This window comes from Triticum aestivum, chromosome 6D (assembly GCF_018294505.1).
Source record: "Triticum aestivum cultivar Chinese Spring chromosome 6D, IWGSC CS RefSeq v2.1, whole genome shotgun sequence".
NCBI classification, from domain to species: Eukaryota; Viridiplantae; Streptophyta; class Magnoliopsida; order Poales; family Poaceae; genus Triticum; species Triticum aestivum.
Window position 1 is genome coordinate 388,478,784 of NC_057811.1, and position 72,089 is coordinate 388,550,872.

At 42.2% G+C, this 72,089-nt stretch overlaps 1 long non-coding RNA gene across 1 annotated transcript; it reads left to right on the forward strand.

Moving 5' to 3' along the window:
- The first annotated feature begins 21,208 nt into the window (after positions 1–21,208).
- LOC123141702 (uncharacterized) lies at positions 21,209–59,170 on the forward strand. The gene is made up of 4 exons (XR_006470403.1): positions 21,209–21,392; positions 57,746–57,793; positions 58,316–58,454; positions 59,128–59,170. It is a non-coding gene; the product is annotated as an uncharacterized lncRNA (long non-coding RNA).
- The last annotated feature ends 12,919 nt before the right edge of the window (positions 59,171–72,089 follow it).

Genomic DNA, 72,089 nt, shown 5'->3' on the forward strand with positions numbered 1-72,089 from the left:
ATTACCTCGGGTGAAAAATAGCATCACTATATATATATATATATCCACTAAGGGTTTTAGTCCTTTAACTTTTAAAGGATCAGCTAGAGATGGCCTTATGACTTGTTTATTTCAGTTCTTCACAATGTGATACTCTATATGTGCAACTATTTACCGTGCAGTTCAATTTCATCAATAAAAGTTTCAACAATACCACTTTCCATTATGATATTTGGTTGCTATTAAGGATATTGCAGTTAACATGCCTTTTTTTAACAATAACTAGTGTACTTTAGACCTGCACAATACCAGTTTGAATGACTATTTGCTTGTTTTCAAATGTTATGCCTGATGCAGTTAACACACCTTTCCACTTCTTGTTTTGCTTAACTAGCGTGCTTAAGCCTGCACACTGAAGCTATCATTTGTAGATTCTGTTGTCTACCATGGATAGATTTGGTTGATGTTTAGCCTGTTGTGCTTAACATGCCTTTATATGTACTCATGCAGGACAATATTGAGAACAGTGTTGTTTTCCATCGAGGTTATTTTCATCACATTGCTTATATGTACTCACTATTCAGGATATCGGTAGCTGGTACCATATAGCCTAGGGCTGATAAGGGATTAATCATCGAATCAGACATTTCAATGACTATATTTGTAACCCATTTATCAGTAGGTTAACTAGGGCCATATTTAATATATCTGAGGCTACATAGCAACATACATTGTACTGAACGACTAAATATGCAATCCCAGGCTACATAGCTACAAGGAAGAGTGTTACCTTAATGTTCGGATGATGTCTAGATATACATGTAATAAAATCTTATATAATGGGATGGAGGGAGTGTTGTACTACATCATTTTTCAATTGTTGTTTAGCTTCTAATATTAACTTGGTTCTTTTAGGTACATATATCATTGCCAAAGTTCCACACTTTGACCCTTTCTAGGGCAATGAGATATTCATGAACCAACATCAAGTGAGGAAACTGATAAAGATTATTATTAAAATGGGTCCAAAGACATCAATCGAACTATTTGTTTACACTTTATGCAAGACAACAGTGAACTGCAGGATGGTAAGTAAGAACCCTGTAGCCTTCTTTTTACTGCCTGTAATGAGTTGTGTTAGATGACAATGTCTGAATCTTTTTTCCTTTGTAGTGGATCCTGAATCAGTTTACTCAAGATTACCTCTCAAACTACATGATTGGCGGCCGGCCATCGTAAGGGGTTGGACTAGAATCCTGCATGCCTTCTGCATCTAGGGGAGCACAATAGGGCCATTCGGCCGCTTCACCTTGTTCAGCAACCGGAATGTCTGTCGCCTCTTTCTTTACCATTTGTAATACTACAAGTATAGAACCCTGGTTCATCATTCTTTATTTGGTGCTTATGTAATTCTTAAACATATGTACCTGTGAATCGAATAATGCATTGGTTGTTTGAACCTGATGGATATGAATAAAGCTAAAGCTTACTTTCAAGTTTAAACTAGGTACAATTTTAAATAGAAGCAATTAAATTAGGGCGAAATTAGGGTGCACAGGTCATTACGGCACACAAGGTTAATAAAGCACAGCGTGTGCGATATACATCATAATGCAACACGGTTCACGGAGAGGAAACGCGTGTAACAATGCACATAGTTGCCGTTTGCAAAGCGTGTGTGATGTTAGACACTATCGCATACGGTGCGGGAAAACTAAATGTGTGTGATAGTCTACCTATCGTACACGGTTTATAATCATGAACTGTTTGTGATGTGCCAGGCATCGTAAAACTCCCGTGCCTGGAATCTGCCTGGAAAACTCTCGTGCCTGGAATCTGCCTGGATTTATGTAAAACCACAAAACTCCGACTGCCATGGCAATGCGAGCACAAACGAGTAGCAAGGATGAAGCGTTTGGGATATTCGAGATATCAGAAACGGTTATATAGGGACAATTGTATGCATCAAGGCTCCCTATCCCCGACGGTTTCTGGGTCGTGTGGGAAGGACCCCCCTATCGCCCTCACTCACTAGGTGACGGTTCCAAATGCCGTCGTGGAAAGGGGTTAAAAACCATTTGTATAGCACCGACACGAACTAGTGTGTCCTCTCCATCTTCCATTCAAAGCAGTTGCGTCGACAGCCAAATAGGGCCCGCAACCATCCAGAAACCCATGCCAGCAAGCCTTGAAACAAACAAAAGCCCTCCTGAAGGTTTTCTTCTCAAATGACTTCCCTCTTATTTTGTATGAAACTGTATGCTTGTCAATCTCTACAACACTCCCTGGACTAGCCATCTCCACTTCATCTTCGTAAGTGTAAAGCAACTGAAAACTCTCATTCCATGGACCATTTATCATGTCAAGATACATTTCCCTACCATAAAAAAATCCTCATGTAAGGTATATCAATTTTGTACTTCTCAGAAAGCTTCCCATGGTGTTGTTGGACCAAGTGTTGGTGTTTCTCTCAGCCAATCCAAGATTGCATCTGCCACCCACCTAGTCTTTGCTAGCTTTGTTTTGGTCTTTCCCCCCTCCTCGTCCAGGTGGATAACTGTGCTGGTGTGGGTTTTGTTTTATCTGAAAGAAAATAAAGTACAATTAAGAAACATTACACAATGATCTGAAAATATAATGGATCAATAAACTGAAATCCACAATGAGGTGTAATACCTGAATCAATTTGCTCTTTCACATATGGGATGCATGCAGCCTCCACCTACACCTATCATATGGGCAATAAATAGTGAAACTTGTTGGCTCACTCCTATCAATAACATAATTATTTCCAGTGAGAATGCAATATGTAGTCACTGCTGTCGGTGTCAAAACCGGCGGATCTTGGGTAGGGGGTCCCGAACTGTGCGTCTAAGGTCGATGGTTGCAGGAGACGGGGGACACGATGTTTACCCAGGTTCGGGCCCTCTCTATGGAGGTAATACCCTTCTTCCTGCTTGATTGATCTTGATGAATATGAGTGTTACAAGAGTTGATCTACCAAGAGATCATAATGGCTAAACCCTAGAGGCCTAGCCTGTATGACTATGGTAATGAGTATATCCTTTCAGGACTACGCCCTCCGGTTTATATAGACACCGGAGGGATCTAGGGTTACATAGAGTCGGTTACATAAGAAGGAATCTTCATAGTTGGTCGCCTAGCTTGCCTTCCACGCCAAGGAGAGTCCAATCCAGACACGGGTAAAGTCTTCGGTCTTCATGTCTTCATAGCCCACCAGTCCAGCCCATGGATAACAGGCCGGACGCCCGAGGACCCCTTAGTCCAGGACTCCCTCAGTAGCCCCCGAACCAGTCTTCAATAACGAAGTGTTCGACACACAAATTGTCTTCGGCATTGCAAGGCGGGTTCCTCCTCCGATGACCTCAAAGTGATGTATTCGGCCGTTGATCAATGTCGCCCCCTCGGCTTCTGCGCGTCAAATAACTTCGTCTTCCACGTGTCCAGCGAATGCAGAAGGTCAGGGTATTTTTGCAAATAGCACCCCGTCCTGGCAAGGAAGAGCGCCTATTTAAAGAGATTGGATCCTAGATCCATTCGGCACCCCGCAGAGAAAAATCCCCGGAGACTGCTAGGAGAAACCATTCCAACATGGCTAGCGTTCCCAGCTCCTCCTCCCGTTCCGGCCCAGAGAAAGGCGGGTGGGAGAGGTGTTCTGTGTCCCACAGTCAATTGACGAAGCTGCAGACGCAGGGATTTCTTCCTCCTGCAGATCTAGTCCTTGTTCGAGCGGGGCTAGCTTCCTTCAATGGTGAGACTCATGCAGAGGGCTTCCCCAATCCATCCGGGGGAGAGCGGGTGTGTTTCGTCCCCTACCTGCTAAGAGGCGTCAGATTTCCAATCCATCCATTCCTCCGAGGGCTTCTGGAATATTATGGCCTCCAGCCGCACAACTTCACCCCTGCCTCCATTCTACACATGGCAGGTTATGTTGCCTTATGCGAATTATTTCTGGGCATCGAGGCCCATTTTGAGCTATGGAAGAAGTTGTTCTGTCTTGTCTCGCGCAATCATGAGGGGTCAATATTTGAAGTGGGTGGAGCCGAAGTATGGCGTATCGCCGATACCGGATATCTGTCCGGCACACCAAGGAAGGCATATGAAGAATGGCCTTCCGAATGGTTCTACATTGAGGACGTAGCGCTTCCCGACCTAGTTCGAAAGGGTCTTCCTGAATTTGCGAGTGTTCCGCTGAAGAAACACCACAGTTGGTGTCCCCGGAGTCTTGAAGAGGATGGCAACGCAGAAGTTCGTCAGCTCATGAGCAAGATAAAGACGCTCGCTCAGTCCGGACTCACAATAATCGAGGTAATGGCAACCTCCATAGTGCGAGGGGTTCAGCCGCTACAATACAGAGGGCTGCCAATGTGGCACTATAATGGAGAGGATGACGCCCCCCGTTGTGGCCGGAAATGTCAGGATACCCCCGCCGCTCTGGCCAAGATATTGGCCGAGCTGTTTAAAGGGGAGGAAGAGGAATTTCTTCGCATTAAGCGCAGAGATGGGTATTCTATGTATGATCCTCCTAGTTGGGTAAGCCTCAACCCTCTGTTTCACTCATTCCACTTCCAGATTACTTTTGATAAATTTCAAATCCGTTCATTATAACAGCATTGGCGAAAGGTCACCGAAGGACTTCACAGTCCCGCCCCACAGCCGGAGAACCACAACCGAGAGCTTGATATATTCGTGGTGCTCACGGAGGGAGTGTTTTACCAGACGAGCTATGATGGCACAGAAGTGGCCATCACCACCGACTACCCTGGCCTTCTTCCCGTTTCGCGTGTAAGTAATCAAGAGACACCTCCTCTAAAAGAGTGCGCGTATTCTATCTTACCCACCGTACTGTCTTGTGCTCCAAAGAGGAGGCGTTCGGCGATTCCGAGGAGATCGGCTCCCACACCGGGCCAGCCTTCGAAGAGGAAGGCCGGTGAAGACACAGCCAGGCTTTCATCGAAGAGGTACGGATCCATAAATATGTTTTTCAGCGGCCGCACCCGACTGTGACTTTGTGCGTTTGTCTAGTTCCAAGAAAAGGGTCCGCTGGACTATGTCCGAGGGGTCCGGCCAGCTGTACTCCCAACAACCGGGATTTAGACCCCGCCAGAGAAACGGGAGCCGGTACGGGAGCAACGCCGGACTATCCTTTGGCCGGGGGTTCGGAAAATATGTCCGTTACCAACTCGGAAGTAGAGAGCGCCATGAACCATCGGCGCTGCAGGGCTATTTTACGAGACCCCGAGTTCTCGGAAGAGGCATTCAATGCCTTCAGCTCGGCTGACGCATACATCCGAGCTGCTCGAAACGGGCTTAGCAGAGCCACAAAGCAGCATTTAACAGATGTGCAGGTAAGTTTACTGTGCCCAAAATATGATAACCATGTGCCAGTAGCCCCCGAGACTTAAAGTAGTTGGCACAACTGATTTGAGGATCGTTGTATAACCAGGCTCTTACGGAGAAGAACGTCCTGTTAGCCCAAGAGCTAAAAAGGTGTCAGACACAGCTAACTGCTGTCGCCGCCGAACTGGAGAAATCCAAGAAGGCGTCACCTGGTAATATTCCCCTCCATCGAGAAAATATGATTATATGCCATTAATGCTAACAGTGTTGCCTATACCATGACATAATTGTCAGTGGAACTCAAGGAGGCGCTGGAAGTCGCGCAAGCGAATGAACAAGAAGCCAAAAGGCTACATGCTGCGGGCGAACGTGTGCTGAAGCAGGTCATTGTTGAGAAAAACCAACTCCAGGATTGCAAGACCCAGCTGGGCGAAGAGCTGAAGGATGTGCGGGCCCAGCTAGCCGATTCCGTAAAGGAGAACAAGAAGCTGCGGGGCGGCATATTTAGTATGTGTCTGAACTATTTTTAAAGTAGTTCGGAGATAAATGGAACTGATATAGTTATGATTGCAGGCATATTGACGAGCCGTCCTGAAGAGGAGGTGTCCGGATCATCAAGTGATCTGCTGCAAAGGCTGTCGCAAGTGCACGAGCATGCTCGGCTAGCCATGCGGAGTGTTGCCAAGGCTTTATGGCCATCCGCCTCCTCTCCAGGAAGTACGGAGGAGCTTGTAGAGCTATTCAAGGGAGCGTGGCGGCGTATCCGACTATGGAAGATATCGGCCTGCCGAGAGGGTGCACGAGAGGCCTGGGCCATGGTGAAAACGCGATATACCAAGATGGATCCTAATCACATGGCCGGGTTGGACCGCTAGGGTCAAATGGGGAAGAAATTCCCGTTAGTTTAGTATATGGCCAAGTAGAGGTGGCCGCCAAATATTCCCAACAGGATTGTAAGTTGGACCTCCGGTTGGATGATATAGAGGGGGAAGTGTTTGAGTCCAAGTGACTATGTACTTTCCATACCCTGTGTAATTCTAGCTGAATGTATAGCATTTGTCATGGCAGACCTTTTTGCTTCCACCTCCGTACCCGAGGGTGTGGAGTGTTTCCGAATACCCTCGCGGCCGAATAGACCGGGGTATTCCTGGAAAACTAGGCGTAGGGGTCATAGTTGCTTGAACAGACAAGTTGTATCCTGCTAGTTATGTTATATTACATTGAGATCATAAGAAACATCTTCCAGAGAGAATAGTTCCGTTAAGGGTTCCTTTCCCTGGGTGTGCATGTATTAATGTACATGTCCGAATTGTGATGGAAAAATAACAGTGTATGTAACTTCTGGGGGTTTGCAATGGAGTAAATGCAAAAACGTCTTTAATTCACCGACCGAATATTCCCTTAAGAACGCTAGCTTTCCGCTTCACCCAGTCTGAGGTACACATCCGGATGACCCGACAGTAACAATCGCAGAGGTGCTCCCTTTATGCCCTAGCCGAACTAACGGGAACGTAGGGCATAAGCACAGGAGCCAGGCAACCCAGCTTGGCCAAAACTTAAGTCATATCGATGCATATAGTGGCGAAGAAAAGGTACATATGGAAGAACTCATATGTGAAGAGCTTGATGCTCGAGGAATAATAATAAAAAGCTTCTGTCCAAGAAGCCCCAGGTATAATGGACATACATATTTTAAATATGTATGTGTCAGGGGTGTGCGGTCTAGCCGTACCAAAGCTTTAAAGCGAGAAAGGAAAAAGTAATCGGAAAAGAGAGAAAAATAATGGAAACTACAGGGGAGAAGGAGACGAACAAGGAGTTCGGCGCTAGGCATAGAATCTTCGGAGTCTGGCCGCGTTCCAGGGGTTCGGCTCGAGGCGATTGTCTGATGCATCACGAAGACGGTACGCTCCTCCGGTGAGAACTTCGTCAATTATGAAGGGACCCTCCCATTTGGGCTTGAGTTTGTCCTTTTTCTTCTCCGGCAGGCGTAGAACGAGTTCGCCAACGTTGTAAGTCTTGGCCCGTACTTCTCTGCTTTGATATCTTCGAGCCTGCTGTTGGTAAAATGCTGAACGGGCCTTTGCGACGTCGCGCTCCTCCTCCAGGGCATCAAGGCTGTCCTGCCGATCTAGCTCGGCTTCTCTCTCTTCGTACATACGCACTCGAGGTGAGTCATGAATAATATCGCAGGGCAAAACAGCCTCTGCGCCATACACCATGAAGAAAGGTGTGTATCCGGTAGTACGGTTGGGCGTGGTCCGCAGCCCCCAGAGTACGGAGTCGAGCTCCTCAACCCAGTGCTTGTCTGATTCTTTCAAAGACCGCACTAGTCTGGGCTTGATGCCGCTCATAATAAGACCATTGGCTCGTTCAACCTGACCGTTGGTTTGCGGGTGGTAGACGGAGGCGTAATCGAGTTTAATGCCAAGATTAGTACACCAGGTTTTTACCTCGTCGGCCGTGAAATTAGAGCCGTTGTCGGTGATGATGCTGTGTGGGACACCATAACGGTGCACAACGCCGGATATGAATTCTATCACCGGGCCGGACTCAGCCGTTTTGACCGGTTTAGCCTCTATCCACTTAGTGAATTTGTCCACCATGACCAACAAATATTTTTTCTTATGGCTTCCCCCTTTAAGAGGTCCAACCATATCCAGTCCCCAGACCGCGAAAGGCCAAGTAATGGGGATAGTTTGTAAGGCAGTTGGGGGCATGTGGCTTTGTATGGCGAAGAGTTGGCATCCGACGTAGCATTGGACGAGGTCCTGCGCGTCTGTTCGGGCTGTCGGGCAATAAAACCCAGTGCGGAAGGCCTTGCTAACAAGGGCCCGAGCTGCGGCATGGTGTTCGCCGAGACCAGCGTGAATTTCCGCTAAAAGCTGCCGCCCCTCTTCCTCGGAGATACATCTTTGAAGTACTCCTGTAGTACTTTTCTTGTAGAGCTCTCCATCGTGAACCTTGTAGGCCTTCGAACGCCGGACAATGCGGCGGGCCTCATTCTGGTCTTCGGGAAGCTCCTTCCTATTAATGTAGGCCAAGAAGGGTTCAGTCCATGGGGCAATGACTGCCATAATGAGATGGGCCGACGGTGTTATTTCGGTGGCTGAGCCCCCCGGTACCGTCTGTATGTTCGGGATTTGAGGTTGTGTTCGGATCTGGACTGTTGTTGCCGCCCTCCCCTTGCCATACCACGGATGGCTTGAAAAGCCTTTCCAGGAAAATGTTGGGTGGGACAGGGTCGCGCTTGGCGCCGATGCGAGCAAGGACGTCCGCTGCTTGATTGCTTTCCTGGGCGACATGATGAAATTCTAGCCCTTCGAACCGAGCCGATATTTTTAAGATGACATTACGATAAGCTGCCATCTTTGGATCCTTGGCGTCAAAGTCTCCGTTTATTTGAGATATTGCGAGATTTGAATCCCCGCGCACCTCTAGGCATTGTATGCCCATGGTTACGACCATCCAAAGACCATGCAATAGGGCCTCGTATTCGGCTGCATTGTTGGAGTCTATGTATAGTATTTGGAGTACATACTGGACGACATCTCCAGTGGGGGATGTTAACACGACTCCCGCTCCTAGCCCCGCCAGCATTTTGGAGCCGTCAAAATACATAACCCAATGGGAATATGCGTCGTACTCTTTAGGGAGTTTGGCCTCTGTCCATTCGGCGACGAAGTCAGCCAGTACTTGGGATTTGATGCCTCGATGTGGCTTGTATGTTATGTCAAATGGAAGTAGCTCTATGGCCCATTTGGCTATCTGTCCCATGGCATCGCGGTTGTTTATTATGTCATTGAGCGGGACTTCAGAAGCCACCGTGATTGAACACTCCTGGATGTAGTGTCGTAGCTTTCGGGATGCCATGAAGACCGCGTATGCTATCTTTTGATAATGGGGGTACCGGGATTTGCATGGTGTGAGGACAGTAGATACGTAGTATAATGGTTTCTGAAGTGGGAATTTGTGTCCGTCCTGTTCTCGTTCGACGACGAGCACGGCGCTCACCACCTGATGTGTTGCCGATATGTATAGCAACATGGGTTTGCCAGCATTTGGTGCGGCCTGGATTGGGTTGTTTGCTAGGAGGGCCTTTATTTCCTCCAGTCCGGCAGTCGCCGCGTCTGTCCATTCGAAGTTATCGGTGCGCCGTAAGAGGCGATAGAGTGGCAGTGCCTTTTCTCCTAATCTGGAGATAAAGCGGCTTAACGCTGCCACGCAACCAACTAGTTTTTGGACTTGCTTGAGGTCGGTTGGCGTGGCCAACTGTGACAAGGCTCGGATTTTGGCTGGGTTTGCTTCTATCCCTCTATTGGAGATGATGAAGCCCAGCAGTTTTCCCGCAGGGATGCCGAAGACACACTTTTCCGGGTTGAGTTTAATGTCATACGCATGGAGGTTGTCAAATGTAAGACGTAAGTCGTCTATTAGTGTTTCGACGTGCTTAGTTTTGATGACGACGTCATTGACGTAAGCTTCTACTGTCTTGCCGATCTGCTTTTCCGGGCAGGTTTGAATCATACGTTGGTATGTGGCGCCGGCGTTCTTGAGCCCGAAGGGCATGGTGTTGAAGTAGAATGGCCCATATGGGGTAATAAATGCTGTTGCAGCTTGATCGGACTCCTTCATTTTGATTTGATGGTATCCAGAATATGCATCGAGGAAACACAGTGAATCGTGTCCTGCGGTGGCGTCAATGATTTGATCAATGCGAGGGAGGGGGAAGGGATCCTTAGGGCAAGCCTTGTTGAGGTCTTTGAAATCGACACACAGGCGCCAGGATTTGTCCTTCTTTGGTACCATCACCAAGTGTGCCAGCCAGTCCGGATGTTTGATTTCTCTAATGAATCCGGCTTCGATAAGTTTGGCCAGCTCCTCCCCCATGGCTTGTCGCTTGGGCTCAGAAAAGCGCCGCAGTGTTTGCTTGACCGGTTTAAATCCCTTTAATATATTGAGGCTATGTTCAGCCAGCTTGCGTGGGATCCCTGGCATATCTGAAGGGTGCCAGGCAAATATGTCTCAGTTTTCACGCAGGAATTCTCGTAGTGCGGCGTCAATTGTTGGGTTCAGTTGTGCTCCGATAGATGCTGTCTTCTTGGGGTCCGTTGGGTGGACCTAGAATTTGACTATTTCTTCTGCTGTTTTTAAGGAGGTGGATTTTGGGTGTTTGTCGAGTATCACGTCGTCCCTATCCACCGTGGGCGCAGTGCAGTTAACTCTTCGGCCGCGAGGGCTTCGGATAGCGCCTCAATGGCCAAGGATGCGGTTTTGTTTTCAGCGTGGAGTGCTATGTCCGGATCACTGACGAGAGTGATTATACCGTTTGGTCCGGGCATTTTGAACTTCATATACCCGTAATGAGGTATAGCTTGGAAGCGTGTAAAAGCATCCCGCCCCAACAGGGCGTGGTATCCGCTGTTGAAAGGGGCCACTTGGAAAGTGATTTCTTCGGACCGATAATTCTCCAGCGTGCCGAATACCACGTTAAGTGTGATTTTGCCCGCGCACCGTGCCTCCCGGCTAGGAATGATTCCGCGGAAGGTTGTGCTACTTTGCTTGATGCGGCTCCTGTCTATTTCTATTTTGTGGAGTGTGTCCTCGTAAATGAGATTTAGTCCGCTGCTGCCGTCCATGAGGACCTTAGTAAGTCGAAACCCGTCCACGATAGGACTGAGGACTAATGCGGCTGGCACTCGGACTGTCCTATACCTCGGTTCGTCACCGTCATTAAATGTTATAGCTCTGTGTCGTTCCAAGGGTTTATTGCAGCGATTTGGCAGACTTCGGCGAGGTCGCTAAGTGCCCTTTTGCGTTTGTTGTTAGAAGCGAATGTCTCGAAGACCCTCAATACTCTTGTGTCGTCGTTTTCTGGAGGGTGCTGTTCTGGGGTGTCCTTGATAAGGATGTCCTCGCCGCTCTTGGCTACCTGCCGGAGTATCCAACATGCTCTAAGGCTGTGGGTTGCCACGGTATCTGGTGCCGTGTGTATTTTGCATGGGCCATCGAGCCATCCCTCTAGAATGGTGCCGTGCCGCGTAATGGGCTTATGTTTCTTGACTGTTGGACTAGGCGTGCCACGGGGGTGCGCCCTCTTCGCCTGTAGGAGGAGTTGAGTTGGGACCGACGGTTCTCAGCAAGCTGCCTGAGTTTTCCAGGTGCTTTCCATCGTGCTGTACTTTTGTACGATAGTTGCTAAGTCAGCGAATTTTAGTATGCGGCGGCGATTGATAGCGTTATGGATACCTTCGTCCGCGCAGTTGTTGCAGAACGCTGATATCAGGTCCTCGTCGCGGCAATCTTTTACCTTATCTTTGACAAGGAGGAATCTGGCCCAGAAGTGGTGGACCGTTTCCTGAGACTGCTGTTTGATGCTCATGAAAGCGTCTATGTCCGGGTGGGTGGGTGGAATTAAATCCGACCCTGACCCGATCGATTACCCGGAGTCTGAAGACCTTCCGGACTCAACAGTCCGGGTCCCGAAGTATCTTCTGATTGTTTAGGACTGTCGTCCGATTCTATGTTCGGAGGACCGGTCGCATCCTTTCGCTAGTGGGTATCCGGTTCTTCCAGATCGGCGATCCGGACATAGTCCGTCTTTGATATAGAAGAGGACTCGCCATCCTGCTCCTCGACTACCGCTATCTGGTGGGTGACCGGTGGAGTTTTAATCTCTCCTTGATCGGTTTTAGGCCCGATCCGACCGTAATCAGTAGCGATTCCCAAAGCCGCGATGCGATCTAGGAGCTCGTTCAAGGACGAAAACTCTACCGGATCCATCTGCTTGGAGTCTTGGATTCCCCCCGGGTACTCTCAATGAAAGCACCAATGTCGGTGTCAAAACCGGCGGATCTCGGGTAGGGGGTCCCGAACTGTGCGTCTAAGGTCGATGGTTGCAGGAGACGGGGGACACGATGTTTACCCAGGTTCGGGCCCTCTCTATGGAGGTAATACCCTACTTCCTGCTTGATTGATCTTGATGAATATGAGTGTTACAAGAGTTGATCTACCACGTGATCGTAATGGCTAAACCCTAGAGGCCTAGCCTCTATGACTATGGTAATGAGTATATCCTTTCCGGACTACGCCCTCCGGTTTATATAGACACCGGAGGGATCTAGGGTTATATAGAATCGATTACATAAGAAGGAATCTTCATAGTTGGTCGCCTAGCTTTCCTTCCACGCCAAGGAGAGTCCAATCCGGACACGGGTAAAGTCTTCGGTCTTCATGTCTTCACAGCCCACCAGTCTAGCCCATGGATAACAGGCCGGACGCCCGAGGACCCCTTAGTCCAGGACTCCCTCAACTGCATTACGACAATCCACCATCGATTCGAATATGGTTCCTGGAGTAAGCTGAGGATCTTCCTTGTTCCACTCAATTGTTGGCATGTCATCACCATCGTATTCATCTAAAACTAAGCTCTCAATGTTCTCATCCCTCTCTTGATCATCAGTGTCATCAAATCTAGCATGACTGTTGGGCTCCTCCGGATATTCATCTTCTATTGCCTGTTGACTGACTGTACCTACCACTTCAGGGTAGATCATCTCATACTCATCATCAAGTCGAGGCACTTCCTTGTCAAGCTCTGCATCTACTTCTACAACAGCTGTAGAAGGGGCAGCAGAAGTGGCAACAGACATGTTGTGGCTTTCAGAACCACTAGGTTTACTTGGTCTCGACCTACAAGGAATGCCGGGGCGCTCCCTATTATCACAGACATATGATGCATGAACACTCTCCCACTTGTCTCGTTCTTTGCGTGGCTGAAGCACCTCGATACAGATTTTACCGAAACGTCTGTCAACATTCAAACTCAATAGCAATTCCAGATGCTCATCGCAAGTTAGTGGGAGAAATCTTTGCTCAATACTGTTGAAATATTTCAGTTCAACAACATCGACAGAGCTCCAGTTATACACAGTACAGAGTGCATCACGAAAATCTTTGAACGAAATGCTGGTTTCTACCACCTTCGGGTAGAAAAACCTAGAGATTATAAGCAGTTTAGTACCACACAGAACGCTAGTTTCCATTCTAACTGCTAGCAGAAAAGCAAGCACAAGATCAATCCTATTCGATCGAAATGAAGGGTGAAAAATGAAACGACCCAAATTGGTATGATTCAAGCGAGTAGTGGTCAAATTAATACTGCCTAATTGACGAGTTTTCTCATAAATTCGAGGGGAAATGATGCTTACCCAGATGGAATCCATGAATTATTCGCCTCCGATTTGACCCAATCATCTCCACGATCGATAGGCCGAAGGATGTCTAGCCACGACATCGCTTCTTAATCCCAGATTGGGGGGAGGGGGTTGATGTGGCGGAGGCGCGGCATCGCCGACAGACGTAATAGGGTTAGAGGGTGGAGGGCACGACGGCAGCGGCGACGGCGACGACGACGGAGGAGGCGCCACGGGAGTGGCTCGATCTGTTTCTGACAAGCTGCTTCGACTTGTCTCCTTGCTGCCCCACTCGTCAGGATGTAACGGTCAAAGGAGGACCCGACCCTAGCCCCACTCGTCAGCAGTTAATGGTCAAGCCGTTGACCCGACGACAAACGCCCAGTTTGACCATTTGTGAGAGTTTCAGACAAGTGTGTGGGGAAAAGTGAGGAAAAGTTTAGAGCGTGGGGACAACTCAGCACAAGTAAAGAACCAGGGGCACTATCATAAAAAAACCTATATATTAATCAACTCATACTGTTAATGGCAATAGTGTAAGTCAATTCAATGATGGTAGAGTCTACAATTATCCACCCATCTTCCCATTGGAACAACAACACATCTTCCCCGGAAACTACAATGGTATGTTACTAGTGGCCGATTATAGGTTTAAAATAAAGTAATACAAGAACGTTAATGTTTGAATGCACTCTCAAGATCGACTTGACTTTTGTGTAATGCATATATGTTACAAATGGCCTGCGCACATGTGTACACACAATAGTTTCGCTTATATTTATGTGTGGACACTTATTTGTGAGCAATGCATATTTGTTAGAAAAGTGGCCCGCACACATGCACATGCAATGTCTTAGAACGTCTATGATTTTATAATTTAGTTTAATTACTTAACTATTAGAATGAATATAGCCAAACACTATATGTCTCCATGAAACTCCTTATGATTTTCTAATTACTTTACTACTATGGCCCTCTTGTGTATCTTTGTTCTCATAGGCCCAAGGGAAAAATATGTTATTTTTACAAACTAGAGGGTGTTTAAAGTATATGAACTATTTCACTTAAACACTTTGAACTTACAGGGTTTTCTCTAGTCCGACGAGTTACTTTTTATCCCCACAATTTACTTGCAATAAAGAGGAACGAAAAGTTGAAATTTCTACTAATTGCCATAAAGTATGAACAACGATATTGAACACTACAAGAAATATGTCAACTAGTGACCTTCTGTCAGTGACCCTGGAAGAATTGGTCATAGATCTATGACCATTTCAGACCAATTGGTCAAAAGCTGTTCTGGGGGCTCCAAGCCCTAAACTATAACGACCATTTTGGTCAGAAAGGTCGTAATTTCCTTACACGAAATGGTCATAAAGCAGATAGCACTGGTCCGCTGCCTTATTTCTAGCTGATCACGACCAATATAGATGGTCATAACCTTGTAAATTGTGGTGGGTTGCTATGACTAGGCGCCACCTCATCAGTTTTGCCTATGTGTCATGTCCATGTGACATTTTTTGCCCCAGGTTGTGAAGCAACCTATATTTCTGTCATTCCCGAAATTCCCAAAAAAATCTCATAAATTCTTTGGGTCATATCTTCGTCAAATATGTAAAAAACTTCCTTTCCTAGTTCAAAAATAATTCAATAATATTCATTTTCCTATTCTGTTCAGAACAACACTTTGTGAAGGAAGTACCACTTTGGCATGTCCAAATAGTATCCATTTTCTACAGTGCTTTCCTATGCCCAAATAACCATCCTCCACCAAATGCCAGCTCAATCCATTCATTATTTTGAGCCCAGCTTCAACATTCGTATTTATGTCTAGTGTGGTACTTTGCAAAGCAAGTACCACCTAGGCTCCTCCTTTTGAGCTGAAAATTTGTGAAGACGGTCTTCTTAGTAACTGATCATCCTCAGCCAAAACTCACGCCCATTAGCGATGTACATTTCCCGTACCGCTAATCAAACACTTGGCTGCTTCATGTTTGAGCATCGATCGGTCTCCTCGTGAGAATCTTATGTTGTAATTTTCTTCCTAGCACCTACCTGGGGAGTGCCCAACCCACTAGACATGCCTAGGCCGCCCAGAACACATGGCAACGCCACGGTCATGCGGTGACCACGCGGCGGGCATGCGAGTTTACGCGCTCTAGAGTTGGGGCCCTCGACCACCGCCCAAACCTCGACGTATCGCCACCAAACCATGTATTTATGATTAAATAGGTACTTATGTAACTAGAAATGACTTTTGGAAAAAATAAATAGCAAACTATGAGGCAGCTGCAGTTCAAATTTGACCCGCTTCCAACTGAATCGGCGGAAATTTGTCTTTTTCACGAGAGGCGGATCAAAACTTTTTACACCCAACCATTTTGTCAATTGTGCATTAAATATGTCCTAGTATTTTATGAAATTGATTTGGTCCAATTTTGCAACAATTATTTGGGAGGTCCTTCACAAAAAAACCTCCTTTTGGGCACTCGAAAAATGGAAAATGGTTTTTTCGTCCAAAGAAAATGAAAACTTCCTTAGGCAACATTGTTTGCCATTCCAATATGCACCCTTTTGCACAATATGAGATCATTTGAACAAACTATGCCATGAATGTGGCCATAAGATTGATCATTTGGCTTGAAAGCCATTGATCTCCACACGCGATAGCTCGTTTCTGAGAACACTTTTTCAAAATAATTTCCGTATTACAAGTTTGTTATTTTTCCTCGGAACTTGGCCACATATAATGACACAATGCGAAGGTTTCCCAATATTTTGAATTTTTTTGAATTTTTTATGCGTGTTTCAAAATGCGGTCAAAACGGCGGGAATGACCGTTCCTAGCTAGTGGTTGAATCTTGGAATTTTTTTTGGTGTTTCTCCGATTAAATAGATACTTATGTACCTAGAAATGATTTTTGGAAAAAATAAATAGCAAACTACAAGGCAGCTACAGTTCAAATTTGACCCGCTTCCAGCTGAATCGGCGGAAATTGGTCTTTTTCACGAGAGGTGGATACACCCAACCATTTGGTCAATTGTGCATTAAATATGGCCTAGTATTTTAGAAAAATGATTTGGTCCAATTTTGCAACAATTATTTGGGAGGTCCTTCACAAAAAACCTCCTTTTGGGCACTCGAAAAATGGAAAATGGTTTTTTTGTCCAAAGAAAATGAAAACTTCCTTAGGCAACATTGTTTGCCATTCCAATATGCACCCTTGTGCACAATATGAGATCATTTGAACAAACTATGCCATGAATGTGGCCATAAGATTGATCATTTGGCTTGAAAGCCATTGATCTCCACACGCGATAGCTCGTTTCTGAGAACACCTTTTTAAAATAATTGCCGTATTACAAGTTTATTATTTTTCCTGGGAACTTGGCCACATATAATGACACAATGCGAAGGTTTCCTAATTTTTTGTTTTTTTTGAATTTTTTATGCCCATTTCGAAATGCGGTCAAAACGGTGGGCTTGACCGTTCCTAGCTAGTGGTTGAATCTTGGATATTTTTGTGTTTCTCTGATTAAATAGATACTTATGTACCTAGAAATGATTTTTGGAAAAAATAAAGAGCAAACTATGAGGCAGCTATAGTTCAAATTTGACCCGCTTCCTACTGAATCGGAGGGAATTTGTCTTTTTCACCAGAGGTGGATCAAGGATTTTGACACCCAACCATTTGGTCAATTATACATGAAATGTGACCTAATAATTTAGAAAATTGATTTGGTCCAATTTTGCAACAAATATATAGTAGGTCCTTCATAAAAAAAGCTCACTTTGGGCACTCAGAAAATGGAAAATTATTATTTGTGCAAGGAACATGAAAGCCCCCCAAACCAACATTGTTTTTCATCCCAAGATACACACATGTGCACAATATTGACTCATTTTAACAAAGTATAAAAGGGTGCCATGTTAAATGTTTATCCGGAATAGGAGGTTAAAAAAACAATACTACATAAGCTTCATTCTGATTGGTGCAATCAGTCATGGCATGGATTGATGACATGGCAAACATCTGTCCATCCATACATCATCCATCCGTCCGTCGATCCATCCAACCAACCGCAGCAAACCCCCTCCTCTCTCTCTCTCTCTCTCTCTTGCGAACCCCACCCAACCCGTCGTGCCCTCCTCTCTCTCTCTCTCTCTCTCTCTCTCTCTCTCTCTCTCACCGAACCCTAGCGCTCCACCCCACACTGCCTGCCGCCACCTCCGGCGACCTCAGGTGGGAATCGACGACCGGCGAGATCCATGCGCGCGCGGCGAGATCCATCTCTCTCTCACACGAGAGGGAAAATCCCCACGACTCCTCCTCCTCCTCCTCTCTGGATCGATCCCCTCCAACCTACCTCTTACCCCTCTCTGGATCGATCCCCTCCAACCCAGCCGCCGCCGCCGCCGCAGACCTCCCCCAACCCCGGCCTCCTCCACCGCCGGCGACCCCTTCTCTTCCTCCCCCAACTCAGCCACCTCCAGCAGCAGATCCATGCAGGACAGATCTGAGCTCCACTACCTCCGTTGCTCCCTTTCCCCCCGACCAGATCTTCCTCTTGCGTTCTGGCACCTTGCCGGCGTGGCTCCGGCATTGCTCCGGTGACTTAGGTGAGTCCCTCCATTTGTGCTCGTCACATATCTCCCTCCCTCTCTTCCTCACCTCATCTTGTCTCCCTTGCAGATCCAACACGCCATCGTTGCTCGAGCACCGGGACGCCATCGACGGGAAGTCTTCCTCCTCACCTCATCTTGTCTCCCTCACATGAACGATGCAGCTTCACCACTACCCTGACGCCATCAAGGTCAGACCCCAATCATCTCCTCTCCTTTTCATTTTCTTCTTCCCCTTACCTTCCATTCCCCTCCCGATGTGCAGGAGCAGCTGCACGCCTGCAAGGCTGCAACATCACCAACTCGACTTGGATGCAGGGAGAGGAGACGCCCAACCATGGGCAGCTCTACGTCGGCATCTGCCTTTGTAGCTTTGCCTAGGGTTAGCTGAATGCTCAAGACATGGGTAGTTCTGGGAGATGGTGATTAGGGACTGTTTTACAACACATCATCCTCTGTTTTTACACATAGTTGTAGAAGAAAATACTTTTACTTATTGCAAGTCACGACTGTCATGCGTATGTTATGAATTCAGAAACTATAACATGTTTTTTTTGCCATGGTGAAGGAGTAAACTGAACAATTAAGTTGCTAGTTCAGTATGTGAGTTGCATCATACTGTACAACACATCATCCTCTGTTTTTTGAATTTACTGTTCATAGAGGGTGTAGGGCACCCGGGAGCTAAAAAACCACTCTCATAAGACATGCCAAGGTTGGACGCACGTAGATGCCCTCAAGTCTAGAAAGACACTGACTGATGACCCCACTATGGCAAGTAGATGGTCTCCTACGCCTTTTTAGTCAAGTGATTTCTATTTTCATGTCCCTCATCGCTTAGTCCTCCTCAGTTTTGCCCAGGCTTTTTCGCAATCCTCACTTTTCCCCTCCACCGCTCGGTCCACCCTCACAAAAGCCCAAACGGGAGTTTGTCGTCGGGTCAAAGTCTTTGATCATTACTGGGTGTGGTTACTGATGCATGGGACACCCCTGTCAGTGGTTGCCCGCTCGTAGATGGTGGGAGGATCACTACTGGGAAAAGCCCTATAGGTGAACTATAAATAGTGGCGGGCAGGACATGTCACCCGTCACTGCTACTTTTCCAAAAGTGCATTGACGGGTACCTGGACTAGCCCGTCACAGTTACGGGCATGCCTATGGCGGGCGCTGGCCAGCAACCGCCACAGCTATCCCCTTCCAAATATGCCCGCTGGCTGGAAACTGTAGTTGCGAGCGCTGACCTAGTACCTAGCACTGGCTTGTGGGTAATCTGTGGCAGGCGTTGCTAGGCGCCCGCTACAACCATATTTTGTCAAGCGCACCAAATAAATCAAAATTTGGAAATGTTTGTTGTACAGGTGTCTGTGCTTGCCCACCATTGCTCTTGACGGTCAGTTCTCCTTCCACGCCTGCCCAACAACCATCCACAAAACTTTCATTTCCATCGTTTCATCTTTCTCTCTACCATTTCCGCTCCCTCGTTCCCTTCCTCGTTGTCTTGCGCCTCGACCGCCACCCTCGTCCCTCCAACCAGCCGGCGACGCCTTCCACGCGTCCGACATCGTGAGCGATGCCGGATCTGCTCGCCTTTGTGTCGTCCACCTCGATCTCCACCGCGCTGTTCTCTGTCTCGACTGCTTGCAACCCCCATCCTCCGCCTAACCGCCACCACCATCCTTCCCCTCGACCACCGCCCTCGACCGCGGCCAGAAAAGCGACCAACGGTATACTACATCTCCGTGACTAAATTACGCTTTAGGGTTCAGAATTTGCATCTTATTAATTTGTAGATCAACTAGTTGTACATTAGATAAGAGAGCGAGCAGCACGCCGGCAGGAGTAGTACTAAATAATTGAAATAGCTCTTTTTCATATCGGTAGGTGTCTGAATATTTGGAACATTGCTAAATATGACAAGCATCGATTGTGTTTAAATTTTCTCACATATGAGAAGTGCATGGGCTTATAGTTATTCACAAGGATTTGAAAAGGAGTGACAAAGTCTTTACGTAATGTTGATTCATTTTCGTTTCGCCAAGTTTCTGTCATTCCATACGTCAACTTTGTAAGCAAAGTTCATGCCGAATTTCATTTGCTATGACAATATTGTTTACTTTGCTTACATATGACAAGTGCATGGGTTTGGCATCAACATTGCTAAATATGACAAGTGGCAATGATGTTTGAATTTCTTACATATGAGAAGTGCATGGGTTTCATGTTATTCACAAGGATTTGAAAAAGAGTGACAATGTTTTTGCGAAACGTTGATTCATTTCCATTTCGCCACATTTCTGTCACTCCATACGTCAACTTTGTAAGGAAAGTTCATGTCGAATTTCATTTGCTATGACAATATTTTGTAATTTGCTTACATATGACAAGCACATGGGTTTAGCATCAACATTGCTAAATATGAAAAGTGGCAATGATGTTTGAATTTCTTAAATATGAGAAGTGCATGGGCTTCAAGTTATTCACAAGTATTTGAAAAAGAGTGACAAAGTTTTTGCGGAACGTTGATTCATTTCTGTTTGGCCAGATTTATGTCACTCCATACGTCAACTTTGTAAGCAAAGTTCATGCCGAATTTCATTTGCTATCACAATATTGTTTAGCTTTCTAAGCAAAGTCATGCGGAATTTAGATATGACAAGTGCATGGGTTTTGAAAATGACGGCCAATGTTTTGATGAAACATTGATTAACTTCCGTTTCATCAAACTTCTGGTAGTCAAAATATGTTCAATATTCAGCAAAGGTCATGCCAAATTTTCTCTAACCCTTCTTAGTTACTTCCTCCTCTCAAAATTACTATTAATAAGTTTTTTATAATGATTATTACGGATCATGAGGTGTAAGATCAGCCATATCTACAAATGTCCATGTATGGACAGTGTGGATATTGCAGTAGATTTCAGACTCTTCTTGACGAACGGATTTCAACTTAATATTGTATGAACTTACAATGTCAGTCTCTTAGAGTTGTTTTTGCAACCTAATATTGTTGTAAAATCCTTTCCTTGAGCTGCGGTTGATGTGGTGGTCTGCTATTGTGGATGATGCGTGCAGGGGCTGCTGGAGAACACGGAGAAGGACAGGGTCCGGAGGCTGATAGGTTCAAGCCTCCCGTGGAGCCATGATTTTCCCAGTTGATGGATCTTTCCTGTGCACGCTGGCATCCAGGTCGGCAACGCGTGCTGGGAACTTTACTGCCTCGAGCACGGCATCCAGGTTCGTCATACCCCATCTCCCGCCTCTCGCCCCTTCTCATGTCGACTCGTATGCGGTTTCTCGGATTTGTTGATTGGTTGGAGAGGGTTTCCCGTCGTGGATCTTCTCTGGTTTGGAATATTTAGGCTGTAATTGATGCGCGATTTGAGCTGTGATGGGATTACTCGATTACCTTTCCGTGTAGGTCTAGTTGTTTTCACGTGAGGATGCGGCAATTAGTGTTCGATCCGCGCGACCCTTCTGAATTGCTCAGGAACATGAACTGTTCGTAGTCCCTAATTTAAGCCTCCGACCTGTGATGTTTAGTCATTTCGTTTTGTATTTTAGATCTGATATGCAATTGGATTCCTAGGATCGTATTTTTCAGGAGAAATGAATACACTTCTGCACTAGTTTAGTTGTCACTTTTGTGTGAAATATCAGATCTACTTAGGCCATTATCATGCTTTCCACGGTCAGTTTTGATGTGTTCTGAAATTATGATCTGCATCCAACTAAACACCTCATTGTTCCCTGCTGTAGCTTGATGGCCAGACGAACGGTGAGAAGACCATCCGGTGATTCGCTGCTTGCAAACAACAGCTAGTAAATCGGTCACCGTGGGGGCGGGGACATGAGATTCAGAGAAGAGATGCTGCTGCCTGCCTATACTAGTTCACATGTGTCCAGCCGCCTAGATCTACCATACTCACCTCGTTTCACTGTGCTACAAGTAGTTCCTAGGCCATTAGCTCCTGCTTGCTTTTTTGCTGCACAATGCTTATTTTGCTGCTAGTGTCCATTTAGCAGTTTTTTTACTATGTTTTGGCCTAGTTTTGTTCACATGTATAATAAGCATCCTGAATGCTCATTTAGCAGTGTATTAATAACACTGCTAGTTTTGTTCACGTGTATTCAGATTAATACACTGTGTTGTTAAACTGCACAATGCTCATCCCGTTGGCTACTTGTCGATGTTCTCCGCATAACTATAGGCTGCCATGTCTTTCCACTTTCCTGTTCACTTTCAGTAATGCTAACTTGACAGTAACCCTATAGTTTGTTAATTGGCTGTTGCAACCTAGCAGCGGCGCTTCCATTTTAACGCATGTACTAGTGTGCTAAAACTTGTAAAAGACACAAATCTTGAGCTTTCTTTATCGGCTAGTTGCTGCTGCTCCTTGTGTACAATGATTGATGTTGCTCTAGTTAGTGTTGTAGAGGAAGAAAGAGGATGTATTTATATTACTTGCTTCTGCTGCTTATATATAGACATGTATGTATGTTTACTTCATTTCTTCCTTGTCTCTCTGATCCCCTCCTAATGAATTTGTTTGTTTGATTTGGATTAGCAGGCTCGTCCCTGGACCAGATGTTCAAGTACAGCCCCATCCACCGCATCGACCTGGAGTCAGGTATGTACTCGTCTTGTTGAACAAATCGGACAGATGCTTCATGGCCTAATGCTTGATGCTAAGCGTTAATACATGGATCTGTAGCGGTCCAAATGAAGAGCGTGATTTGATTTGTTTGGGTTTGAATTGATCGTGTGCGTGTGTGTGTGTCTACAGGGGAGCATGCTTAAGTTACTACTGTACTGTTCTTTTATGTCCTGCTACAGTTTGACACTATTAACTAGGCTTGCTGGACATGTCATGGTACAAGCCTTTGTCTTTTCTAGCATCAACAAATGTTTATCTACTGTAAAGTACTATTAATTAGGATACAACAGTAACTATAACAGCAGTAACTGTTTGGAGAAATGACTCCAAACAGAGTTGCATAATTACCAATGATACATTTTTTTCTAATTTTTGCATGAGAGCAAACTGGTGTAGCTAGCTGGACTATGCAGCCATGAATCAGGAAGTAGCATATTCAGATTTGCTAATAGAAAAAAATGTATTAAAAACTTTAAATTTGTCTGTTAGAGATAGCAGTATCGATTGTACCTGTTAAACAAGCATCAATTCTTCCTGGAATGTTTGTCTATCAACTAGTATGATGGCATATTAACATCTTTCTCAGGGTGCTAGAGTCACATACTCTTGGGTTCCATGTTAAAACAAACTAATGGCTATATATCTTAGTAATATTAAACAAAGCTATATGGCTGTTGATGATATATCTTAGTAATTTTAGTTTTGGATGTGTCCAATGCAAACATTACTATCAACTGTCAAGTTGATTCTAAAATGTCTCATGAACTTCATTATTCTGTTATTTATTGTTAAATATGCTGTTAGATCTACTTCTATTTTGTTCCTAAATATTTTGTTTTGTAACGTGCAGATGCTGGGCTTTGATGTTTCTTCGTGAGCATTAGTACAAAGAAGTCGGAGGAAGAATAGTTCTAGCTCATTGGAGCTAGTTTTGAGAGTAATGGAGTCCTTTATGCTGCTCCTATTTGTATGTGTGTTATATGATGTAGCAGAATCTGGCTCATGTGATTGTACACTTGTGGAGCTTGTTATTTGATTGTAAACTTGATGCTGATCACATTTGTATGTGTGTTATATGATGTAGCACTTTGATGGTTGATAACATTTGAAGTATTTCATGTGTTCTGTGTGCCAATTTAAATACTAGGTATTTAAATTGAAGAATATTGCACCGACGGCTAGGACCTAGTACTAGAACCTGACAATGGTGACCCACCTGACTAGTGAACCCACTCTATAAAAAAGAAAAAAAAATGAAATTGTTGAGACAAAAAGGCCATGGCCCAAAAATAAAAAGACTACAACATTGGGCTTGATCCATGAAGCTGACAAAAAATTCATAGGAAAAAAATATAAATGGGCTGAATTAATGGGCTCGGCCCATATAAACACCGAATTGGACCGGGCTGATTCTTGTGCCACATCAGCTTGCCACGCTGGATGCCTATGTGGTCTGGGGAGGCTGCTAGTGACCAAAATTTTGGTCGAAGAACCAACGACCTTTTACAGAAGGTCGTTAATTTCAGTTTACGACCGCCAGCTTTTGACCTTCTGTTTTTGGTCAAAAAAGGTCGCAAATGAAAAGCAATGACCTTTCAGCGGCCAATAGTGAGGGTCACAAGTTGACATATTTCTTGTAGTGGAATTTAGTAAAAGTATATCAAAACAATTACACGTAAATATAACAATTTTAATGTTTGGAACGCAAAGGTAACCTTAACTATATGATCATGTTATGTTGGATAACTGATAATATATTTTGTTACAAAGAATACTTGTAGTGTAAACACTTGATATGGAACTAAAAAATATTCTACCAGGGTATAATAATGATCAGTAGATTCTGATAAGTAACAGATCCAATGTATATCCAAATTCTGCATTCATACGATTAAGTGACATCTTTTAGTAGAAGTAAATTGAATCTCCATGTAATATATATTAACCCACTCATATTGTTAATGGCATTATTGTAAGCCAATTCAGTGAAGGCAGAGTCTACAATTGTCCACCCTTCTTCCCATTGGAACAACAACACATCTTCCCCGGAAACTACAATAGTATGTTACTAGTGGCTGATTATAGGTTTAAGATAAAGTAATACAAGAATGTTAACGCTTGCATGCACTCTCAAGGTCGACTTGAATTTTGTGTAATGCATATATGCTAGCAAAGTGGCCCGCGCACATGTGTAAACACAATAGTTTTGCTTATATTTATGTGTTGTACACTAGTTTGTGAGCAATGGATATATGTTAGCAAAGTGGCCCGCACGCATGCACATGCAATGTCTTAGAACTTCTATGATTTTAGAATTTGAAATTACTTTAATTACTTAACTATTAGAATGAAGATATCCCAATGCTATATGTCTCCATGAAACTCCTTATTTTATTTTCTAATTACTTGTCTAATACGGCCCACTTCTATATCTTTGTTCTCATAGGCCCAAGGGAAAATATGTTGTAGTATATGAACTATTTCACTTAGACACTGTGAACTTACAGGGTAGTCCAACGTGTTTCTTTTTATCCCCACAATTTACTTGCCATAAAGAGGAACGAAAAGTTGTAATTTCTACTAATTTCCATAAAGTATGAACAAAGATATTGAATTTAGTAAAAGTATATAAAGACAATTTAACATAAATATAACAATTATAATGTTTGGAACGTAAAGGTAACCCTAACTATATGATGATGTAAAGTTGGATAACTAATAATATGTTTAGTTACAAAGAGTACTTGTAGTGTAAACACTTGATATGGAACTAGCCAATATTCAACCAGGGTATAATGATGGTCAGTAGATTCAGATAAGTAACAAATCCAATGTATATCCAAATTGTGCATTCATATGATTAACTGACATCTTTTGGTAGAAGCAAATTGAATCTCCATGTAATATATATTAACCAACTCATACTGTTAATGGCATTACTGTAAGCCAATTCAGTGAAGGCAGAGTCTACAATTGTCCACCCTTCTTCCCATTGGAACAACAACACATCTTCCCCCAAAACTACAATAATATGTTACTAGTGGCTGATTATAGGTTTAAGATAAAGTAATACGAGAATGTTAATGTTTGCATGCACTCTCAAGGTCGACTTGACTTTTGTGTAATGCATATATGTTAGCAAAGTGGCCCGCGCACATGTGTTCACACAATAGTTTCACTTATATTTATGTGTTTGTACACTTGTTTGTGAGCAATGGATATATGTTAGCAAAGTGGCCCGCACACATGCACAAGCAATGTCTTAGAACATCTATGATTTTATAATTTGAAATTACCTTAATTATTTAACTATTAGAATGAAGATAGCCCAACGCTATATGTCTGCATGAAACTCCTTATTTTATTTTCTAATTACTTGACTAATATGGCCCACTTATGTATGTGATGGAAAAGACCCAACCATAAGCTTAGCAACAGATTGTATCGCTTAGTTATTTGCTATAGCTTTCTTCATGTCAAGTATATGTTCCTTAGACCATGAGATCATGTCGCTCACGAACACCGGAGAAATACCTTTTGTGCTATCAAACATCACTTCATAACTGGGTGATTATAAAGGTGCTCTAAAGGTATCTCTGAAGGTGGCTGGTTGGCACCGAGTAATAATTGAATACCTTTTTTGCTGGTAGGGTAATTACTGAATATACTGCGCGTTCTTTTTTTCTATGTCTAAGACTGCGTGTTATTCTTTGCTTCTACGTAGAGTCAGGTTCAACAAACTCCAATCGCTTCAAAAGAACTCTTATCTCTTTCTCTAATCAGCTCCATAACTCTAATCAACCTCAGTTTGAGCTCTTGGTTCGGTAAAAAAAAGAGCTTTAATGTGAATTGCTACAATTACGTCGGTGTTGCGACATTTTTCTCTGGCGACTCTACTAAAATTCACTTGACAATCCTTCAAATATTATCTGCCGTGACTTCGTAAAAAATTCACTTGACGGAGGTAACCCTAACTATAAGATCTTGTAAAATTGGATTAGTGATAATATGTTTTGTTACAAAGAGTACTTGTAGTGTAAACACTTTGATATGGAACTAACAAATATTCAACCAGGGTATAATAATGATCGGTAGATTCTGATAAGTAACAAATCCAATGTATATCCAAATTCAATATTCATACGATTAACTGACATCTTTTGGTAGAAGAAAATTAAATCGCCATATAATATATACATTAATCAACTCATACTGCTAATGGCATTAGTGTAAGCATATTCAATGAAGGCAGAGTCTACATTTGTCGACCCATCTAACCAATGGAACAAAAACACATCTTCACCGGAAACTGCAATGGTATGTTACTAGTGGCTGATTATAGGTTTAAAATAAAGTAATACGAGAACTTTAACATTTGCGTGCACTCTCAATATCGACTTGACTTTTGTGTAATGCATATATGTTAGCAAAGTGGCCCGCGCACATGTGTACACACAATAGTTTCACTTATATTTATGTGTGGTACACTTGTTTGTAAGCAATGCATATATGTTAGCAAAGTGGCCCGCACACATGCACATGCAATATCTTAGAACATCGATGATTTTATAATTTGAAATTATTTTAATTATTTAACTATTAGAATGAAGATAGCCAAACGTTATATGTCTTCATGAAACTCCTTATTTGATTTTCGAATTACTTTACTACTGTGGCCCACTTGTGTATCTTTGTTCTCATAGGCCCAAGGGAAAAATATGTTATTTTTACAAACTGGAGAGAGTTTAAAGTATATGAACTATTTCACTTAAACACTGTGAACTTAGAGGGCTTTCTCTAGTCCAACGAGTTTATTTTTTCCCCACAATTTACTTGCCATAAAAAGGAACGAAAAGTTGAAATTTCTACTAATTGCCATAAAGTATGAACAAAGATATTGAATTCAGTAAAATTCTATCAATAAACTTTCACATAAATATAACAATTAAAATGTTTGGAACACAAAGGTAACCCTAACTATAAGATCATGTAAAGTTGCATAACTGATAATATGTTTTGTTACAAAGATTATTTGTAGTGTAAACAATTTGATATGGAACTAACAAATATTCAACCAGGGTATAAAAATGATGAGTATATTCTGATAAGTAACAAATCCATTGTATATCCAAATTCAACGTTCGTACGATTAAGTGACATGTTTTGGTAGAAGCAAGTTAAATCTCCATGTAATATATATTAATGAACTCATACTGTTGGCATTAGTGCAATTAAGGCAGAGTCCACAATTGTACACCTATCTTCCCATTAGAACAACAACACATCTTTCCCGGAAACTTCAATAGTATATTAATCGTGGCTGATTATATGTTTAAAACAAATTAATATGAGAACATTAATGCTTGCACACACTCTAAAGATCAACTCGACTTTTGTGCAATGCTTATATGATAGCAAAGTGGCCCGCACACATGTGTACACATAACCATTTTGCTTACTTTCGTGTGTGGTTCAATTGTTTGTAAGCAATGGATATATGTTAGCAAAGTGGCCTACCCACATGCACAGGCAATGTCTTAGAACGCCTATTCTATACCTACTAATAAAGCAAGGTGCGTTTCGCCAATTTTTTCATCTGTTTGCCATCGCAATTTTTTTCCCTATTCAAGGTGGTATTAAATTCTTATGCTTTTGTCTGCTAGAAAAGAATTTACATAAGTGGGCCACACGCTGTGGCCCAGGGAAGCCAGCCCACTTGTTTTCTGACCACCCAGCTGGAAAAATTCTATTTTCCGGTTTGGGCGACAAATAGTTGGAGTTTCGTACAGGACGGCCAACAATGGGCTGGCCCATTTTTCTTCTTTTCTGTGTTTTAGATCTATTATCATTCTCCTTTCCCTATCTCTTTTTTCCCTTCCAATTTTTTTTTCTAGAGTTAAATTCGTAATTTTTTTTAAAATGTTCAAAAAAAAAATCAAATTTAGGAAAATGTTCGGAGTTCCCAAATTTTGTTGCTACTTTGAAACATATTCGGAACTTGCAATAAGTTTCCCTTTTTCCAAAAAACTATTGTTTTCAAAATTGCTAAAGATCTCAAAAAAGAAAATGGCATTTCAAAAATTGCTCCATATTCGAAAAATATTCTTGTTTTAGTGAAATTTTCAAATAAAAAAATAAAATTAATGTATAAAAGATACACATTTTGTAAAAATCTTATGAGTTTTCAACACATGTTCTCGTCTTAAAAAAATATTCACAAATTCAAATAATGAACATGTTTTTATAAAAAAAGTTGGTTTTTTCAGAAAAAATTTGTGAATTTTAAAAGATATTCCCTTTCATATTTTGTTTGCGTTTTTTCGAGAGTGTACATAATTTTAAAAAATTTGTTCAGGGTTTAGTTTTTTCATCTTTCCTAGAATACTCAGAAACTTCATACCTTAAAATCCCATCGATTGAAACGATTGAACGGAAGAGTAGATTGAATAACTCATGTGCCTTCTCCGGCGTACGATTACGTAACAAAATTCTTAAATGCCCTCGATCAATGGATGGAAAAATAGCGGATTGATTTCTTCACACATGGCGAAACCGAGAAGCTAAATGTTCTTGTTTCGTGTGCACACAGTATTTTGCTTCCACATATAATTCTCACTTGTCTAAAATACATACTATTTTATCTCTCGTTGCAACGCACGGGCATATGTGCTAGTATTTTATAATTTGAAATTAGTTTAGTTATATATCTGTTGGAATGAAGAAAGCCCAATGCTATATGTGTCTCCATGGAACTCCTTATTTGATTTTTTAATTACTTGAATAATATGGCCCACTTGTGTATCTTTGCTCTCATGGGCCAAAGGAAAAAATATGTTCCTTTTACAAACATGAGGGGGTTCAAAGTATATGAACTATGTCAGTTAAACACTGCCAACTTACACGATTTTCTCTAGTCCAACGAGGTTTTATTTGCTCCCCACAATTTACCTGCCATAAAGAGGAACGACAGGTTGAAGCTCTACTAATTGCCATAAAGTATGAACTAAAATATTGAATTTACTAAATGTATATCAACACAATTTAACATCAATATAACAACTAAAATGTTTGGAACACAGAGGTAACCCTAACTACACGATCATGTAAAGTTGGACAATTAATAATAATTTTATTAGAGAATGTACTTGTAGTGTAAACACTTTGATATGGAACTAACAAATATTCAACCATGGTATAATAATGATTAGGAGATTCTGATAAGTAGTAAATCCAATGTATATCCACATTCAGCATTCATACGATTATCTGACATCTTTTGGTAGAATACAATAAAATCACCATGTAATATATGTTAATCAACTCATACTATTAATGGCATTAGTGTAAGCCAATTCAATGAAGGCGGAGTCCACAGGTGTCCACCCATCTTCCCATTGGAACAACAACACATCTTCCCTGGAAACTACAATGAAAACTTACTAGTGGTTGATTGTATATTTCAAATAAAGTAATACGAGAACGTTAACGCTTGCATGCACTCTGAATATCAACTTGACTTTCGTGAAATGCATATATGTTAGCAAAGTGGCCCGCGCACATGCGAACACACAATCATTTAGCTTACATTTATCTATGGTACACTTGTTTGTGATCAATGCATGTTAGCAAAGCGGCCCGCACACATGCACATACAATGCCTTAGAACGTCTATGATTTTATAATTTGAAATTAGTTTAATTATTTAACTATTAGAATGAAGATAGCCCAACGCTATGTGTGTGTCAATGAAACTCCTTATTTTATTTTCTAATTATTTGACTAATATGGCCCATTTGTGTATCTTTGTTCTCGTAGGCCCAAGGGAAAACTACGTTATTTTTTACAAAATGGAGGGGTTTAAATTTTATGAACTATGTCACTTAAATGCTATGACCTTATGGGGTTTTCTCTAGTCCGACGAGGCTTTTTTGCTCCCCATAGTTTACTTGCCGTAAAGAGGAACGAGAAGTTGAAGCTCTACTAGATGCCATAAAGTATGAACTAAAATATTGAATTTACTAAAAGTTTGTCAAGGCATTTTAACATAAATATAACAATTAAAATGTTTGGAACAGAGAGATCATGTAAAGTTGGATAATAATAATAATAATAATTTTTATTACAAAAAGTACGTGTAGTGTAAACACTTTGATATGGAACTAACAAATATTCAACTAGGGTATAATAATGATCAGTAGATTCTGATAAGTAATAAATCCAATGTATATCTAAATTCAGCATTCAAACGATTGTCTGTATCTTTTGGTAGAAGCAGATAAAATCTCCATGTAGTATATGTTAATCAACTCATACTGTTAATGGCATTAGTGTAAGGCAATTAGATGAAGGCAGAGTCCACAATTGTCCACCCATCTTCCTGTTGGAACAACAACACATCTTCCCCGAAAACTACAACAGTAAGTTAATAGTGGCTGACTTTATTGGGAATATTACCTAGATGCAATCATAAATTGGTTATTATTATATTTCCCGTTCGTGATAAATGTTTATTATTCATGCTAGAATTGTATTGGCCGGAAACTTAAATACAAGTGTGAATACATAGACAACACCGTGTCCCTAGTGAGCCTCTACTAGACTAGCTCGTTGATCAAAGATGATTATGGTTTCCTAACCATAGACATGAGTTGTCATTTGATAACGGGATCACATCATTAGGAGAATGATGTGATGGAAAAGACCCAACCATAAGCTTAGGAACATATCGTATCGCTTAGTTATTTGCTATAGCTTTCTTCATGTCAAGTATATGTTCCTTAGACCGTGAGATCATATCACTCACGAACACCGGAGGAATACCTTTAGTGCTATCAAACATCACTTCGTAACTGGGTGATCATAAAGGTGCTCTAAAGGTATCTATGAAGGTGGCTGGTTTGCATCGAGTAATAATTGAATACCTTTTTTGCGGGTAGGATAATTACTGAATATACTGCGCGTTTTTTCTGTGTCTAATACTGCGTGTTATTCTTTGCTTCTACGTAGAGTCAGGTTCAACAAACTCCAATCGCCACCAAAGAACTCTTATCTCTTTCTCTAATCAGCTCCATAACTCTAATCAGCCTCAGTTTGAGCTCTTGGTTCGGTAAAAAAAGAGCTTTAATGTGAACTGCTACAAGTACGTCGGTGTTGCCACATTTTTCTCTGGCGACTCTACTATTCACTTGAAAATCCTTCAAATATTTTCTGCCGCGACTTCGTAAAAAATTATTCAAAATCTTTGGTATCTCAAAGCGGCTCAAGATGGCAACGGGGATGAAACCTGTCGGGTTTTGCCTGTCCAAACCCATCCCCACGAGAAAATTTCAAACCCATCTCCATCCCCGTCACTGTGCGCGGGTTTAGTTTTTTGCCCGTCCCCTAAACCCATCGGGGTTTCTAAACCCACGGGGAAATCAACATATTTAAGAAAACATAGTAGCAATAAAGAATAGCATTTCAGCAGCAAAAAGAGCATATTTTAGTAGCATAACTTGAGAAAATTTCAGCACAATACAATAGTACATGGTTCGACAGTACAAGGAGCATATTTTAGCAGCATAACTTGAGCAAAAAGAGCAATAACAACAGCCACAAGGAGCATTTTTCATCACAATACAATACCCCATTTCAGCAACAAAGATAAGCATATTTCAGCAACAAGCAGGAGCATATTTTGCCGGGTATTGTCGTGTTTCGGGTTCGGGGAGTACCGAAACGGGTGTAAACCCCCAAAACATGTCAGGTTATGTGCTCAGCAACAGCCCTGCAGGGATGAAAAGACGCCCATATCTGTCCCCTAATAGGGTAAAAGCCCGCGGAGACGCGGGTTTCGGGCCCCCGATGCCATCTTGAAACATGGCACCAGAAAATCATTGCAACATTTTACTCTGGTGACTCCATCAAAATCATTTGAAAACCATATCAATGTTCAAATATACACGTGCAACAAATCCAAGTTTTGCTTCGGTACAACCCCCGCCCCCAAGAAGTTTACAGGAATCATAAATTTACTTAAAGGGGTACTTTTGTACATTCAGGATCAACTAATTCTACCCGCGAAAAAACTAACTCTAATTCCTATTGTTCCGATGGATCACACAAGAAATAAGAATAATCTAATTTTTTTGATTGAACGGGTAACTTCTAATCTCCACCTTTATTCTGCTTCAAAATCTTCAAATTTTTTAAAATTTTCTAGGTGGGGGGGGGGGGGGGGTCTACCCAACAAATATCGTTTTGGTCATACAACAAATCTTAATAAAGAATAAAACATGTCACAATACAAGCAACTTATCACATCAACAAGGCTTTTTCAACCAAGATTTTCCAAAATAGACTAGTGTGCGGATATTTCGGTGAACCCAGAGAAACTTGAATACCTTCAAAAAATTGATATTTTTAAATGTATACATCCTAGTAATGCCACTATTATGACGTGGCATATCTTGGCCTGGTGGTATGACGCATAAGAGCATCTCCAACCACAATGAGCTAATTCAAGTCCCCATACATCCGCGAACGTGCTTATTCAGTGATTGGGCGCGTCCATTTTGAGCCTCCATTTGTGTGTGCATGCAATAAGTCTCCTACATCCTCCTCAAATTGTCCGATCAAATGCAGATGATTGGTCGGGATCAAAAGAGAGAGGGAAAATAAAGAGAAAAAGTGGTCTGGGGTCGGCCGTATCCTATGTGGTGGGGCTGTCCGGACATGCCCGGACATCCCCATATGCTCCCCATATTCGTTATGGATATGGTGATTTGCGGACAGCCCGGGCAAATGGAGACAAAGTGTGTGTGTGTGTGTGGGGGGGGGGGGGGGGGGTAGGTTGGGTGCCTTTTTTCCTTCTCTCCTGTCCGGACAGTGATCGAGCTGTCCCCCCGGGTGTATGTCGTGGATTTGGATGGTCTGGTTCTAGATGCTCTAACCCTCCTCGCTACAGGTCTTGTGAGTCTGACCAAGTTCCAGCTTTTGCAATCAACTACTTAGTGGTGACCACTTGCATATGAATCAGTTGATGACTATCATGGGTTAAATATTACAGATTTTTATGCATTTTTTTGAATTTAAATTTTGGGCAATTTTTTTTCAAAAGATCCTAGAATTTTAGGGAAAAAGTTTTTTTTGGCCCAACCCCAAAAACAGGAATTCTGACTAAAAAAACCTTGCTCACAACAACACAAACAACATCAAAGAAACATATTTTCAACCATTTGTAGCATGTGTACGTAAAAAACACCAACACATTTGTGGCATGTCAAAAAATAGTGTGCAACCTAAAAAATATCGATTCAATGACCTCACGCTGCCAACTTTTTATGCACCGGCCTTCGCCGATTTGGTTCCGTGGAGTCACCAAAACATGATCTCACATACATGTGGAACAGAAGACAAGACCAACGCTACACATAGGTTGGGTGAATGTGATGAAAAACAGTCAGCCTTCATGCTGTTGAATCTCCCTAAACTGATGGTTTAAAGCATCTAATTGCAAAGTCGCTACTAGAAACTTTTAGTTTACTTAGACCGGATTCTTTACCTAGGGATAATTGCCTTCGAGGGACATAAAAGCACCAAATAGTACAGTCTAGGAAGATATGATCTTGTAGCTAAAAGTTTTGGGAAATAAGACATAAAAAAGGTGTGATAGCTCCCGGGTGCCCCTACACCCTCTATGCAACATAAAATATTTGTTGGCCGGAATAAGCCGCGGCGACGTGTCGGGCGCGTCCAGCGCGTGTATGGGCGCGAGCTGGACGTGTCGGGCGCGTCGGGACCGCGGCGTAGGCGTGCGTGTGGTGCACGGGGTGCCCGTGTAGGTAGACATCGTGCGTGTGAGTGTAGGCCAGGCCGTTGGCGAGTTTAGGGGGTGCGTTGAGTTGGTCCGCTGTGGGACTCGCCATGCCCGGACGTGTGCGTGCATGTCGGGAGGGCGCGGGCAGAGTGGAGCGGACCGGGCGCTCGACGTGGACAGAGTCGTGGGTGCGTGCCCTGGTCGACCCTGGGTATAAGACCCCTGTGTGTGTGTGCGTTGTAACGGCGTGGCCGGGGCTGAGTTTGTGCTCAGGAAAGAAAAGAAGGCCGTTCGGGCGGCGGTGGCATACGTGCGCCAGGAAAATCCATCGTCTCCGGTTCTTCTTCTTCCTCTGTTTCGTTCCAGCGAGTGCACCGTGAGGGAGAGAGAGAGAGCGGCTGCGCCAACAATTGGTATACAAAGCCACAAGGTTCGAGGGGCGGCCGTGGCGCGCGGCGGCGTCCGCGGTGTGCGCTGCGACCACGGCGGACATGGAGGCCGCGGCGCGCGGAGAGCGCGTGGCGACTGCGACAGGCGACGAGCCTGCGGTGGTGCAGCGTGATGCCGTGCGCGCGACGAGCAGCGGCGGTCGCGGAGGACCTGTGTGGTGGCGTAGAGGCCGCGGCGGCTCGGCGCGACGGCCGTGGAGGCGCAGTGGCGCGAGGCACGGAGATGCGGCACGGCGGCGCACGGAGCCGCGGGTTTCGGCAGCGGCAGCGAGTGGCGCTCGGCGGGGCGCAGCGCGGCGGTACGCGACAGCGGCCGGTGAGGTGGCCGCGTTGCACGGCATCTGCGGCAGCTCGTGCTGGAAGCACACGGTGGCGTCGGGCGGCAGCAACCATGGCGACGACGACGTCGGACCGGCACTCCGCTAGGCCGCGGCTTAGGGGGTGAATGTTGGCCGGAATAAGCCGCGGCGACGCGTCGGGCGCGTCCAGCACGTGTATGGGTACGAGCTGGACGTGTCGGGCACGTCGGGACCGCGGCGTAGGCGTGCGCGTGTGCATGCGTGTGGTGCACGGGGTGCCTGTGTAGGTAGACACCGTGCGTGTGAGTGCAGGCCAGGCCGTTGGCGAGCTTAGGGGGTGCGTTGAGTTGGTCCGCTGTGGGACTCGCCATGCCCGGACGTGTGCGTGCATGTCGGGAGGGCGCGGGCAGAGTGGAGCGGACCGGGCGCTCGACGTGGACAGGGTCGTGGGTGCGTGCCCTGGTCGACCCTGGGTATAAGACCCCCTGTGTGTGTGCGTTGTAACGGCGTGGCCGGGGCTGAGTTTGTGCTCAGGAAAGAAAAGAAGGCCGTTCGGGCGGCGGTGGCATACGTGCGCCAGGAAAATCCATCGTCTCCGGTTCTTCTTCTTCCTCTGTTTCGTTCCAGCGAGTGCACCGTGAGGGAGAGAGAGCGGCTGCGCCAACAATATTGTCAAACTGTAGGTTCTTACAAGTTTTTATAACAAAATATCATGTAAAGAAAGGTGTACACACGAGCTTCAGATTTCAGTGCTAAAAGTGATGAAAACTTCAACAACTAAAATCTTTTTCTTGTGTAGAGCGCTTCGAATGTTTGTTTGGCATGAAAACCTGCATGCATCTACAAAGTTTGATCATATTTGACGTTGTAAAGTTTCATATTTTTTTAGAATTAGTTTTTATTTTTTCGAATTTACTATTCATACAGGGTGTAGCGGCACCCCGGAGCTAAAAAACCACTCTCATAAGGCATGCCTATGGTTGGACGAACGTAGATGCCCTCAAGTCTAGAAAGACATAGACTGATGACCCCATTATGGCCAAGTAGATGGTCTCCTGCGCCTTTTAGTCAAGGGATTTCTATTTTCATGCCCCTCTTTGCTTATCTCCTTAGTTTTGCCCAGGTTTTTTTGGTAGTCCTTACTTTTCCCCTCCACCACTCGGCCCATCCTTGCAAAAGCCTAAATGGGGGTTTGCTGTTCAGTCAAAGTCTTTGATCATTACTCGGCGTTGTTACTGATGCGTAGGAGACCTCTGTCAGCAGCTGCCCGCTGGTAGATGGTGGGCGGATCACTACCGGGGAAAGCCCTATAGGTGAACTATAAAAAGTGGCGGCTAGGACATGTCACCTGCAACCGCTACTTTTCCAAAAGAGCAGTGACGAGTACCTAGACTTGCCAATCACAATTACGGGCATGCCTGTGGCGGGCGCTGGCTAGCAACCGCCATAGCTAGGCTCTTCCAAATATGCCCGCTAGCTGGAAACTGTAGTAGCTAGCACTGACCTAGTGCCCGCCACTTGCTTGTGTGTAAGCAGTGGCAGGCATTGCTAGGCGCCCCCACAACTAAATTTTGGCAAGCGTGCCAAATAAATCAAAATTTGGAAATGTTTGCTGTGTGGTTCTTTGTGCTTGCCCGCCACTGCTCTCGACGGACCGTTCCCCTTCCACGCCCGCCCAGCAACCATACACAAAACTTTCATTTCCATCGTTTCGCCTTTCTCTCTGCCATTTCCTCTCCCTTGTCCCCCTCCTCGTCGTCCTGTGGCTCGACCGCCACCACTGTCCCTCCGACCAGCCAACAGTGCCTTCCATGTGTCAGACGCCATGAGCGCCACCAGATCTGCTCGCCTTTGTGTTGCCCGCCTCGAACACCACCACACCGTTCTGCGCCTTGAACGCGCGCTTCCCCGGTCCTCCGCCTCAACTGCCACCGCCGTCCTTTACCTCGACTGCCACCCTCGACCGTCGCCTCGACCGCCGCCGCCATCCTGCGCCTCGACCGCCCTCATGACCACGACCGGAAAAGCGGCCAACAGTATACTACATCTCCATGACTAACTCTAGGTTTTAGAATTTGCATCTTATTAATTTGTAGATTAACTAGTTGTACATCATATAAGAGAGCGAGCAGCATATCGGCAGGGGCAGTACTATATAATTGAAATAGATCTTTTTCGTATCGGCAGGTATCCAAATATTTGGAACATTGCTAAATATGACAAGTGGCAATGATGTTTGGATTTTCTTATATATGAGAAGTGCATGGGCTTCATGTTATTCACAGGGATTTGAAGAAGAATGACAAAGTTTTTGCAAAACGTTGATTCATTTCCGTTTCGCCAAATTTTTGTCATTCCATACGTCAACTTTGTAAGCGAAGTTCATGCCGAATTTCATTTGCTATGACAATATTGTTTAATTTGCTTACATATGACAATTGCATGGGTTTAGCACGAACATTGCTAAATATGACAAGTGGCAATGATGTTTGAATTTCCTACATATGAGAAGTGCATGGGCTTCATGTTATTCACAAGGATTTGAAAAAGAGTGACAATGTTTTTGCCAAACGTTGATTCATTTCCGTTTCGCCAAATTTCTGTCACTCCATACATAAACTTTGTAAGAAAAGTTCATGCCGATTATCATTGTCTATGACAATATTGTTTAGCTTTGTAAGCAAAGTTCGTGCCGAATTTACAAATGACAAGTGCATGGCTTTTTAAAATGAGTGCCAATGTTTTGATGAAAAGTTGACTAACTTCTGTTTCATCAAATTTCTGGTAGTCAAAATATGTTCAATATTTAGCAAAGGTCATGCCAAATTATCTCTATCCCTTCTTAGTTACTTCCTCCTCTCAAAATTACAATTAATAAGTGCTTCACAATGATTATTAGGGATCATGAGGCGTAAGATCTACCATATCTAAAAATGTCCATGTATGGATAGTTGATACGTCCATTTTGCATCATGTTTACCTAATATTATTTATAATGTTTTTATGTATAATAATGCTTTTTGGAGTAATTATAATGCCTTTTCTCTCATAATGTGCAAGGTTCACACTGAGAGGGAGAATACCGATAGCTGGAATTCTAGACCAGAAAAAGCTACGCCAGGCCACCTATTCTGCACAACTCCAAATGAGCTGAAACTTCACAAATATTTTTTATGGAATATATAAGAATTATTGGAGCAAATAACTACCAGAGGGACCCACCAGGTGGGCACAACCCACCTGGGTGCGCCAGGGAGCCCATGTGCGCCCTGGTGCGTTGTGCCCTCCTCGGCCCACCTCCGGTGCCCCTCTTCTGGTATATAAGTCATTTTGACCTAGAAAAAAAATAAGGAGAGGACTTTTGGTAGGAAGCGCTGCTGTCTCGAGGCGAAACTTGGGCAGGAGCTCTTTTGCCCTCCGGGGGAGCGATTCCGCCGTGGGGACTTCCCTCCCGGAGGGGGAAATCATTGTGATCATCATCACCAACAACTCTCCCATCTTGGGGAGGGTAATCTCCATCAGCATCTTCAACAACACCATCTCCTCTCAAACCCTAATTCATCTCTTGTGTTCAATCTTTGTACCGGAACCTTAGATTGGTGGTTGTGGGTGACTAGTAGTGTTGATTACATCTTATTGTTGATTACTATATGGTTTATTTGGTGGAGGATTATATGTTCAGATCCATTATGCTATTTAATACCCCTCTGATCTTGAGCATGATTATCATTTGTGAGTAGTTACTTTTGTTCCCGAGGTCACGGGAGAAATCTTGTTGCAAGTAATCATGTGAACTTCATATGTGTTCGATATTTTGATGGTATGTATGTTGTGATTCCCTTAGTGGTGTCATGTGAACGTCGACTACATGGCACTTGACCTTATTAGGGCCTAAGGGAATGCATTGTGGATTAGTTATTAGATGATGGGTTGCGAGAGTGACAGAAGTTTAAACCCTAGTTTATGCGCTACTTCGTAAGGGACTGATTTGGATCCAAAATTTTAATGCTATGGTTAGATTTATTCTTAATACTTTTCTCGTAGTTGCAGATGCTTGTGAGGGGGTTAATCATAAGTAGGAGGTTTGTTCAAGTAAGAACAACACCTAAGCACCTGTCCACCCATATATCAAATTATCAAAGTAGCGATCACGAATCAAACTATGTGATGATATTGGATCTTGGAATTGGAATCGATTGAAATTGGAATTTCACCAAAAAGTTTATCCTATGCATCTTGTTCATCATGATCAGAATTACATATATAATTTTTGGCCTCGTGAAGGAGAAAGTATTGCTCTAGCTTGGGGGAGGCTTAAGTCAATGTTATATTCATGCCCCAATCATGAGCTCTCAAGAGAAATTATTATTCAGAATTTTAATGCTCGGCTTTCTCGTGATGATCAATCCATGCTCGATACTTCTTGTACTGGTTCCTTTATGAAGAAGACTATTGAATTCAGGTGGTATCTTTTAGGAAGAATTAAACGCAACTCTAAAGATTAGGAATTCGACGAAGGTAAAGAGTCAAGTATTAAGCTTAAGTATGATTGTGTTAAATCTTTTATGAATGCCGATGCTTTTCAAAAGTTTAGCACTAAATATGGACTTGACTCTGAGATAGTAGCCTCCTTTTGTGAATCATTTGCTACTCATGTTGATCTCCCTAAGGAGAAGTGGTCTAAATATAACCCACCTATTAAAGAATAAATTAAAGAACCGGTAATAGCTAAAAATGAAAGTATTATTTATAATGTTGACTCAGTTGTTCCTACTGCTTATATTGAAAAACCACCTTTCCCTGTTAGGATAAAGGAACATGCTAAAGTTTCAACTATGGTCAATAAAAGTTATGTAAGAGCACCTAAACCTGCTGAACAAATCAAGGTAGAACCTAGTGTTGCTTTTGTTAAAGATCTCTTGAAAGGAAATATTGATGGGCATGTTATTTATTTCTGTGGTGAAGCTGCTAGAATTGCCAAACCCGATGAAAAAGATAAACATAGACCTATTGTTGGCATGCCTATTGTCCCAGTCAAAATAGTTGATCACTGTTATCATGGTTTATGTGATTTGGGTGTTAGTGTGAGTGCTATTCCTTTTACCTTATATCAAGAAATTATGAATGATATAGCACCCGCTGAAATAGAAGATATAGATGTTACTATTAAACTTGCTAATAGAGACACCATCACACCACTTGGGATTGTTAGAGATGTTGAAGTCTTGTGTCGGAAAATAAAATATCCTACTGATTTTCTTGTTCTTGGTTCCTGATACGTCTCCAACGTATCTATAATTTTTGATTGTTCCATGCTGTTTTATTATCAATCTTGGATGTTTTATAATAATTTTATAGTCACTTTGTATCATTTTTTGGTACTAACCTATTGACATAATGCCAAATGCCAGTTGTTGTTTTTCCATATTTTTTACATCACAGGAAATCAATATCAGACGGAGTCCAAATTCCACGAAACTTTATGGAGATTTTTTATGGACCAAAAGGAAGATGTTGGGCCCTGGTTGCACCTAGGGGGAGTCCCGAGGAGGGGACAACCCACCAGGGTGCGCCAGGAGGCCCAGGCGCGCCCTGGTGGGTTGTGCCCACCTCGGGTGCCCCCCGGACCGCCTCTTTGCTCTATAAATACCCCAAAAATACCAGAACCCTACGGGAGTCGACAAAATATTCATCCAGCCGCCGCAGAGTCCAGAACCACCAGATCCAATCTAGACACCATCTCCATTGGTGCCTCTCCGATGATGCGTGAGTAGTTCTTTGTAGACCTTCGGGTCCGTAGTTAGTAGCTAGATGGCTTCCTCTCTCTCTCTCTAAATTCTCAAAACAATTGTCTCTTGGAGATCCATATGATGTAACTCTTTTTGCGGTGTGTTTGTTGGGATCTGATGAACTTTGAGTTTATGATCAGTCATATATTTTTATATCCATGAAAGTTATTTGAGTTTCTTTGATCTCTTATATGCATGATCTCTTATAGCCTCGTATTTCTTCTCCGATATTTGGGTTTTGTTTGGACAACTTGATCTATTTATTTTGCAATGGGAAGAGGTAGTGGGTCCGATCTTACGGTGCTTGATCCCAGTGAAAGAAAGGGAAACGACATGTATGTATCGTTGCTACTAAGAATAAAACGATGGGGTCTATCTCTACATAGATAGATCTTGTCTACATCATGTCATCGTTCTTATTGCATTACTCCGTTTCTCCATGAACTTAATACACTAGATGCATGCTGGATAGCGGTCGATGTGGGGAGTAATAGTAGTAGATGCAGACATGAGTCGGTCTACTAATCTTGGATGTGATGCCTATGTAATGATCATTGCCTGGATATCGTCATAATTATTTGAGGTTCTATCAATTACCCAACAGTAATTTGTTTACCCATCGTTTGCTATCTTTCTTGAGAGAAGCCACTAGTGAAATCTACGGCCCTCGGGTCTTCTTTCTCATATATTTGCTTTGCGATCTATTTTATTTGCTCTTTTTATTCAGATCTATTAAACCAAAAATACAAAAATACTTTGCTGCACTTTATTTTATTTGTGATCTGTTTATTCAATCTATCACAATTTTCTCCCGTCTCCTTGCCAATTTCTGGCACCGTTACCCGAAAGGGATTGACAACCCGTTTAACATGTCGGGTTGCGAGTGGCTGTTATTTGTGTGCAGGGGCTATTTACGTTGTGTTGCTTGATTCTCCTACTGGTTCGATAACCTTGGTTTCATATCTGAGGGAAATACCTACCGCCGCTGTGCTGCATCATCCCTTCCTCTTTGGGGAAATACCGACCTAGCGTCAAGCGACATCAAAAGGAATTTTTGGCGCCGTTGCTGGGGAGGATCTTCAACATATACCAGGTTCCTAATCACATATCTCATCTCCTCGCAATTTACATTATTTGCCATTTTCCTCTCGTTTTCCTCTCCCCCACTTCACAAAAATTTGCCGTTTTATTCACCTCTCCTTTTCGTCGATCTCTTGTCTTTAGTCTCGATGGCCAGCGTCACTACTCCTCCTTTGTCACCAGATTTTGAAGTTCTTTACTTCAAGGAAAGACAAGGAGAAAATCTGAAAGATGCCAGGTATAGGCTTATGGAATCGTATCCTGTTTCCAATCTAAATGGGGATGCTAAGGTTTTGCTTCGTCACTTTTACATATGATTGGCTTTGCATCATAGACAACTTTTGGATTTTGCCGCTAAAGGAAATTTTATTGAGCTTGATGCTAATGCTGCCTATGAAATTTTAGAGGGAATTTTGGGAATTCCTCCTCAAAAGAAGGGGTTTTCTTTTACCCCTGAGGGAGTTCAGATGTTGGACAAACTTGGTGATTTGCATAAACATATGGTTGAAATACAGAAATATAATGAACCCCTCAAACACTTAATGGTAGTATTAATCGTATGAATACCTTGATTACTCTTTGCAACAAGCGTTTGGATATTTTGGATCTAAAGATGGTTTCTTTTCTTGAGAATTTAGGGAAGCGTAAAGAGTCTCCCGGGTTCGAGAAAACCCTTACAAAATTTACCAAAACTTCGGAACACAAAACTTAGATCCTTGCTTTATGCCTAGCTAAGGGCGTAAAACTATAGCGCTTGTTGGGAGGCAACCCAATGAATAAAATTTATTTTTGCTTTTTGCTTTCTCTTCTTGTGTGTTTGCACAATTATGCTACTGGTATGATTGTTTTTGTGTGTGTTTTAATTAGTGTTTGTGCCAAGTAAAGCCTATAGGATCTTCTTGGGTGATAGTTGTTTGATCTTGCTGAAAAACAGAAACTTATGTAGTCACGAAAACAATTGTTAAAAATCACCAGAACGTGATAAAATGCCAACTCTTTTTGCAGAAGATTAATATACAAATTACCCTGGTCATCCTATTTTTCAGAATCTTTGGAGTTACAGAAGTATTCGAAATAGTCAGATTGCTACAGACTATTTTGTTTTGACAGATTCTGTTTTCTTTGTGTTGTGTGCTTATTTTGATGGCTCTATGGTTTTCTTTGATGAGTTTTTGCCATAGAAAAGTTGGAATACAGTAGATATAATACAAAAAATAAAATGTTTGGCACAAAATATTTGAATGATGGGCATGATTGCAATGTTGTTAGTATGAATTCTTTGAATATCCAAAATGCTAATGATGATTGCACAAGTCATGAGAAAAATGTTTCTTATAAGCATGTCAATTTTTGTGGAGTGCATAAATTTTGTGAAGACGTGCTTTATAGGGAAGATAGATTTTGCAAGAAGCATAAACATGATAGAACCAATTGTTTGCTCAAAGTGATAGATGAATTTGCTACAAAATTATGTTTTCTTTGTCCTATTACTTGTGAACTTTGCAATAAGGTTGGTCATCTAAATTTCCAATGCATGTTTTTTCATGATCAAATCGTGTCCAAATATTGCAATAACTTGATCACCCTAGAACTTTATAATGAACTTTGTTTATTCTTGGGGAGTGAAGAATTGACATATAAAAATAGTTGGTTTGAAGTATTCGTTCTCACGGACGACATTGAAACTAAACTAAAGAATATCTATATGTTTTGCATGGTAAATTGCAACGAGAATCCTTATATTGCCAACTATAGAAAGATTCAGACATGGTGGCAACAAACCGATCTAGCAAACGAGCAAACAAAAAGGCGAATGGAAGAAGGGCGAATAAAAGGGCAAATCTTTTCGAAAATCATTTTAGAAGTGGGGGAGAGGAAAACGAGAGGCAAATGGCGAATAATGTAATGAAAGAGATGAGATTTTATGATGGGTACTTGGTAGGCTTGGCATAGATCTCCCCGGCAATGGCACCAGAAATTCTTCCTGCTACTTCTTGAGCTTGCGTTGGTTTCTCCATTGAAGAGGAAAGGGTGATGCAGCACAGTAGAGATAAGTATTTCCCTCAGTTAAGAACCAAGGTATCAATACAATAGGAGAAACGCGCAAGTCCCCAATTGATGCACCTGCACGACCAATCAAACACTTGCACCCAACGCGATAAAGGGGTTGTCAATCCCTTCATGGTCACTTGCAAAGGTGAGATCTGATAGAGATAGATAGAACTAAACAAAAGATAAAATATTTTTGGGTTTTTTGATTTATAGATCTGAAACTAAAAGATTGCAAAATAGTAGACCTGAAACTAATATGATGGAAATTAGACCCGGGGGCCATAGGTTTCACTAGAGGCTTCTCTCTTGAAGGCAAATAATACGGTGGGTGAACAAATTACTGTCGAGCAATTGATAGAAAAGCGCAAAGTTATGACAATATCCAAGGCAATGATTATGCATATAGGCATCACATCCGTGTCAAGTAGATCGACTCCTGCTTGCATCTACTACTATTACTGCACACATCGACCGCTATCCAGCATGCATCTATAGTATTAAGTTTATAAAGAAGAGAGTAACGCCTTAAGTAAGATGACATGATGTAGAGAAATAAACTCAAGCAATTTGATGAAACCCCTATCTTTTTATCCATGATGTCAACAATTCAATATGTGTCTCGCTACCCCTACTTTGTCACTGGGTGAAATCACGCAAGATTGAACCTAAAGCTAAGCACCTCTCCCATTGCAAGAAAAACCAATCTAGTTGACCAAACCAAACCAATAATTCAAAGAGAAATACAAAGATATCAAATCATGCATATAAGAATTCAGAGAAGATTCAAATAATATTCATAGATAAGTTGATCATAAATCCACAATTCATCGGATCTCGACAAACACACCGCAAAACAAGATTACATCAGATATATCTCCAAGAACATCGAGGAGAACATGGTATTGAAAATCAAAGAGAGAGAAGAAGCCATCTAGCTACTAGCTATGGACCCGTAGGTGTGTGGTAAACTACTCACGCTTCATCGGAAGGGCAATAGAGTTGACGTAGATGCCCTCTGTGACCGAATCCCCCTCCGGCAGGATGCCGGAAAAGGCCCCAAGATGGGATCTCACGGGAACAGAAGGTTGCGGCAGTGGAAAAGTGTTTTCGTGGCTCCCCCTGACGGTTTTGGAATATATGTGAATATATAGGACGAAGGGCTAGGTCAGAGGAGTCCCGAGGGGGCCACAAGGTAGGGGTGCGCCCTCCGCCCTTGCCGCCGCCTCGTGGCTCTTCTGGCTTGGACTCCAAGTCCCCTGGGTGTCTTTTGGTCGAAGAAAAATCATCATGAAGTTTTATTCCATTTGGACTCCGTTTGGTATTCCTTTTCTGCGAAGCTCAAAAACAAGGAAAAAACATTAACTGGCACTTGGCTCTCGGTTAATAACTTAGTCCCAAAAATAATATAAAATAGCATATTAATGCATATAAAACATCCAAAACAGATAATATAATAGCATGGAACAATAAAAAATTATAGATACGTTGAAGACGTATCAAGCCCCTAAACCTTTTAGTGTCGGTTGGTGTAACCAACCGGGACTAAAGGCCCCCAGCCCCCCAGCGTGGGCTCGTGCCACGTGGTGGGCCTTTGGTCCTGGGTCATGACGAACCGGCACTAAAGGGGGGGGGGCTTTAGTCCTCACCCTTTAGTGCCGGTTGCTGAACCGGGACTAAAGGTCCTTACGATCCGGGACTAAAGCCCGATTCTGCACTAGTGCATGTCTACATACATTCGTATCAAGACAAAAATAAGAGCATCTCTAGCAGACCCCGTATATCGCGACCCGCAAAGCTCGTTTACAGTTCTCAGAAAAGCGGTTTTGCGGGCCGGCGCCCGCGTCGGCCCGCATATCATATGCAGTTTTATCTGAATTTGACACATATGGCACATATTCAGAATTACTAATTTAATATAAGAAAAAAATTCAATATTACAATACAACAATAATCCAAATTACAATAATTATTCAAATCACCGAAGCAAACTAAATAATTCAATACAAAACTTGTCCCGAATACAAATCACACATGAATTAAATGAAAATGAATAGAAAAATGGAATGTGTTACTGCCAAGTCCTTTGCCAGTGGTGCTCAATGAGATCCTCCTGAAGCTGAAAGTAGGTGTTTGCATTTTCAATTTCCCTGTAGGTCTGGAGAAAATCTCTAATGCGGTTCGGATTTCTAGCTGGTTTGGCATGGCTACCCACATTGTCGTAGAAGAACTCCAAGTTCATGCCTCTCTCATCTCCTAGAATCATATTGTGAAGAATAACACAACATGTCATGATGTTTTTCAAGGATCGATTGTCCCAAAAATGAGCAGGACCACGAAGAATGGCAGACCTAGATTGCAAAACCCCGAATGCTCTTTCAATGTCTTTTCGGGCTGCCTCTTGTGCCCTTGCGAATTCACAATGTTTCCTAGTTTGGGGGTCATTGATGCTCTTGACAAATGTGCACCAAGGAGGGTATATACCATCTGCAAGATAGTACCCCTTTGTGTATTCATGCCCATTGATAGTGTACTTGCAAGCAGGAGCACCACCACTAGCAAGCCTAGCAAACAAATGAGACCGTTGCAACACATTGATATCATTGAGAGTACCCTGCATACCAAAAAAGCAATGCCAAATCCATAAATCCTCGGATGCTATGACCTCTAACACAATTGTTGGATCACGAGACTTGCCACAATACATTCCCTGCCATGCCTTCGGGCAATTTTTCCATGTCCAATGCATACAATCAATGCTTCCTAGCATGCCATGCCAACCTCTGCTCTCATAGGTGCCATCAATTTTTGTTTGTCTTCCTCGTTGGGTGCCCGGAGATATTCAGGACAAAAGACACGGATGATCACTTTGGCAAACCTACGCACTGACTCAATTGTAGTATCTTCACCAATGCGAAGGTACTCATCGGCATAGTCAGCCGGAATGCCATATGCAATTACTCGCATAGCTGCCGAGATTTTTTGATATGCACTAAATCCCTTCAAGCCCGCGAGATTTATTCTTTGAGTAAAATAACGACAATTGGACTCACAAGTTTGAACTATTTTTACAAAGAGGAACCGGCGCATTCGGTACCTTCTCCAGAAGAGGTGTGGCAGATATGTTGGATTGTCCACGAAGTAGTCTTGCATCAACATCTCGTTACTGAGATGGCGATTTCAAGGAATGCAAAGACGGCCGACGGTCGATCCTCGCCGTCTCTTTCGGTTCTCATCTTCGTGCTCCTTCACGGCGAGGGCCATCACCAACATCTGCTTGCGATAGTTGACAAGCTGCATCTCAACATCCGAGTCGTCCGAATCGGATGAATCCTCGATCAAAAACTTCTCGCATGGACTCAATTCCATCTAAATTCACAAAGACGCAAGCCGTGTTAACCAACTATGCATAAGCACAAGCACAAGTAAAAGTACTCATCGACAGCTCGGGGCGGTGGCTCTGCGGCGGTGGATCTCGGGGCGGTGACGGTGACTAGGGGAGGCTCGGGGCGGTGGATCCTGGGGCGGCGACGGCGACTAGGGGCGGCTCGGATTGGCGGATCCGGGGAGCCGGTGAAGCGGCTAGGTGTAAGAGGGGAGGGGCGCCCCGCGGCGCGATTCTGCCCGCCGATTTGGCCGGAATCGCCGGTGGCTGACGGGCGGCGGCGGAAGGGGGTGGGGAAAGGACGCGGGTTGAAATGTGCCTCCCGCCAACCGCTTTCCTGGAATACAGGGCACCGTCGGGGCGAGGGAGAAACCTGCGTTTTCGCGGGTTGGGGATGAGATTTTACGGCGCCCCTAAAAATTTTTTACGGGTCGGACGCGTTTGCGGTGTCTGGTCGGGCAGCATTTTACGCGCGGACCCGTATTTTGGTGGTTATTTTACGGGTCGGGGCATTATATAGGGTCTACTAAAGAGCATCTCTAGCAGACCCGACATAACGCCCCGACCCGCAAAATAACCCCCAAAATGCGGGTCGGCGCGGAAAATCCTGCCCGAACAGACCCCGCAAACGCGGCCGGCCCGTAAATTTTTTTAGGGGTGTGGCAAAATCTTGACCCCAACCCGCGAATACGTGGGTCCTCCCCCCCGACCCGTCGGTGCCCTGCATATAGCGGGAGCGGTTGGTGGGGAGGACATTTCAGCCTGCGCTTTTCCCCCACCTACCACCTCCCCGCTCCCCCTCACCCCGCCGCCCATGATTCCGGCGAAAGTAGCCGGCGAGATCATGCTGAAGGCCGCCACACGTACGAGGTTGCCCTCCGCCAACCCTTCCTGCGTCGGTGGGCCGGAAAGTTGCATATCTGCGCCCCATCGTCGTGGGCGGCCCGGATTTGGCTTTTCCTGCCGCCGGTGGCCACGCCAAGCGATGGAATGGTCGGGGAGCACCTCGCGCAGCCCCGGCAAAGTCCCATCGCCACATGCAGGTACGGGTTCGTCCTGTCGCCGCCGCCGACGGTTTGGCTGCATGGATTCAGCCGGCTGTCCGCCGAGCTCGGCGCTCGTGCAGCGGCTCTGCGGCTCGCCAATGCCGCTCATACAGTGCGACGACTGCACGCGGTGCACGCGGACAGTGCTGCGGCTAACTTTGGGCACGCCGAAGCACCTCGTATGGGTGTTGTTCAAATGCGAAAACAACGGGGTACGTGTTCTTTTCATTCGGCTTTGGCACCGTATTCTTTGCTTCAATTGGATAGCTCATTTCGAACATCATCATGTGTGTAGGAAGATTGATGCTCATTTTGGTTTTGGGAAGGCGAATATATTGACTTATTGATAGAAAGAAACTTAATAGACGTTCGTGCAATCCTTAGTACAGTCGAAGGTAATGAAGCGGTTGCATGTGCAACTAGAGGGGAAGCAACGTCTACTTCTTTAGAACCAAAGAAGAAGAATGAAGAATGCGAGATCAAGAATCTGCAAATCAACAATGAGTGCATGGAGAAGATATTGCTTCAACTAGTGGGAGCAGTTATGAAAGTTGGAAATCTTCTAAAATGCATAATTGTGGCTCTTGTTTTCTTTGGTCTTGCTATTCTAGCAAAGATTTGGAGATATCTATGTATCCAATGTTGTTGAAAAAGCAAAAAAAAATGCATTATCTTGTTTCAAATTGAGGTGCAAATTTAGGATTTGCTGGCCGGCGGGAGCGGCGCCAGACCAGACCCCGTAAAGCCGGCCCGTAAAAGAGCATATTCCGCGAATATCCTTTTGTACGGGTCCGTTCTGCGGGGTCTGCATCTGCGGCCGTCCGCGCCGGCCCGCAAAGCCGTTTTTCCGTGAACTGCAAACGTGTTTTGCGGGTCGGCGTTATGCGGGTCTGCTAGAGATTCTCTAAGACAAGCTTTTTGAGACGGAGTGAGTACAATTGATCTTACCTCGACAATATCCTATATATTGTAGTTATTTAAGAATATATTGGACTATAGTCACTGTGAAATTATTGTTTTTTTGGCACATCAATGTGTTATGCATTGTCCTGCAGTTCAGGTTGTGCAAACTTTATGACATCAAAATGCAATATTTTAACTCAAAAATAAAATGCAATGGTTTGATATACGCACTCTTCTCGGTTGATTGTTGATTTATCTTCTTAGGGCACACTGAGTGGTTACCATCATTAAGTGACTGTACTTGTCTACATGCTGCTGTTCTTCACCCGCTTTGATGAAACCTACGATCCACCATTTTTTTGCGGGAAGATCCACCATGAATTCTTTGGTTTGGCATTCACTTAGTATGCCTTTCAAACCAAGTGATATGTCATGGATATTAATGCGCATATCTCCCCCATTCCAGCCTCCCTCCATTCCAAAATACTATAATGGATGCAAGTTTTTTCCCAAGTCAAACTTTTCAAAGTTTGACCTAGTCGGTAGAAACATATATTTATATTTAGAAATGTTTGACCTAGGACTGAACTTATACTACCACTATCCGGGTTTGTTAGTCCCCTTTTTGTGTAAACTTTGGCCTTAAATTTGATTAACAAAATATAAGTTATATGCAATAAAAATAAAATTGGGAGACTCGTATTTGAAAGAAGTTTCCAATAATATTATTTTTCTTCTATATAAATTAAATTTTACTAGTTAAATCTATGGTCAAACTTTGACCCAAAATGCGAGGGAGGAGGTATATAGTACATCTTTGGACTGGATGAAGTATTTTACTTTGTTTACTTATTTAAAAATATAAAATATATTCAATGTTCTAACAAATTAGAATTTATGAAGTTTCATATATTTTTTAAATTGAAGGATGACCACAATGGATCACAGCTAAAAGGAGAGTTTGTACTAGATGTCTTGTTGTTGTCAGCATGACATCGTCAATGGTAACCGAACCTCCATGAATCGAACTTGTTACGGTCTGCCAATTCCAATAGGTCAATATCGATCCCTTTGTTTCACATTACCCAGTGCCTATGCGGGTGGTTCTGCCTTGATCTCAGCCATTACAGTCTAGCTAGGTCCACCATAATTAGCTGGCGTAGTTAATTTAGCATAGCACTACACATAGAAAAACCACTCTGAATAGCTATATAGATGGATATATAATCACATCAGACAATCTACACCAAGACCTGTTCATATGAAAATCTACACCAAGTTAGAATTCATGCCAAAAAAATATGGATGTAACCGCCATAAATACCTGCTTATATTTTTTCCCTTTGATATATTTCCAAATGGCAAAGATCAGTAGATTACAGAAAGAAATGCTCTTTAGTTTAAACAAAACCGGATTAAAGGCGTTTGAATGTTTAATAGGCAAGGTATTCATCATCATATAATATTCGAAATTCCGAACAGCAAAGGTACGGTAAAGCAAACCAAACGCTAGCATGAATGAATATTAAACATGACGCTCATCTATCGTCCTTTGCGATCTCATCCGACTATTTGTGTATAATGCGCGCCCTCCATGCGTCAGAGCGTTAAGGTCAGATCGACCTCCTCCCCAGCTCCGTCGTCCTCCTCCAGCTCTGCGGCGAGCGACTCCAACACGTCTCCTTCGGGCTCCACGACCGGCTGCGGCGCCGGCGCCACCGGCAGCCCCATGAAGTTTATTTCCACCGGAGGGGGACCTCCATGGCGGTACTCCTCCCAAAAGGATTGGTTCGGAGCAAGCACAAACAGCCACGGGCTCAACAAAGTACAGATGAGAGCAGGTAAGTTGGGTACGGGCGGGCTTACAGGCTCGTTCCGGCGGCGTTTCTTGACGCAGCTGCGTGAAGACATATGGCCACCAAGCGCCTGGGGTGTTGGCCACGACTTAACGCAAAAAGGGCATTGGTATCCCTCCCGCGGTGGCGGCGGCCGCCATGGGTTTGGTGCGCCGCCGGAGGCCATCTCCTGCGCGAAAGGCTTTTGGGGTCGAATGGGAATGGCTAGCTCTCTCTCTCTCTCTTTCCAGGGCTAGCTGTTTATGTAGGTGCTGGCCTGCGTCAGATGTTCTATGAATCGCGCGATTTTCTTTCTTTTTTTGCGCCTGCTAGGCTGGTTCTCACCGGGTAATTATTGGATACCTTTTTTTGCGGGTAGGGTAATTATTGAATACTGCGCGTTCTTTTTTTCCTGTGTCTAATAGTGCGCGTTATTCTTTGCTTCTTCGTTACAGTCAGGTTCAGCATACTCCAATCGCCTGCGAAGAACTCTTATCTCTTTCTCTATGCTGGAATTTAGTCTAGTTTTGAACCAACCTAATAACACTTTCGGAAATTCCTAATAAACTCTAAAACCCCCATTAGCCCATTCGTGCAAGGCAAGAGCTGAAAGTAAAGTTTAGTCCCACATTACTAGTTTGATAAGAGTTGGACCTCCTTATAAGAGAGGTTATTTCTCCGTATGTATGAGCATGAGAACAAGAAAAATATACACACGCCCTCCTCCTCCGCCGGCCACCTCGGCACGACGCGCCGCGGGTTGCGGGAATGAGCTGAGCCCTTGTCTAAATTTGTTTCACAAACGACTGGTATACGAAAGGTCACGCGGGAGCTAAAAAGTTTTGTTTAGTGGAGATTAAATACGAACGCTGCACCCTTAGGCTGTTGGTTGTTTGTTTCATCTACCTCTTTTCCTTCACCTCCTGTCGCTGCCTATTAGCTTCCTTCTTTTGTGCCTATAAAAGAGAGGTCGCTCCTCTCCAAAGTGAAACACCAGAACATCTTCTTCCTCTCGCCACCGAGTTTCTGAGCACTGAGCTACTGCTACGGTCTTCCCCATCCCGGCTTGCGGCGTGCACCGCAGGTCAGGACAGTATGCCTCCGAAACCCCACCTCTTTGAGTCATGTATGGGAGAAGGGTGATACGGTTTTTGGGGAGCGCTCCGCGTGACTACTGGCTTGTTCATCACGGACGCCCCGGACGCCGACGACCACTTCCCCGACGACGACTTCTTCCCCGACGTCGACAACCTCTCCGATGACATGGCCGGCGAGGACGTCGACCCCAAGACTAGTGCTTCTGCTGCTGCTCCGTACGTCTTCGTGTTCTTTCTGTTTAAGATCCTGACATAGTTTCTTGTTCTAGCCTTTCTTGTTCTAGCCTTTGTTCTACATATGTTCTGTTCTAGTTCACATGTGCAAATACTATTTGCCTTCACTCTGCTAGATTGCATGACTTGTTTCATCTCTACTATAATAGTCATGTTTTATCTACTAATTCTGTTAATAAAATCATATGGTAAATTGTTCATACTTCCAAAACTCTAATCAGCTCCATAACTCTAATCAGCCTCAGTACGAGCTCTTGGTTCGGTAAAAAAAACTTCAATTTGAGCTGCTGCAAGTACGTCGGTGTTGCAACATTTTTCTCTGGCAACTCTGCTAAAATTCACTTGAAAATCCTTCAAATATTTTCTGCCGTAATTTCTTAAAAAATTATTCAAAATCTTTGGTATCGCAACGCGGCACGGGAAATCATTGCAACATTTTACTTAGGTGACTCCATGAAAATCATTTGAAAACCATATCAAATATACACATGCAACAAATCTGAGTTTTGCTTCGGGACACGAAGTTCACACAAATCATAAAGTTACTTAAACGGGTATTTTTGTAGATTCACGATCAACTAATTCTACCCGTGAAAAAAACTAATTCTAATTCGTATTCTTACAATGGATCAAACAAGAAATCAGAACAATCTGATCTTTTTGATTGAAGGGGTAACTACTAATCTCCACCTTTAATCTGCTTCAAAATCTTCAAAAATTGTAAACTTTTCTAGGGGGGGGGGGGGGGTACTCAGCAAGTATATTTTTGGTCATACAACAAATCTTAATAAAAAAATTAAACAGGTCGCAATAGAAGCAACTTATCACAACAACCAGGCTTTTTTCGGCCAACATTTTCCAAAACCGACTAGTTTCCAGAAATTTAGCTGAATCCAGAGAAACTTGAATATCTTTCAAAAAAATTGTTATTTTTTAATTTATACATCCTAGTAATGCAACTATTATGACGTGACATCTCTTGGCCTGGTGGTATGTCGCATAAGAGCATCTCCAACCACAAGGAGATAACTCAAGTCCCCATACATCCTTGAACGTGCTCAGTCAGTGACCGGACGTGTCCGTTTTGAGCATCCATTTGTGTGTGCATGCAATAAGTCCCCTACATTCTCCTCCAATTGTCCGGTCAAATGCATATGGTGGGGATCAAGAGAGAGGGGGGAAAGAAAGAGAAAAAGTGATCCCGGTTGGGGGCATCCTACGTGGAGGGCTGTCCGGACATGCCCGAACATCCCCATATACTCCCCATATTTTGTATGGATATGGGGATATGCGGCTCGGTCAAATGGAGACAAAGTGCGGGGGGGGGGGGGGGGGGGGGGGGGGGTCGGTCGTGCGGCTTTTGTCCTTGTCTCCCCTGTCCAGACAGTGATCGGGCTGTCCCCCCAGGTGTATGTCAAGGATTTGGGTGGTCTGTTATAGATGCAAAAACCCTCCTCGCTAGAGGTCTCGTGAGTTCCAGCTTTTGCAATCAATTACTTAGTGGTGACCACTTGCATATGAATCAGTCGATAACTATCATGGGTTAAATATTACAGATTTTTACGCTTTTTTAATTTAAAATTCGGGCGAAAAAGTCCAAAAATCCCAGATTTTTAAGAATTTTGTCACTCTGACTAAAAAAATCCTTGCTCACAACAACACAGGCAACAGCAAGGAAACATATTTTCAACCATTTGTAGCAATCGAAAAAACATTAATACATGGTATTCATGTGTACGTAAGAAACACCAACACATTTGTGGCATGTCAAAAAATAGCGCGCAACCTAAAAAATATCGATTAACTGACCTCGAGTTGCCAACATTTTATGCACCGGCCTTCACCGATTTGGCTCCGTGGAGTCACCAAAACATGATCTCACAGACTTGTGGAACACAAGACAAGACCAACACTACACATAGGTCGGGTGAATGTGAGGTAAAACAGTCAGCCTTCATGCTGTCGAATCTCCCTAAACTGATAAGCATCTAATTATCAAAACCGCTACTAGGAACTTTGATTTTACTCAGACCCGGATTCTTTACCTAGGGATAATTGCCTCCTAGGGACATAAAAGCACCAAGTAGTACATTCCAGGGAGATATATCTTGTAGCTGAAAGTTTTGGGAAATAAGACATAAAAAAGGTGTGATAGCTTCCGGGTGCCCTTACACCCTTTATGGGACATCAAATATGGTCAAACTGTAGGTTCTTGCAAGTTTTCATAACAAAATATCATGTAGAGAAAGGTGTACACATGAGCTTCAGATTTCAGTGCTAAAAGTGATGAAAACTTCAAGAACTGAAATCTTTTTCTTATGTAGAGCTCTTCGGATGTTTTTTTGGCATGAAAACTTGAACGCATCTACAAAGTTTGATCATATTTGATGCTGCAAAGTTTCAAAATTTTTTAGAGTTTTTTTTTTTTTTGAATTTACTGTTCATAGAGGGTGTAGGGCACCCGGGAGCTAAAAAACCACTCTCATAAGACATGCCAAGGTTGGACGCACGTAGATGCCCTCAAGTCTAGAAAGACACTGACTGATGACCCCACTATGGCAAGTAAATGGTCTCCTACGCCTTTTTAGTCAAGTGATTTCTATTTTCATGTCCCTCATCGCTTAGTCCTCCTCAGTTTTGCCCAGGCTTTTTCGCAATCCTCACTTTTCCCCTCCACCGCTCGGCCCACCCTCACAAAAGCCCAAACGGGAGTTTGTCGTCGGGTCAAAGTCTTTGATCATTACTGGGTGTGGTTACTGATGCATGGGACACCCCTGTCAGTGGTTGCCCGCTCGTAGATGGTGGGGGGATCACTACTGGGAAAAGCCCTATAGGTGAACTATAAATAGTGGCGGGCAGGACATGTCACCCGTCACTGCTACTTTTCCAAAAGTGCATTGACGGGTACCTGGACTAGCCCGTCACAGTTACGGGCATGCCTATGGCGGGCGCTGGCCAGCAACCGCCACAGCTATCCCCTTCCAAATATGCCCGCTGGCTGGAAACTGTAGTTGCGAGCGCTGACCTAGTACCTAGCACTGGCTTGTGGGTAATCTGTGGCAGGTGTTGCTAGGCGCCCGCTACAACCATATTTTGTCAAGCGCACCAAATAAATCAAAATTTGGAAATGTTTGTTGTACAGGTGTCTGTGCTTGCCCACCATTGCTCTTGACGGTCAGTTCTCCTTCCACGCCCGCCCAACAACCATCCACAAAACTTTCATTTCCATCGTTTCGTCTTTCTCTCTACCATTTCCGCTCCCTCGTCCCCTTCCTCGTTGTCTTGCGCCTCGACCGCCACCCTCGTCCCTCCAACCAGCCGGCGACGCCTTCCACGCGTCCGACATCGTGAGCGATGCCGGATCTGCTCGCCTTTGTGTCGTCCACCTCGATTTCCACCGCGTTGTTCTCTGTCTCGACTGCTTGCAACCCCCATCCTCCGCCTAACCGCCACCACCATCCTTCCCCTCGACCACCGCCCTCGGCCGCGGCCAGAAAAGCGACCAACGGTATACTACATCTCCGTGACTAAATTACGCTTTAGGGTTCAGAATTTGCATCTTATTAATTTGTAGATCAACTAGTTGTACATTAGATAAGAGAGCGAGCAGCACGTCGGCAGGAGCAGTACTAAATAATTGAAATAGCTCTGTTTCATATCGGTAGGTGTCTGAATATTTGGAACATTGCTAAATATGACAAGCATCGATTGTGTTTGAATTTTCTCACATATGAGAAGTGCATGGGCTTATAGTTATTCACAAGGATTTGAAAAGGAGTGACAAAGTCTTTACGTAATGTTGATTCATTTTCGTTTCGGCAAGTTTCTGTCATTCCATACGTCAACTTTGTAAGCAAAGTTCATGCCGAATTTCATTTGCTATGACAATATTGTTTACTTTGCTTACATATGACAAGTGCATGGGTTTAGCATCAACATTGCTAAATATGACAAGTGGCAATGATGTTTGAATTTCTTACATATGAGAAGTGCATGGGTTTCATGTTATTCACAAGGATTTGAAAAAGAGTGACAATGTTTTTGCGAAACGTTGATTCATTTCCATTTCGCCACATTTCTGTCACTCCATACGTCAACTTTGTAAGGAAAGTTCATGTCGAATTTCATTTGCTATGACAATATTTTGTAATTTGCTTACATATGACAAGCACATGGGTTTAGCATCAACATTGCTAAATATGAAAAGTGGCAATGATGTTTGAATTTCTTAAATATGAGAAGTGCATGGGCTTCAAGTTATTCACAAGTATTTGAAAAAGAGTGACAAAGTTTTTGCGGAACGTTGATTCATTTCTGTTTGGCCAGATTTATGTCACTCCATACGTCAACTTTGTAAGCAAAGTTCATGCCGAATTTCATTTGCTATCACAATATTGTTTAGCTTTCTAAGCAAAGTCATGCGGAATTTAGATATGACAAGTGCATGGGTTTTGAAAATGACTGCCAATGTTTTGATGAAACATTGATTAACTTCCGTTTCATCAAACTTCTGGTAGTCAAAATATGTTCAATATTCAGCAAAGGTCATGCCAAATTTTCTCTAACCCTTCTTAGTTACTTCCTCCTCTCAAAATTACTATTAATAAGTTTTTTATAATGATTATTACGGATCATGAGGTGTAAGATCTGCCATATCTACAAAGGTCCATGTATGGACAGTGTGGATATTGCAGTAGATTTCAGACTCTTCTTGATGAACGGATTTCAACTTAATATTGTATGAACTTACAATGTCAGTCTCTTAGAGTTGTTTTTGCAACCTAATATTGTTGTAAAATCCTTTCCTTGAGCTGCGGTTGATGTGGTGGTCTGCTATTGTGGATGATGCATGCAGGGGCTGCTGGAGAACACGGAGAAGGACAGGGTCCGGAGGCTGATAGGTTCAAGCCTCCCGTGGAGCCATGATTTTCCCAGTTGATGGATCTTTCCTGTGCACGCTGGCATCCAGGTCGGCAACGCGTGCTGGGAACTTTACTGCCTCGAGCACGGCATCCAGGTTCGTCATACCCCATCTCCCGCCTCTCGCCCCTTCTCATGTCGACTCGTATGCGGTTTCTCGGATTTGTTGATTGGTTGGAGAGGGTTTCCCGTCGTGGATCTTCTCTGGTTTGGAATATTTAGGCTGTAATTGATGCGCGATTTGAGCTGTGATGGGATTACTCGATTACCTTTCCGTGTAGGTCTAGTTGTTTTCACGTGAGGATGCGGCAATTAGTGTTCGATCCGCGCGACCCTTCTGAATTGGTCAGGAACATGATCTGTTCGTAGTCCCTAATTTAAGCCTCCGACCTGTGATGTTTAGTCATTTCGTTTTGTATTTTAGATCTGATATGCAATTGGAGTCCTAGGATCGTATTTTTCAGGAGAAATGAATACACTTCTGCACTAGTTTAGTTGTCACTTTTGTGTGAAATATCAGATCTACTTAGGCCATTATCATGCTTTCCACGGTCAGTTTTGATGTGTTCTGAAATTATGATCTGCATCCAACTAAACACCTCATTGTTCCCTGCTGTAGCTTGATGGCCAGACGAACGGTGAGAAGACCATCCGGTGATTCGCTGCTTGCAAACAACAGCTAGTAAATCGGTCACCGTGGGGGCGGGGACATGAGATTCAGAGAAGAGATGCTGCTGCCTGCCTATACTAGTTCATATGTGTCCAGCCGCCTAGATCTACCATACTCACCTCGTTTCACTGTGCTACAAGTAGTTCCTAGGCCATTAGCTCCTGCTTGCTTTTTTGCTGCACAATGCTTATTTTGCTGCTAGTGTCCATTTAGCAGTTTTTTTACTATGTTTTGGCCTAGTTTTGTTCACATGTATAATAAGCATCCTGAATTCTCATTTAGCAGTGTATTAATAACACTGCTAGTTTTGTTCACGTGTATTCAGATTAATACACTATGTTGTTAAACTGCACAATGCTCATCCCGTTGGCTACTTGTCGATGTTCTCCGCATAACTATAGGCTGCCATGTCTTTCCACTTTCCTGTTCACTTTCAGTAATGCTAACTTGACAGTAACCCTATAGTTTGTTAATTGGCTGTTGCAACCTAGCAACGGCGCTTCCATTTTAACGCATGTACTAGTGTGCTAAAACTTGCAAAAGACACAAATCTTGAGCTTTCTTTATCGGCTAGTTGCTGCTGCTCCTTGTGTACAATGATTGATGTTGCTCTAGTTAGTGTTGCAGAGGAAGAAAGAGGATGTATTTATATTACTTGCTTCTGCTGCTTATATATAGACATGTATGTATGTTTACTTCATTTCTTCCTTGTCTCTCCGATCCTCTCCTAATGAATTTGTTTGTTTGATTTGGATTAGCAGGCTCGTCCCTGGACCAGATGTTCAAGTACAGCCCCATCCACCGCATCGACCTGGAGTCAGGTATGTACTCGTCTTGTTGAACAAATCGGACAGATGCTTCATGGCCTAATGCTTGATGCTAAGCGTTAATACATGGATCTGTAGCGGTCCAAATGAAGAGCGTGATTTGATTTGTTTGGGTTTGAATTGATCGTGTGCGTGTGTGTGTGTCTACAGGGGAGCATGCTTAAGTTACTACTGTACTGTTCTTTTATGTCCTGCTACAGTTTGACACTATTAACTAGGCTTGCTGGACATGTCATGATACAAGACTTTGTCTTTTCTAGCATCAACAAATGTTTATCTACTGTAAAGTACTATTAATTAGGATACAACAGTAACTATAACAGCAGTAACTGTTTGGAGAAATGACTCCAAACAGAGTTGCATAATTACCAATGATACATTTTTTTCTAATTTTTGCATGAGAGCAAACTGGTGTAGCTAGCTGGACTATGCAGCCATGAATCAGGAAGTAGCATATTCAGATTTGCTAATAGAAAAAAATGTATTAAAAACTTTAAATTTGTCTGTTAGAGATAGCAGTATCGATTGTACCTGTTAAACAAGAATCAATTCTTCCTGGAATGTTTGTCTATCAACTAGTATGATGGCATATTAACATCTTTCTCAGGGTGCTAGAGTCACATACTCTTGGGTTCCATGTTAAAACAAACTAATGGCTATATATCTTAGTAATATTAAACAAAGCTATATGGCTGTTGATGATATATCTTAGTAATTTTAGTTTTGGATGTGTCCAATGCAAACATTACTATCAACTGTCAAGTTGATTCTAAAATGTCTCATGAACTTCATTATTCTGTTATTTATTGTTAAATATGCTGTTAGATCTACTTCTATTTTGTTCCTAAATATTTTGTTTTGTAACGTGCAGATGCTGGGCTTTGATGTTTCTTCGTGAGCATTAGTACAAAGAAGTCGGAGGAAGAATAGTTCTAGCTCATTGGAGCTAGTTTTGAGAGTAATGGAGTCCTTTATGCTGCTCCTATTTGTATGTGTGTTATATGATGTAGCAGAATCTGGCTCATGTGATTGTACACTTGTGGAGCTTGTTATCTGATTGTAAACTTGATGCTGATCACATTTGTATGTGTGTTATATGATGTAGCACTTTGATGGTTGATAACATTTGAAGTATTTCATGTGTTCTGTGTGCCAATTTAAATACTAGGTATTTAAATTGAAGAATATTGCACCGACGGCTAGGACCTAGTACTAGAACCTGACAATGGTGACCCACCTGACTAGTGAACCCACTCTATAAAAAAAGAAAAAAAATGAAATTGTTGAGACAAAAAGGCCATGGCCCAAAAATAAAAAGGCTACAACATTGGGCTTGATCCATGAAGCTGACAAAAAATTCATAGAAAAAAAATATAAATGGGCTGAATTAATGGGCTCGGCCCATATAAACACCGAATTGGACCGGGCTGATTCTTGTGCCACATCAGCTTGCCACGCTGGATGCCTATGTGGTCTGGGGAGGCTGCTAGTGACCAAAATTTTGGTCGAAGAACCAACGACCTTTTACAGAAGGTCGTTAATTTCAGTTTACGACCGCCAGCTTTTGACCTTCAGTTTTTGGTCAAAAAAGGTCGCAAATGAAAAGCAATGACCTTTCAGCGGCCAATAGTGAGGGTCACAAGTTGGCATATTTCTTGTAGTGGAATTTAGTAAAAGTATATCAAAACAATTACACGTAAATATAACAATTTTAATGTTTGGAACGCAAAGGTAACCTTAACTATATGATCATGTAATGTTGGATAACTGATAATATATTTTGTTACAAAGAATACTTGTAGTGTAAACACTTGATATGGAACTAAAAAATATTCTACCAGGGTATAATAATGATCAGTAGATTCTGATAAGTAACAGATCCAATGTATATCCAAATTCTGCATTCATACGATTAAGTGACATCTTTTAGTAGAAGTAAATTGAATCTCCATGTAATATATATTAACCAACTCATATTGTTAATGGCATTATTGTAAGCCAATTCAGTGAAGGCAGAGTCTACAATTGTCCACCCTTCTTCCCATTGGAACAACAACACATCTTCCCCGGAAACTACAATAGTATGTTACTAGTGGCTGATTATAGGTTTAAGATAAAGTAATACGAGAATGTTAACGCTTGCATGCACTCTCAAGGTCGACTTGAATTTTGTGTAATGCATATATGCTAGCAAAGTGGCCCGCGCACATGTGTAAACACAATAGTTTTGCTTACATTTATGTGTTGTACACTAGTTTGTGAGCAATGGATATATGTTAGCAAAGTGGCCCGCACGCATGCACATGCAATGTCTTAGAACTTCTATGATTTTAGAATTTGAAATTACTTTAATTACTTAACTATTAGAATGAAGATATCCCAATGCTATATGTCTCCATGAAACTCCTTATTTTATTTTCTAATTACTTGTCTAATACGGCCCACTTCTATATCTTTGTTCTCATAGGCCCAAGGGAAAATATGTTGTAGTATATGAACTATTTCACTTAGACACTGTGAACTTACAGGGTAGTCCAACGTGTTTCTTTTTATCCCCACAATTTACTTGCCATAAAGAGGAACGAAAAGTTGTAATTTCTACTAATTTCCATAAAGTATGAACAAAGATATTGAATTTAGTAAAAGTATATAAAGACAATTTAACATAAATATAACAATTATAATGTTTGGAACGTAAAGGTAACCCTAACTATATGATGATGTAAAGTTGGATAACTAATAATATGTTTAGTTACAAAGAGTACTTGTAGTGTAAACACTTGATATGGAACTAGCCAATATTCCCAGGGTATAATGATGGTCAGTAGATTCAGATAAGTAACAAATCCAATGTATATCCAAATTGTTCATTCATATGATTAACTGACATCTTTTGGTAGAAGCAAATTGAATCTCCATGTAATATATATTAACCAACTCATACTGTTAATGGCATTACTGTAAGCCAATTCAGTGAAGGCAGAGTCTACAATTGTCCACCCTTCTTCCCATTGGAACAACAACACATCTTCCCCCAAAACTACAATAATATGTTACTAGTGGCTGATTATAGGTTTAAGATAAAGTAATACGAGAATGTTAATGTTTGCATGCACTCTCAAGGTCGACTTGACTTTTGTGTAATGCATATATGTTAGCAAAGTGGCCCGCGCACATGTGTTCACACAATAGTTTCACTTATATTTATGTGTTTGTACACTTGTTTGTGAGCAATGGATATATGTTAGCAAAGTGGCCCGCACACATGCACAAGCAATGTCTTAGAACATCTATGATTTTATAATTTGAAATTACCTTAATTATTTAACTATTAGAATGAAGATAGCCCAACGCTATATGTCTGCATGAAACTCCTTATTTTATTTTCTAATTACTTGACTAATATGGCCCACTTATGTATGTGATGGAAAAGACCCAACCATAAGCTTAGCAACAGATTGTATCGCTTAGTTATTTGCTATAGCTTTCTTCATGTCAAGTATATGTTCCTTAGACCATGAGATCATGTCGCTCACGAACACCGGAGAAATACCTTTTGTGCTATCAAACATCACTTCATAACTGGGTGATTATAAAGGTGCTCTAAAGGTATCTCTGAAGGTGGCTGGTTGGCACCGAGTAATAATTGAATACCTTTTTTGCTGGTAGGGTAATTACTGAATATACTGCGCGTTCTTTTTTTTTCTATGTCTAAGACTGCGTGTTATTCTTTGCTTCTACGTAGAGTCAGGTTCAACAAACTCCAATCGCTTCAAAAGAACTCTTATCTCTTTCTCTAATCAGCTCCATAACTCTAATCAACCTCAGTTTGAGCTCTTGGTTCGGTAAAAAAAAGAGCTTTAATGTGAACTGCTGCAATTACGTCGGTGTTGCGACATTTTTCTCTGGCGACTCTACTAAAATTCACTTGACAATCCTTCAAATATTATCTGCCGTGACTTCGTAAAAAATTCACTTGACGGAGGTAACCCTAACTATAAGATCTTGTAAAATTGGATTAGTGATAATATGTTTTGTTACAAAGAGTACTTGTAGTGTAAACACTTTGATATGGAACTAACAAATATTCAACCAGGGTATAATAATGATCGGTAGATTCTGATAAGTAACAAATCCAATGTATATCCAAATTCAATATTCATACGATTAACTGACATCTTTTGGTAGAAGAAAATTAAATCGCCATATAATATATACATTAATCAACTCATACTGCTATTGGCATTAGTGTAAGCATATTCAATGAAGGCAGAGTCTACATTTGTCGACCCATCTAACCAATGGAACAAAAACACATCTTCACCGGAAACTTCAATGGTATGTTACTAGTGGCTGATTATAGGTTTAAAATAAAGTAATACGAGAACTTTAACATTTGCGTGCACTCTCAATATCGACTTGACTTTTGTGTAATGCATATATGTTAGCAAAGTGGCCCGCGCACATGTGTACACACAATAGTTTCACTTATATTTATGTGTGGTACACTTGTTTGTAAGCAATGCATATATGTTAGCAAAGTGGCCCGCACACATGCACATGCAATATCTTAGAACATCGATGATTTTACAATTTGAAATTATTTTAATTATTTAACTATTAGAATGAAGATAGCCAAGCGCTATATGTCTCCATGAAACTCCTTATTTGATTTTCGAATTACTTTACTACTGTGGCCCACTTGTGTATCTTTGTTCTCATAGGCCCAAGGGAAAAATATGTTATTTTTACAAACTGGAGAGAGTTTAAAGTATATGAACTATTTCACTTAAACACTGTGAACTTAGAGGGCTTTCTCTAGTCCAACGAGTTTATTTTTTTCCCCACAATTTACTTGCCATAAAAAGGAACGAAAAGTTGAAATTTCTACTAATTGCCATAAAGTATGAACAAAGATATTGAATTCAGTAAAATTCTATCAATAAACTTTCACATAAATATAACAAGTAAAATGTTTGGAACACAAAGGTAACCCTAACTATAAGATCATGTAAAGTTGCATAACTGATAATATGTTTTGTTACAAAGATTATTTGTAGTGTAAACAATTTGATATGGAACTAACAAATATTCAACCAGGGTATAAAAATGATGAGTATATTCTGATAAGTAACAAATCCATTGTATATCCAAATTCAACGTTCGTACGATTAAGTGACATGTTTTGGTAGAAGCAAGTTAAATCTCCATGTAATATATATTAATGAACTCATACTGTTGGCATTAGTGCAATTAAGGCAGAGTCCACAATTGTCCACCTATCTTCTCATTAGAACAACAACACATCTTTCCCGGAAACTTCAATAGTATATTAATCGTGGCTGATTATATGTTTAAAACAAATTAATATGAGAACATTAATGCTTGCACACACTCTAAAGATCAACTTGACTTTTGTGCAATGCTTATATGATAGCAAAGTGGCCCGCACACATGTGTACACATAACCATTTTGCTTACTTTCGTGTGTGGTTCAATTGTTTGTAAGCAATGGATATATGTTAGCAAAGTGGCCTACCCACATGCACAGGCAATGTCTTAGAACGCCTATTCTATACCTACTAATAAAGCAAGGTGCGTTTCGCCAATTTTTTCATCTGTTTGCCATCGCAATTTTTTTCCCTATTCAAGGTGGTATTAAATTCTTATGCTTTTGTCTGCTAGAAAAGAATTTACATAAGTGGGCCACACGCTGTGGCCCAGGGAAGCCAGCCCACTTGTTTTCTGACCACCCAGCTGGAAAAATTCTATTTTCCGGTTTGGGCGACAAATAGTTGGAGTTTCGCACAGGACGGCCAACAATGGGCTGGCCCATTTTTCTTCTTTTCTGTGTTTTACATCTATTATCATTCTCCTTTCCCTATCTCTTTTTTCCCTTCCAATTTATTTTTCTTCTAGAGTTAAATTCGTATTTTTTTTTAAAATGTTCAAAATAAAAAAAAATCAAATTTAGGAAAATGTTCGGAGTTCCCAAATTTTGTTGCTACTTTGAAACATATTAGGAACTTGCAATAAGTTTCCCTTTTTCCAAAAAACTATTGTTTTCAAAATTGCTAAAGATCTCAAAAAAGAAAATGGCATTTCAAAAATTGCTCCATATTCGAAAAATATTCTTGTTTTAGTGAAATTTTCAAATAAAAAATAAAATTAATGTATAAAAGATACACATTTTGTAAAAATCTTATGAGTTTTCAACACATGTTCTCGTCTTAAAAAAATATTCACAAATTCAAATAATGAACATGTTTTTATAAAAAAAAGTTGGTTTTTTCAGAAAATATTTGTGAATTTTAAAAGATATTCCCTTTCATATTTTGTTCGCGTTTTTTCGAGAGTGTACATAATTTTAAAAAATTTGTTCAGGGTTTAGTTTTTTCATCTTTCCTAGAATACTCAGAAACTTCATACCTTAAAATCCCATCGATTGAAACGATTGAACGGAAGAGTAGATTGAATAACTCATGTGCCTTCTCCGGCGTACGATTACGTAACAAAATTCTTAAATGCCCTCGATCAATGGATGGAAAAATAGCGGATTGATTTCTTCACACATGGCGAAACCGAGAAGCTAAATGTTCCTGTTTCGTGTGCACACAGTATTTTGCTTCCACATATAATTCTCACTTGTCTAAAATACATACTATTTTATCTCTCGTTGCAACGCACGGGCATATGTGCTAGTATTTTATAATTTGAAATTAGTTTAGTTATATATCTGTTGGAATGAAGAAAGCCCAATGCTATATGTGTCTCCATGGAACTCCTTATTTGATTTTTTAATTACTTGAATAATATGGCCCACTTGTGTATCTTTGCTCTCATGGGCCAAAGGAAAAAATATGTTCCTTTTACAGACATGAGGGGGTTCAAAGTATATGAACTATGTCAGTTAAACACTGCCAACTTACATGATTTTCTCTAGTCCAACGAGGTTTTATTTGCTCCCCACAATTTACCTGCCATAAAGAGGAACGACAGGTTGAAGCTCTACTAATTGCCATAAAGTATGAACTAAAATATTGAATTTACTAAATGTATATCAACACAATTTAACATCAATATAACAACTAAAATGTTTGGAACACAGAGGTAACCCTAACTACACGATCATGTAAAGTTGGACAATTAATAATAATTTTATTAGAGATTGTACTTGTAGTGTAAACACTTTGATATGGAACTAACAAATATTCAACCATGGTATAATAATGATTAGGAGATTCTAATAAGTAGTAAATCCAATGTATATCCACATTCAGCATTCATACGATTATCTGACATCTTTTGGTAGAATACAATAAAATCACCATGTAATATATGTTAATCAACTCATACTATTAATGGCATTAGTGTAAGCCAATTCAATGAAGGCGGAGTCCACAGGTGTCCACCCATCTTCCCATTGGAACAACAACACATCTTCCCTGGAAACTACAATGAAAACTTACTAGTGGTTGATTGTATATTTCAAATAAAGTAATACGAGAACGTTAACGCTTGCATGCACTCTGAATATCAACTTGACTTTTGTGAAATGCATATATGTTAGCAAAGTGGCCCGCGCACATGCGAACACACAATCATTTAGCTTACATTTATCTGTGGTACACTTGTTTGTGATCAATGCATGTTAGCAAAGCGGCCCGCACACATGCACATACAATGCCTTAGAACGTCTATGATTTTATAATTTGAAATTAGTTTAATTATTTAACTATTAGAATGAAGATAGCCCAACGCTACGTGTGTGTCAATGAAACTCCTTATTTTATTTTCTAATTATTTGACTAATATGGCCCATTTGTGTATCTTTGTTCTCGTAGGCCCAAGGGAAAACTACGTTATTTTTTACAAAATGGAGGGGTTTAAATTTTATGAACTATGTCACTTAAATGCTATGACCTTATGGGGTTTTCTCTAGTCCGACGAGGCTTTTTTGCTCCCCATAGTTTACTTGCCGTAAAGAGGAACGAGAAGTTGAAGCTCTACTAGATGCCATAAAGTATGAACTAAAATATTGAATTTACTAAAAGTTTGTCAAGGCATTTTAACATAAATATAACAATTAAAATGTTTGGAACAGAGAGATCATGTAAAGTTGGATAATAATAATAATAATTTTTATTACAAAAAGTACGTGTAGTGTAAACACTTTGATATGGAACTAACAAATATTCAACTAGGGTATAATAATGATCAGTAGATTCTGATAAGTAATAAATCCAATGTATATCTAAATTCAGCATTCAAACGATTGTCTGTATCTTTTGGTAGAAGCAGATAAAATCTCCATGTAGTATATATTAATCAACTCATACTGTTAATGGCATTAGTGTAAGGCAATTAGATGAAGGCAGAGTCCACAATTGTCCACCCATCTTCCTGTTGGAACAACAACACATCTTCCCCGAAAACTACAACAGTAAGTTAATAGTGGCTGACTTTATTGGGAATATTACCTAGATGCAATCATAAATTGGTTATTATTATATTTCCCGTTCGTGATAAATGTTTATTATTCATGCTAGAATTGTATTGGCCGGAAACTTAAATACAAGTGTGAATACATAGACAACACCGTGTCCCTAGTGAGCCTCTACTAGACTAGCTCGTTGATCAAAGATGATTATGGTTTCCTAACCATAGACATGAGTTGTCATTTGATAACGGGATCACATCATTAGGAGAATGATGTGATGGAAAAGACCCAACCATAAGCTTAGGAACAGATCGTATCGCTTAGTTATTTGCTATAGCTTTCTTCATGTCAAGTATATGTTCCTTAGACCGTGAGATCATATCACTCAAGAACACCGGAGGAATACCTTTAGTGCTATCAAACATCACTTCGTAACTGGGTGATCATAAAGGTGCTCTAAAGGTATCTCTGAAGGTGGCTGGTTTGCATCGAGTAATAATTGAATACCTTTTTTGCGGGTAGGATAATTACTGAATATACTGCGCGTTTTTTTTCTGTGTCTAATACTGCCTGTTATTCTTTGCTTCTACGTAGAGTCAGGTTCAACAAACTCCAATCGCCACCAAAGAACTCTTATCTCTTTCTCTAATCAGCTCCATAACTCTAATCAGCCTCAGTTTGAGCTCTTGGTTCGGTAAAAAAAGAGCTTTAATGTGAACTGCTACAAGTACGTCGGTGTTGCCACATTTTTCTCTGGCGACTCTACTATTCACTTGAAAATCCTTCAAATATTTTCTGCCGCGACTTCATAAAATATTATTCAAAATCTTTGGTATCTCAAAGCGGCTCAAGATGGCATCGGGGATGAAACCTGTCGGGTTTTGCCTGTCCAAACCCATCCCCACGAGAAAATTTCAAACCCATCTCCATCCCCGTCACTGTGCGCGGGTTTAGCTTTTTGCCTGTCCCCTAAACCCATCGGGGTTTCTAAACCCACGGGGAAATCAACATATTTAAGAAAACATAGTAGAAATAAAGAATAGCATTTCAGCAGCAAAAAGAGCATATTTTAGTAGCATAACTTGAGAAAATTTCAGCACAATACAATAGTACATGGTTCGACAGTACAAGGAGCATATTTTAGCAGCATAACTTGAGCAAAAAGAGCAATAACAACAGCCACAAGGAGCATTTTTCATCACAATACAATACCCCATTTCAGCAACAAAGATAAGCATATTTCAGCAATAAGCAGGAGCATATTTTGCCGGGTATTGTCGGGTTTCGGGTTCGGGGAGTACCGAAAGGGGTGTAAACCCCCAAAACATGTCAGGTTCTGTGCTCAGCAACAGCCCTGCAGGGATGAAAAGATGCCCATATCTGTCCCCTAATAGGGTAAAAGCCCGCGGAGACGCGGGTTTCGGGCCCCCGATGCCATCTTGAAACGTGGCACCAGAAAATCATTGCAACATTTTACTCTGGTGACTCCATCGAAATCATTTGAAAACCATATCAATGTTCAAATATACACGTGCAACAAATCCAAGTTTTGCTTCGGTACAACCCCCGCCCCCAAGAAGTTTACAGGAATCATAAATTTACTTAAAGGGGTACTTTTGTACATTCAGGATCAACTAATTCTACCCGCGAAAAAACTAACTCTAATTCCTATTGTTCCGATGGATCACACAAGAAATAAGAATAATCTAATCTTTTTGATTGAACGGGTAACTTCTAATCTCCACCTTTATTCTGCTTCAAAATCTTCAAAATTTGTAAAATTTTCTAGGTGGGGGGGGGGGGGGGTCTACCCAACAAATATCGTTTTGGTCATACACCAAATCTTAATAAAGAATAAAACATGTCACAATACAAGCAACTTATCACATCAACAAGGCTTTTTCAACCAAGATTTTCCAAAATAGACTAGTGTGCGGATATTTCGGTGAACCCAGAGAAACTTGAATACCTTCAAAAAATTGATATTTTTAAATGTATACATCCTAGTAATGCCACTATTATGACGTGGCATATCTTGGCCTGGTGGTATGACGCATAAGAGCATCTCCAACCACAATGAGCTAATTCAAGTCCCCATACATCCGCGAACGTGCTTAGTCAGTGATTGGCGCGTCCATTTTGAGCCTCCATTTGTGTGTGCATGCAATAAGTCTCCTACATCACTAGTAGAAAAAGAGGCTTCCATACGCCCCCATTAGTCCCCAAAATAATCGAACCGCGACCAAAGGGGTCTTTAGTCGCGGTTCGGGAGGAGACCCGCGACCAACTATCTGGGCCCAGCGCCCTCGGTCGACAGCTGGCGGACGGGAGAGGCTTTAGTCCCGGTTGGCCTGGCCAACCGGGACTAAAGGTCCTCAGGCTGGCCCGAAGGCCTTTAGTCGCGGTTGGCCAGACCAACCGGGACTTAAGGTTAGTCCTTTAGTCCCGGTTGGTGCCACCAACCGGTACTAAAGGGCCCATCAAACTCTACCCCCCTGACCGCCTTTTCAGTTTTAGAAAAACCAAAAGAAAATAATGGAAATGTCAAAAAATAAAATAAAATAAGCTTCTCATGTGATATGTGGTCTAGTTGTTGGGAAAATTAACAAATATGAATTTCGACTTTATTTGCAAAATCTCTCTGGAATTTCTTAAAATGGGCATAACTTTTGCATACGAACTTGGATGAAAAAGTTTTTTATATGAAAAATCATCTACTCGAAAAGTTACATCCAAATTTAATAGGGGGAACCTAGTTAAACATTTTCAAAATCCTCAAAAACCTAACAGAAAAAAGATACGGGGCTTTTAAGATCTGGAGAGGCAAAAAAATTCAAAAAATTTCAAATTGTGGTCAAACTGTGGTCAAACAATGGTCAAACTAATTATTCTAGAATATTAGTGTTACTAAATAAGTATTTCAGTTTTTTTTAAATTTTGATCAAATCTGGTCAAACTGTGGTCAAACAGTGGTCAAACAATGGTCAAACTAATTATTCCAGAAATATTAGTGTTACTAAATAATTATTGTTTTTTAAAACAATAGTTTCAAACTCAAACAGTGAAATGTGTCACTTCATGCTCAAGCTAAATTCCTGAGGGTTAATAGAATTGACATCCTACTATTGTCAGGAAAACAACAAGTGCAGACTTGGAAACGAGGGAGAATAGAACCGGAAGTTAAGCGTGCTCATGCTGGAGTAGTGAGAGGATGGGTGACCGTCCGGGAAGTTAGATGATTTGGAATGATGAGGGGTGATTAGAGATTAGAGGATAAATTGAGCAGTGATGAGGCGTGGTGATTAGAGATTAGAGGTTAAAATAATTCAGAAATTTGAAAATAAAAAAAAATTAAAAAATTCGGAAAAAACCAGGTTTAGGGGGGCTAAAACCCTAAACCCGCGGAGGAGGCCTTTAGTCCCGGTTAGCCACGAGAACCGGGACTAAAGGTCCTCCGCCCCGACGGACTCCGGGCGCCCACGTGGACGGGCCTTTAGCCGCGGTTCGTAAGAGGCGCGACTAAATGGGGGGGGGGCCCTTTAGTCGCGCATATTTAGTCCCGGTTGCACAGCCGGGATTAATGGCCTTTGCGAACCGGGACTAAAGGCCTATTCTCTACGAGTGCATCCTTCTCAAATTGTCCGATCAAATGCAGATGATTGGTCGATATCAAAAGAGAGAGGGAAAATAAAGAGAAAAAGTGGTCTGGGGTGGGCCGTATCCTATGTGGTGGGGCTGTCCGGACATGCCCGGACATCCCCATATGCTCCCCATATTTGTTATGGATATGGTGATTTGCGGATAGCCCGGGCAAATGGAGACAAAGTGTGTGTGTGTGTGGGGGGGGGGGGGGGTAGGTTGGGTGCCTTTTTTCCTTCTCTCTCCTGTCCGGACAGTGATCGAGCTGTCCCCCCGGGTGTATGTCGTGGATTTGGATGGTCTGGTTCTAGATGCTCTAACCCTCCTCGCTAGAGGTCTTGTGAGTCTGACCAAGTTCCAGCTTTTGCAATCAACTACTTAGTGGTGACCACTTGCATATGAATCAGTTGATGACTATCATGGGTTAAATATTACAGATTTTTATGCATTTTTTTGAATTTAAATTTTGGGCAATTTTTTCAAAAGATCCTAGAATTTTAGGGAAAAAGTTTTTTTGGCCCAACCCCAAAAACCTTGCTCACAACAACACAAACAACATCAAAGAAACATATTTTCAACCATTTGTAGCATGTGTACGTAAAAAACACCAACACATTTGTGGCATGTCAAAAAATAGTGTGCAACCTAAAAAATATCGATTCAATGACCTCACGCTGCCAACTTTTTATGCACCGGCCTTCGCCGATTTGGTTCCGTGGAGTCACCAAAACATGATCTCACATACATGTGGAACAGAAGACAAGACCAACGCTACACATAGGTTGGGTGAATGTGATGAAAAACAGTCAGCCTTCAT